Below are 72,089 nucleotides of genomic sequence, written 5' to 3'. Positions count from 1 at the left end.
ATTATTATTATTATATTTTTAGTTTAATTTTTATGTTAGTTTTTAAGTTGCTTATAAATCTCCTCGCATCAGATGATCTCGGTGATACAGAGCCAGTTTTTGCTTTCAGTCTTCTTTGTCTCTTTAAAATTTTTGAATAGGGTATTTTCAATCGAAGGAATTAACACTTTGAACCACATCTGTATGATATATGTATAAATGTTGCAGTAATACAAATTTAATTGACACGTTTTAGATAACTATAGAATATAATATTCAAAAACAATCATAAACTATTAGCAGATCGGAGAATGCATGGTGTTCCATTTAATATTTCAGATTTGATACTATCATTCGAAGAAGCCGCAACTTCGCAGCATCAGGTCGACAGACCATCGCCGCTCATGGAACTATCCAAATTTTCAGAACAATCGAATGTACCATTCGCCGTAAACATCTACTATGAAACTATCATCCGTGGGTAAGTTATGAATTTTTGATATAGTTATTGTTGGCATAGATATGTAAAGCATTCTTCTGGAATCAGCTTCATTTTATTTTCTACATTCTCTGAGCTTTCCGGTGTAACTTGAGTTTAGTTGGGGGTTTGCTTAAATGGAATTTTCATTTTCATACATCTTGACATACCTACTATTCAACTAGTCTGTAAAAGAATTACATATTCAATTATAGATTGAAGATGTCTAATATTTTGGTACTATGTAAACGTGTGAATTATATTTGAAGAAGCAATTCATTGTTTTCAGATTATGTTCTTGACACAGGTCCATCAATTATTCACCACTTTCAATTAGGGTGTCGTCTCTGAATCTTCCTATTATTTGGTTGCTGTGTTCCTGCCAGTCCGGCTATCTAAATCGCTGCTATAAAATCAAAATATAGCCAATAAATGAACAGCTGAGTCAGAGTAGTGCCACTGGTTTTATACAAGTTCCAACATTTTTAAGTTCTGCAGCCAATCAAAATTAAAAAAAGGTTGTGATAATAGTTATTTTCAACTGTCTATTACTTCTATTGCTACCACAATACAAAAATACAATAATATAATAGTTTGCCCTATATAAAGTTTCAATGATGCTGCTGCTTTTCGATGAAACTGACAATACGGACTCATTGAAAACAATTTAGATTCAGAAATAACACAGCAAATTTTCAATGAGATCGGCAAAGACACTTTCGAAACATTAAGATAAAAACCATTTCAAAAAATGAACCATGATTTATGAACTTAACGCTCGTAAATTTAGATTTAGGCAACACCCTGTATTATCCAGCAAATATTTTTCATGGCTTAAAGCCAACGTCACGTCTCTTCTGTCCAGTTGGTTTTCGGCCGGTAACTCATAAAACGACATGTCCGTTCACCATTTTTACGTCAATTAACATTATTTGCATCCAAATCGATCCCCCATTAACATTCGTCGTCAAATCTAAAATCGTTACGTGACTCAAAAAAAAAACGACTCTTGTCGGAGTCGGCGATATTTCATACACATCCAGAAATCACGTAGCGGCGATTAATAATCACATCACCGAAATATACACATAATAAAGAATCCTACTCATTAAAATTAATGAAAATTTGGATGTGTCGGGCCGTACGAGAGACATGCAGCAACGGAACAGGTGTTCTATCAAGCTCACCTTTTAACACCTGGTCGAACTAGACGTCCGACTACTATTTTTATCGGCCACGTAATCTGACAATCTCGATTGCATGAAAATTTACTTTTGTGCCACCCTCGAATGTTACCACGAATAAAATAAATACTCCCAATTCTCTGGATAAAAGTCACCTCTTCCATTGCTCATGTCATTTTCACCGTTCTTAATTAAAATAATTAAATACAAAGTTCTATACTATCCAGATTCAAAAAAATTTATTATAAATAAATAAAATAGATAAATAAAATAAATACTTTACTAAGGATTCTTTTATTTACATAGGCAATATCAAAATTTCAAAAAATTAGATACAGAAAATGTGATGCATTAAAAGATCACAATTGCCTTTTATTAAAAGATTTTTTATTTACTTTCAATATAAAAAAAAACCATTAATGGACGTGACATTTGTTAATGGCGGTTTAACAGCTATACCAAAAAATCATGTAATGATATTCTTAATACTTTTATTAATTTTCATCTTAAATTACAATTTACTATTGAAGTTAAAAGAGATAAAAATATAAATTTCCCTGATTAAGTAAGACAATAATAAGAAACCTTAATGATAAAATGGTATACAAAAAATACATGGTCCTGAAGATTTCTAAATTATAATTCTAACCGCCTTCGAAATTAAAAAAAATGGTTTAACAGGTAATACTATAAAACTAATATAGGGCAGAAATTTTATGAAAAGTCAAACAAATTTTAATTGAAAATCATGTCTCCGAAAAGAACATTAATACATTTTTTAAAAAGCTGACTCACATGTTATAAAATATCAAAAATATAATAACAATAATACATATTCTTGCTAAATCTGATATCATAGTTTGACAGAAATCTTACAAATTATTAAAATCAATTTTTATTCCATTAAAAAGTAAAAATCCAGTTTTAAAAAAATTAGATTTTAAATATTCAATACCTTGTTTAAATTGCCCTAAAAATATATTGGAATGACAAGCCGGCTGTTACAAGGACATAAATATACTAAAAATAGCTCAACTGCTTTACATAAACACGAAAATTTTTACAAGCCGTGAATTAAATTTTAAAGAAACCCAAAACTTTAAAACAAAATAATAATTATTAGAGATTGCCAACAAAAGAAATAATTCTTATTTAAAATGAAATAAATGCTGTAAATGATAGAATAAATAGTCAGTTATACCACAATTTAATAACCTAGTCTAAATTAAAAATGATGTCTACTTAATACCTAATAATAAACATAAACTTCAAAGTTTAAACATTAATGTCAATTATTTCATATTTGTACTTTCTTAAGTTATTCAGAATATCACTAAGTTATATTAATATTTTTATATAAAATATTTATATAATATTCTTATGTATCTTAGATTCTTGGTAAAGATCCACATTGTGATCGAAAAGTTGGATAAAATTGAAAAAAAGAATATTGCTAATATTCTGCATTATATTAATAAAAATTTTATATTATTAGAGTTATAGAGAGAGGCAGATAATTAATTATTCTAGGATCAAGTAAATAAAACTTTTGTAGAAGTAAATAATATGAAAATAGATAAATTATAATAGAAAGTAACTCAATAACTTTGTGATTACCCAATCTATGAAGAGCGGCCAAGTAAAGATATATACGCTCAGTAGATTGGGCTTTTATTAGGAAGTCAAGTTTTGACTAATTCAGAGGTTGCTCCACATAGTGACTGCTATATAGGAGTGTGTTGCTGGGGTGATTTCAAGTTAATAACGTCAAATGAATGTCAATTTTCCCGGAACGCTATTCTAACTCAGCTACAAGCATTTCAAATTGTAAAGACCATTTAAAAAAACGCTTTATTGAATTAGTTGCTTCAGAATTATGTTCGGCTGTTAATGTTATTATTAAAAAGTCCAGGTGGCTGTGAATCTTATGCATTGTGACAGTAAACGTCAATAATAGTATACTATGCAACAAGTGATCGAGTTTTTAATAAACGAGTGAGTTAAAAAGTTTACCGAACGTGTTGCATGCTATACTTTTTCTACGACCGTTAGTTTTTGGGTACATTTTCCCAAAACAACACGAATCCATTGACTGACATGACCGTCAGACTTGACAAACGTCAAAATTCAAAGCGCGGGAAAAATCTCCGAAAACATTCTATTGCTTCCAAACCTGTGCGGTAAAAGCCCGGAAATGTCTGAAGTGGCTCGGTTCCGTGGGAAACAAAACTGACGTGGTAAAGTGACGCTTCCCACATGCTAGATCGGTGTGCAATTATGTATTCTACAGACAGGAGTAGAGAAAATTTATTTTGCTTGTTTTTTTTTGTGTTACATTAAAATACTTTTCAATGTAAAATGTTTACTTTTCCGAATGAAGAATATCGACGATTTCCCAGTTTTCTACAACTACTTCTGAACTCAACCTTTTACTAGTGTGCGAAGAATAGATAGGCCAGATGAGAATACACAATTTCGGTTTGTACCCTTACTTCATCTTACCTGTACAACCTTTAAAACCTGCCGACTACGCCTCAAGACTTGAATTTAGTAGCTGGATATTGTGAAACCAAGGAACTCACATTGTTGCACAATTAAAAATCCCCTCGGGAAAATATTTAAATTGGAAAAATTTATTTTGGCATTATTGATGACTGCCTTATTGGTCCGTTTATAATTGATCGTCTCACGGCCATTCGTTATTTACGTTTCATTGAAAATGATCTTCCAATATTACTGCATGATGTTCCTCTGAATGTAAACCAACAACTGTGACTTCAGCATGATGGCGCACTTTGGTCGACAAGTAACAGAATTTCTCAATCAAAATTATACAAACCGGTGCAAACGCAACGGACATTAATCCCTTAGTTTACTTTTTATGGGGAAGACTGAAAACTAGTTTATGCAGAAAGTATTGAAAACAGAGAACAACCTTTAGCTAGAACTCTGGATGCCGCAGAAAGTATTCACGCTGATCCTGAGACTGCTGGCAGAGCACTTCAATTCTAAAAAGAGCTAGAATATGTATAAACTTTAAGCAACTAATTCAATAAAATGAAATATAAATAAATAAAAAATAATAAAGAGGTTTCTTTTAAACTGCCTTTAAAATTTCAAATTCTTGTACGAGGTTAGCTCGAAAATTTCCGGGCCTGACATAGATGCAGCTCCAGTGTCACGATAAAACTTTTCTTTTAAATATATATCTTAGTAGGCTGCGAAAAAAAAATTGAAGTCTTGCGTCAAATAGTTTTTTATTGACAGCGTTTTTAACAAGACGTGTCCGACAAAATGTCGCAAATAACGCAAATTGAGAATGGAGCAGTCATAAAGTTTTTGACAAAAGAAGGGTTGGCACCTAAAATTATTAAAGAAAGGCTGGATGGTGTGTAGGGCCAAAGTTCTCCTTCGTATTCTGTAGTGAAAGAATGGGCAAAACGTTTTCGAGTAGGGCAGGAGTCCCTTGAAGATGATTCAAGCACTGGTCGCCCAGTGGAGGTCATAACAGAAGATATTGTTGCGATTGGGGAAGAGATGGTATTGAGTGATCGACGTTTAAAGCTCAACGAAATCTCAGAAATTACTAAGCTTTCTGATACAAGTGTTCGTCGAATCCTGCATGATCATTTAGGTATGCATAAGGTTAGTGCAAGATGGCTTCCTAAAAACATTTCGACTATTCAAAAACAACGCCGTGTCAAGTGTGCGCCATCTTTTTTGGGTCGGAACCGAAGCCTGTGATAGAAAGTATTGTGACGGAAGATGAAACTCTGGTTCTCTATTATGATCCTCTATCCAAAAAGAATCAATGGAGTGACGTCGTAAGGGTGAACCACCTCCAAGAAAATTCAGAGTCAGCCAGTCAACAGAAAAGGTGATGGCCACGATCTTTTGGAATTGAGAAGGAATTCTTTTTATAGATAAAAAAAAATCATACCACTGTCAATGGTAAATATTACGCAACATTATTACATAAATTGTTAGACTGCATACGTGTAAAACGTCGCGGAAAACTGACCAGAGGCGTGCGTCTTTTGCACGATAATGCACCAGTCCGTACTGCTGGTGTTGCACAAGCTACCATTTTAGAGTGTGGGTTCCAACAGACATATCATCCTCCCTATAGTCCAGATATGGCCTCCAGCGACTATTATTTGTTTAGATATTTGAAAAAGGACTTACGTGGACGGCGGTTTAACGACGAAGTCGAGTTAAAAAAGGCTGTTTTGGATCATTTTGCAGACAAACCAAAAAGGATTGAGTTGTTAATAAAGAGATGTAATAAGTGTATTGAAGTTAAAGGGGATTATACTGAAAAATAATAAAATATTGTTACTCTACTTTGTTTCTTTCATATTTAGGCCGGGAAATTTTGATGCTGTGCTCGTAGCTCAGTTGGAATAGCGGTCCGGTTATATGTTCATGTGACATTTTTAACTTGAAATCAACCCAGCAATACCCTCCTAACCTATGGCAGTCATGTCGTAGGGCACCCTGTATGTAGGCTTCATCAAGACACTAAAAAGTGTAACCAATGAAGGACGTAAAAATATATTGATTTAAAAGGACTGGCTAGGACTTAAGCAAGAACTAAGTCAAGTTGGTTGTACCTAGTGCGGGATAACCTAAACTATAGAACAGTCGTAATATAGACCCAGTAATTCAAAAAGATAATACGGTCAACAGACACCTGTTGCTTTGGCCATAATTGTTGTAGGATAACCTAAATCAGAGACATGTCATGGCAAACTTAATAAAAGTTGTAGGTTTTTGTACGATTTTCCAGAAAAAATAATAATATATATGGTGTGCTATTATAGAAAATCGAAAATAGCACTTTTTATTCGAATAGAAGGACCACATGTTGTGCGGGGTTTTAATTAACACGCATGTAAAGGTTTTCAAAATTCCACGCACTTTTAACACTTATTTTTAAACAAAACGGGTACATCTGAGTTCCCCGCCATCTGCTGCTCTTCGTCGCCGCACATGCTGGTCACACCACGACTGTTCTTCCGCTTACTGATAGATGTCGCACCTGTTCTTATTGGCGCATAAAAGTTTTTAAAACGTCCCCACAGTTGCGTTACATTTCGTTTCGAAGCCGTTTCATCGACAATAAATTTAGCACAAAGAGGTTTATTCAAATTTGCAATCTCCACTAGCTCCCTTCTCAATATATCTTTCTGAAGTTTCTAATTTTTTTTTCTATTTTTTTAGATTTTATCGTGGGGTAGCGGGCTATAACAGACCAAGATCTCCCGCTTGCTGGAAGTTTTCTTCAAAAACTTCAGCATTGCTATTTCCATGATAGTTTCCAGTCCGTTTTGTTTGAAATACTAATAAGCCACTACTGACTATTTGTAAAACCGATGCAAGTATAATGTTTCTCTCGCCGCACTGCTTCTATTCCAGTGGACCATTCTTCCATAAAAATTTGCCTCGGGGTTTTTTATTTTTTCCTGCCATGTTTTCACTCCGAAACTGTCTCACTGCTCTCAAATATCGTAGCACTGCTTCTATTCCAGTGGAGCATTCTTCCATGAAAATTTGCCTCGCGGTTTTTTATTTTTTTCCTGCCATGTTTTCACTTCGAAACTGTCTCACTGCTCTCAAGTATTGTTATCACTACCGGATAATTTCGTATTTCTCTAATAAAAGCGATTTTCTATTTTGAGTTTTTCAAAAATTTACTTCCTTGAAAGAGTCAAATTGTCCTCAACATCTAATAAAATGCCTTGTTTCTATAAATTTCCTCTTAATTTTACTTACTGTATCTTGTCTTGTAAACAAAAAAAGTTTCAAAATATTCACTTTCTTTACAGACAGAACTGTAATTGTAACAATTTGAGAACTTTGCCGGTACTAGCTAATTTTATGTTTTTTATCCTTTTGGTCATAAAAGTAAGATATAGATATAGAATTCGAAAATGAAATGAAAAAAAAATCCCATTTAAAGAAGGAAACTTGGTATCGACATGTTGGTTTTGCAACACCGTGTATATTTTCTGTTTAATGCAAAAAATAACCAAGAAAAAAATATTACGGACGTGTGCGATTATTTTTCTTGAAATCCAGTACCTGATTTTAAATTAATTTGTTCCATATTTTAACCTTTCAATGTATAATGTTTGGGTTGTTCTTGAGTTGAGGTTGTTTAATATTACCAAAATTGTTTGGATTTTTAAGTTTTATTTTGACAACAAAATCTAAAACATATTTTAGATTAAAATATTTCCATACAGCTTTTCATTTTTAATGAATTAGGAAAAAATAACTGACATAAATATTTTGACATTGAAATTTATGTTTATTATTAGTTGTTAAGAGTTTATTTAATTGTTGATTGGTTTTCAACACATAAGAAAATAGATTTGATTATTTATTTATATTATGTTATTAAATTGCGATATAAGTGACTTAATTACGAATATATTGTTTGTAAGATCTGATTAGTTTTTAACTAGAATTTTACTTTTTAAATAAAATGTCTTCCTATATTACTTTTATAGCACTATGTGTTAAACCAATTTTTTTATTTCTGAAATTGGAATTATAATTTAGATACTTTCCTGGCCATGTATCTTTGGTATACTATTTTATTTTTATGTTAGTATCATTAAGATTTCTTATTATTAATTTAAGTCAAGAATTTTTTTTATCTTTTTTAAAATTATTAATAGCATTAGAAACAGTGATCAGCGAAACGTTTGATAAACAATTATAGTAAAACATATATATTTCAAAATATATTATTTCATCATTTCATTGTTGGTTACATTTTTTTTTCATATTAAAAATAATTAATTTTTATGTTAGGTTTTATAAAATCTTGTCATAAAAGGGAAGTGTGGTCTTTTAAAATATCGCATTTATTTATTAGTTTTGTAGTTCTAATTTCATTTGGAATATAAATATATAATGAGACTAGTTCAAGTAATGCAAGTATCTAATTTCCTGGAATTTTGTCTATAAGTTGGTTAAAAGTAAGGAAATATTTATTAAAGTATTAATTTTTCCAATTATTTTGGAAAAACAATATATTTATATAATTTTAAAAAAGTAGATTGAGTTGCAAGAAGCAATAGGTCAAAGTGGTATAGGTAAGTTTAATTGTGAAAGTCCGTATAATTTTGGTGATTATGCATTATTTATACATATTTTTTAAATCTATTTATGAAATTTTATTTTTATTTAATATTTTTTAATAAAATTATTATTTTTACATTTTGTTGGATTACTTTCATTATAGTTTGTATTTTGTCTTTTTTTTTGTAAATTAATATAATAGTATTTAACGTTTAACGAATGTGTTATATACATTTTTTTTTGTTTTTCTTTCGTCCCCAGCTTGCCTTCATTAGTCATTGCGGTTAAAACAACGGGAAGGTGGGATTGTCCTTTTTTACAACTTCCATTATTGTTATTAGAGGACTGGCGTCTAACAAAATTAGCATCCCTAGTCGAGCGACCCAAATTCACAGTTAAGGTAAAATTCTTCCTCCGCAGCGCGAACAAGAATTTTATGCTTACAAGTGGCCGATTATTAACAGAATTTGCAAAAGACTATGAGAATTAAAAGTACATATTTTCAAAGAAAAGAAATACATAAAGGAACCTGGAGGTCGCTGCTACTAACCAAAAAGATCATGTGCTGATAGAGTCAGCTCAAGAAAAATGTATAACAAATATAAGAAGTTACAGAACATGAAATACCGGTGCTAAATATTATTTTTGAAATAAATATTAAATACAATTAAAACAGATTAATGAAAATGAGACACGGTAATTACTGTTGATTTAGAAGGCATGTGAAAGTGATAGGGACGATGCAACAACTTCAGCCGATAAACTGAACATTTTGAGGTGAAACAGGGAAACCCATTGCCTTCAACATTGTTTAACTACTTGCTGGAATATATCGCACGAAAAACCAATATCAACAGAACAGTTAAGAGGAGCACTCCTACTTCTCGAATATAGTGCGGCGGAAATTCGACTTGAAATAAATGAAAATTAATTAAAGTACATGATATGGCCTAAGAAAATGGCAGTTTAATCATTTACATACTTGAGTGCGAATTTACTGAGGAACCAAATCTGAAACAAGAAACTCAAAGCAAGTAATTGAAAGGATACAAATGAATGTATAATTTACCAGTCAGCGAGCAAAAGATACGAGTCTAAAGGAAAGAAAGTCGGTTATAGATGATCATTTTTCTAAGTGGCTATATTGGATTTTTCAATTTTTGGAAAGAGCCTAAAATTTCCAGTTCAGTGATGTCTCACAAGTGCACAAAAGACCTCATCACACTTCGTAAAGTTAGGTTTTAATTATTTTATAAGTAACAAATAGGAAAACGCATAAACGCATTGAATTTTCAAAACAACATGACGACTCAAGAAGGCAGACGTTTTGCGTAAATTAGCGACTGTATGTTCTTTTAAAAGAAAAAGTTGGAAACGCTTTCGATAACTTAATTATCACTTTAAAAAAATGATCGCAGAAAAAATTTACATGTAACCTAAGGTAAATTCTAATTACGCAATTACGCAAATTTGCAAAATGGCGTCCATTTTTGGCAATTGGTGACAATTCGTACAACCCTAGCAAGTGTATTCCCGTTTCTCAATGTGTCCAAAACCCCCAAGGTTTCTGTAATCTCGGGAGGATCAAAAAATTCATGGAACTCATTTTTTGGGGGGTCTAGGAAGTCAAGATATCGAACCACTTAAGAAAATAATTCTTTCGTCAAACTGCTGGCTTAAGAAGTTCTTGAATAGTGTTACATTTATGATTTTAATAAGAGAAAGCGTACTAACTGAAATACAACTTTCATACTTTGAATTATTTAACCTCAAAGTCAGGGCACTCTTTAGATGGACAAAAGGTAACAAATAAATAATAAATAAAATAACAAAGACCAAACGTGATACATTCTGATTTTTGTAAGACATCACTGAAGCGAAAATATTATGCTCTGAAAATTAAGGCGGGTATTGAAATAACAATAACGATGATTGAGACATGCTACACACTCTATCTTACTCGTCTTAAAAAAGTGTGTAAGCAATGTCATATTAGCAGCTGTTAATTAAACAGCTTTGGATTTACTGGCGAAAGACGAAATCGATATTTCCCAAACCAAAGCCGGTTATCAAAAGCACTAAGTTTCCTCTAAAACATTTCCCATTCAATCTTTGCTGTGTGTATAACAGGAGCGGACATATAGAGAAGCGAATCTGGGACACATCGTATATTTGAAGAAGTACGCACTTTAACTGTATTTAACGTTAGAAATTTTTGTAAAAGTTAAGTTTTAAATACGACACAACCATCACGCCACCTGGGGGCCATTTCACAAACTCTTAGCAATTTTTTCCAAACCTATTCGACCTTACTCGAAACCGGCAGAAATATGTAACCGATTATTACTCACTCTGGGAACAATTTCGAGTGCAAAGCAAATCATCTCACCTGAGAAATTTAAGCATCCCACTGGACACACTTGTTTAAGAGGTTGTTCACTGCTATAGTGGGTTGAAGTTTAAACCGCCATCCCCAGGTTTATTACAGTGTATAACACTTGAGCTTTTCATTTTGTACCGTACTACCTACGAAATTAATAAACATTATATATATTTCATATTTATTCACGAATGATACGAAAAAACCAATCTTACTAACGATTAAAACGCCTAACGAAACGCTTATAAGGGGTGTTTTTTTCGATGTATAGAACTTTAAGTTGCAATAAAACAACGATGGATTATTCGATTGACATGAATTTTATTTATCCGAAAGATAATCTTGTGGCATTACATTTTAAATATGATTTCTGGCATATGACCGCCACGACTGGCGCGGATGTAGTCCAATCTAGACGTCCAATTTTCGATGACTTTTTTCAACATTTGTGGCCGTATATCAGCAATAACACAGCGAATGCTGTCTTCCAAATGGTCAAGCGTTTGTGGCTTATCGGCATAGACTTTACATAGCCCCGCAGAAACTAGTCTAGCGGTGTTAAATCACAAGATCTTGGAGGCCAATTCACAGATCCAAAACGTGAAATTAGGCGGTCACCAAACGTGTCTTTCAATAAATCGATTGTGGCACGAGCTGTGTGACATCTTGCGCAGTCTTGTTGAAACCACATCTCCTGGACATCATACTTATTCAATTCAGGAATGAAAGAGTTAGTGATCATAGCTCTATACCGATCACCATTAACTGTAACGTTTTGGCCATCATCGTTTTTGAAGAAGTACGGACCAATGATTCCACCAGCCCATAAAGCGCACCAAACGGTCAGTTTTTCTGGATGTAACGGTGTTTCGACATACACTTGAGGATTAGCTTCATTTCAAATGTGACAGTTTTGTTTGTTGACGTAGCTATTCAACCAGAAGTGCGCTTCATCGCTAAACAAAATTCGCTTATGAAAATCGAGAACAACGGCAATCTCGTTTTGGGCCCATTTGCAAGCATTGTTCAGGCGTGACACTATTCATGATGAATTGCCAAACCAAACTGAGAATAAATCACTTGACAGCTGTTAAATCGGTCGCCATCTTGAACAGTAATGCCAACTTAAAGTTCTATACATCGAATACATAATACATACATTTTGCTCTGTATGCCCAAAAATTTTAAAGTTTAAATATTTATTTAATAGCGGAATTACTCATCTTTTAATTTTTAAAACAAATATTCCTTATAGATTGTCTGTTTTCTAGTTATTATCAGGAAGCAGTTTATTTTGTTTTCCAGTTGTTTTTCACGTATATTGTAATTCACAAATGATGGTATGATGTAGAGTTTCTGAAATGTCTGATCAATACAATTAGTGTTAGTAGTTTGCCGTATCTAATCGTGAGCTAAATAGGGACCGAAATGCTGCTAACGTTAGTTGAACGTACTTGAGCAAATTAGGTATCGTTTGAAGAGAGGAAACCTGCTTATCTCCGAGAACTTTTTGTAATTTGTTTTCAACTCACTTTTTGCAAACATAAGACTAAATTTTGTGATACTTTTGGCATTATTTATATTGGAAAGGTTTTTGTTACGTTGAATATTAACTTTTAAAACATTTTTCTGCGTAACATATTTACATCGTATTGTTTTTATCAAACCCCCTATATATTTTTGCATTTTCGGATAGCCCCTTATAAGACGAATGGCAACGACATATTTAACCTTAATTCTGAAAGCGTCTCTAATAAGTTTTTCAAGGAAATTGCTGTATCTGTAATCATTTATTTAAAATAATATAAAGATTATAGATTATCTTATTTTTAAAACAGCAACATGTGATAAACCCTTCCAAAAATGAAATTAATATTTTTTTTTTTTTGAGTAATGCAATGGATATATTATCTCGAAATGATTTATGGCATTTAATATATAATTGTTCGCAGTTAATTGATAAATAGCATATCGAATTTGTTGTTGTAATTCAAAAACTTCTATAGGCTTATTTTTGTATACCATATCTTTTAAAGTGGCACACAAAAAGAAATCCAATAAGTTTAAATCAGTGCTCTTTGCTGATCAGATAGTGTCACTGACATCAACACTTCAATGATAACAAGCGCCATCTTGTCGCCAAATTTAATAATCCATAACATATTGGCTCCAAAATTCTATCTTTCCAAATACCGCACCACATTTTAACCCATCTTCTACCTTGTCTATTTGTCTCAAATTCACAGAGGCTATTTTCAGAGCTCCAGTAATATTTTATGTCGATTATGTAATGTTACTGAAGTTGTAGATATCAATTCATAATTAAAATTAATTAAATTAAATTAAAGTGATTAAATGAACTAATATTTATTCACTAATTTATTTTCTAGTAAATAATTTTTATAATATCCAACGGTATTTCAAATAACCAGCAACTTCATACAAAAAAATAAAAGAAACACGTTCAGAATCAATCCAGAAAACTAAGAAATTTAATTCGTTGTTTAGTAAGTGTTAAAATAAAATAATCTATAAATTTTACAGTATTTCAAATAACGATTAAATAATCGATACAGCAATTTCATAAATCGTCAATAAATTGAAAACGTTGCATCGTAGACCAATTGTTGGATATATAGGGAGTGTTTCATTTATAAAAATTACAAAAATTTTGCGAAATATTGCACAATAACAATATTTCAATTTTCAACATTGCCTGAGCAAAATAATTATTCTCTAAAATAAGTTACGCAGAAAAATATTTTAAATGCTAATATGCTACGTAACAAAAACTTTTCCAACATAACCTGAATCTCGACAATATTCGCTAATACCGGTGCAGATTGGCACCGTAAGTGCTGTTTCAAAACTTCTATCATAAATAGAAAACTAGGTTAGTATTTCGACAAACTCAATATATTCAATTACTCGAATTTCGTCTAATTGCCCAATTACTGAACCAAAATATAACCAAAAACCAAATGTAATAGGTTTTTTGGACGCCCTGTATCTCAAGATCCAAGCCGTTACGGATTGATGTTCATAAAACTTTTTATCTTAAAATTAGTCAAAGATTCACCATTATACAAATGTTGTACATGTTATACATGTAGTTGAGGTTACCTATGTCAATTATTAACGCATATCTGTATATTTATAACTATATCTATATATACCTAGATAATCTGTTTCAATATCAAAAATAATTCTTTATCTCCATACCACATGAGAGGTTCGCCGGAATTAGTTCCTATTTTAAAATTTCAGGATTCCAAAATGGGAAACGCTAGTTCGGTGAAGTAAACATCATTTTCTACTTCGATCACCGATTCATACTGAAAATCCACAAAACATATGATGATAAATAAGTTTGCAGTTCGATATTGGAAATGTACTTTTTTTTTTTTAATATATGAGGTAAACAAGTATGAAAACATTCCAAATCTGCAGCGAATATCAAACAAATTTGGTTGGACAGTTCAGCATTTAGATGCGACGCGGAAGCTAGTTGTCTTATTTCCTTCTTTAATGACACAATGTTAACCTTAGAAACAGACCATAATCTCATAATCTTTTTCCTAAAAATGTATTGAGATCTGGTAGTATAGTTCTGCGCCTAAACGAATGTCTATTTGAGAATTACAGTAAAATTGATTGTCCTGTAGACATAAATTTGTATATCTGTTGATTGAAATCAACTTGAGCGTGAGGAAGAACGGATGCGATTTTGTCTAAAGTAGTAAAATTTGCGAAACAGAAAAATGTTCTCTTGGTAACGAGTCTTGTTTTCGTTTCCATCCCAGTGATTTTCCAGGAATTTAAAAGATGGTGTGCTTAATTTCTTGAATACTTCCTTCGTTATAAATGTGGTTTGATGAAATGAATCCAAAAGAAAAGGAGTTACTTTAAGGAGTTAAAGTTTGTTTTCAGAGACGCGTATGAATGTGTGATGTTTCATGGATTCATTGGAATTCATTGGATTTTACAGTCCGCCTATATTTTGCTCTTATTTTTTTTAAATTTTTATTCGTCAGTCTGGAGCGACTGAATTAGCTGTTAAACCACTTTTTAATTATTAGAGAGCCTTAAGCCGTTAATATGGAACTGAAAAAGTAAGTTTTTTCCTTATGTTTAACATTTTTGGGTTATGATTCATATGTTTTTTCTTTATTCTTTATTCTTTATAAACTGATTTGCCAATTTTATTATAACTTAAAATTATCAAGTACATCAACTAAAAACCGACATATAAAAGCAAAACACCCATAGTTTCCACATATGATGGATCCAAATATCATATGCTCAATATGCACAAACAAGACTTCTTTACCATTTCATATATTCATTAATTTCATTAATTAAACATTTAATTTTTTATCATAATTTAACTATATTTATTCAGTAGTTAGAGTTTTCACCTTGCAAGGCATAGAAGAATAGAAAAATAAACTAGGCTTACCTTACAGGAACAAAATAAACATACGTTGAAGGTTAATTTAATAATTTAATTGCTATTGTAATTACTTCGGGATGTCTACTTGAAAAGTTTCCGATCTCACCCTGAAGATGGCGGCACTAATTACTAAAAGCTAGGGATCATAGTTGTGCACATAGTTACTTAGTTAAGAGCCGTTTGAGTTAGTCGATGTGAGTTTTTTCGTGAAAATGGAAAAAATTGAATATAGAGCTGTTATAAAATATTTGTTTTTGGAAGGCAATGTGTCTACGCAAATTGACTTTGAGTTGGACTCTGTGTATGGGGACTCTGCATTTTACCACAGTGAAATTTTGGGGGGCTGAATTTTAAACGTGGCCGCAAGGGCTTAGGAGATGATGAACGTTCGGGACGTCCAAAAACTGTAACTAACGACGATAGTATTGCTAAAGTTCATCAAATGGTGTTAAACGGTCGTTAAATTAAATTAAATCAAGATGTAGATATGAGAAGGCTGTCAGCGTGTTGGGTACCCCGTTTACTGACGTTAGGCCAAAAATGTATTCCAATATGTTCCAAAGAACCTTTCCAACGTTCTGTTAAGGCAGTTTAGGTGCAATTAATCCAAGATTTGCATCGATTAATTACTATAGATGAAACTGGGATACACCATTATACGCCCGAATCAAAAATACACTCAAAACAGTGGACTGCGAAGGGGGAACCGATTCTAAAAAAAATCAAAAACTGTTTTTTCGTCTGGGAAACTGACAGCTATTTTCAATCGATTACCTTCAAAAAGGAAAAGTCATTACAGAAGCAAACTGTGCATCATTACTTTACAAGCTGAAGACTGAAATTGAGGAAAAACGGCCACATTTGCAAAAAAATCCTATTTCACCAGACAGTGAATCGTCTCATGTCTCAGCGGAAATCAACGAATTACGATTTAAACTTCTTAAGCATCCACCTTATTCACCAGATCTAGCCCCAAGCGACTTCTTTTTGTTGCATCATCTGAAAAACCGCCCTCGAAGGACAAAGATTTTCATCAAATGAGGAGGCAATCACCTTCGTGAAAAATTGTGCGAAGAAAAACGCTGGCTACTATTTGGACAGGTTAGAGAGATGAGAGCATCGTTGGGAGAAGTGTACATGAAATGAGAAAAAATGTCTTGTATCATTGTTAGTTCGGAAACCCTTGTATATTTAAAGCAGGCGACCACATGGCGCAATTTTTAACTCTTTTGCTTGTTAATTGTTGAAATGATAACTTTTTTAAGTTATTATTGAATGTTGGCATAAGCTCGTTCCTGGTTACATACTTACTTCATTGGGTGCTCATTATATGCATCTACTAACAAATCGACAGGCTGAGTGTGAAGGAAGTCTTTTATTTCTACCGTGGTGTCTTTCTCTGTAATTGTCGGATCCATAAATCTGGCCATGTCGTAGGTTTTTTTTTTTGGTTATCTTGCGAACCTAATGCAATCTTTAGTAAAGCACATTCGCTTTGGCATATGGCTGCTCGATATAACCCTAAACAAAGACAAAGTACGTTAAGTCGATCCTATTATTGCCAATATTTAAAAGCTGAATTCAATACCGCCAAACTTTTTTTTTACGACTTTTTCTGGATCACTACCACGAAATATTTGATATTTTTCTGATACAATATTATCTCCGGTAGACAACCAACCAAATGCTCCCAACTGTAGTTGAAGGAAATTAGTATCACGCCTTCGTTTACTAATTTGTTATTATGTCTGAAGCGCATCCTGATTTCATTCCACCAACGTATATAGAAAACATTACAGGTAATAGTTCGGTATTTTGCAACTGTTTAAATATATTTATTAGTTTTTATACTTATTTGATTTGATAAACAAGTTTTAACTTCACTAGTTTGCACAGGGTAAGTGAGGGATAAAGTAAATTTCATTATCTAATTGGTTTTAACAGTTATTAATTAAGTTGTAACATTGTTAGGATACACAATTATATATTATTTTAAAGTATACAGAATGGCCCAAGAAAGGGTGACGAATGGAACATACATTTTTTTTAAAAGGAACGCAATATTTTTTAAATTTTGTCTCGAATTCCTAATGGTTTTTCCAATATTTTAATTTTTCTAAAAAAATACTAGTTATCACACTTGCAAAAAATATATAATTGATATTAGCGTTATTTGAAGATGACGTAAAACATATATACAACAGAATTTGAATTAGAATGTACAGGGTGTTCAAAATGAACGAATATGTTTGGATCATTTTGAATTGAAAAATCTCGATTTTCTTAAAGGGTATATACCCGCGTGTATTAGTAAATTTGGTATGAGCAGAGATTCAAAGTCGGTTATATTAGCAAATATTCTTTTTAAATGGAACACTATGCATATTTTTACTCTAATGTCTGTAAAACAGCAACAGAACAAAAAAGGTCATATGCAATATTAGCCTAAATATGAAAATAATCGAATTATCAGCACATTTCTCTTGAGCTGTTGCGAAATAAAAGATTTTCCTTTTATCGTTTTATTAAATGCGAGAAACGGCAAGCAAGAATTAAATACATTAAATACAGTAAAATCCGAGAATCTGGAACCGAACCTTCTCACCTTAATTGAAAAATGCTTGTCTGGAACATATTTTTCTCATAACGGTCAAATTTTTGGACAAACGTCGGGAACAGCTATGGGTTCTCCACTATCACTAGTCATCGCGAATATATTTATGGAAGACTTTGAGAAGAAAGCTCTCGACACTTTCCATCTAAAACCAAAATTATAGAAGCGCTACGTTGATGATACTTTTGTTATTTGGCCTCATGGTCAAGAATCCCTAGTAGATTTTCTTAGACATTTAAACTAGCACACCCTAACATGCTTTTTACCATTAAATTAGAAACTAATAATAAGCCGTAAAACTATCTCAGCCCGAGTTACTGAACCCAGAATTAAAACACACCACATCTGTGCTTCTCTCTAATAATTTCCACATTAAAGATATTAAGCGTTCCATCACAAAATACATTTCACCACAACCTTCCAACCTAGCAATGAGGCCGGAAGCAATCCCACACTTGCCACTGTTGTCCTTCCTTACATTCAAAACATTACTCACTGACCACATATCAAAAGTTCTAAAGAAATATAACGTCAAAACCGGATTTTCCACTTATCCAAAAATCTCTCAACATCTTCGATCCGTCAAGGACAAAATTCCATTTGAGATACCAGGAGTTTACAGCATTCCATGCATATGAGGCAAAGAATACATTGGAAAAATCGGAAGAAAAATATCAACTAGGCTCAAAGAACATGAAAGAACCTTAAGACTAAGACAAATAAACGCATCAGCAGTAGTCGAACACAATCACGAAACCGGATATAAAATTTTATCCGATAAAACCAAAATTCTTGCATGTAGTCAATTCTTCTACTAGCGAAAAATCCGGGAGTCTATAGAAATCTATTAGCAACCTAACAATCTTAACCGCGACTAAGGTCTTTATCTATCACCAATATGTTAATCAGTCATCAGAGGCGATGTTTATGCCCCTCATTTAGCTCCGTGCCCCTCAAGCAATATAAATGCAGGTACAGAGTAAAATGCGAGCCAGTTTCAGTCACGCTCTGAAGAAGCCAAGATGATGATTGGCTAACGTTAGCAAGTTTGACTCAACAAAAAACGAACCCAGAAGTTTTGTAAAAAGCAGTTTATCAGACTATTAGTGAGATTTTTGTGAGGTTATTCAACTTCCTTAATAAACAATTGGGCTTATGAAACTTAATATATTGATATTAAGTTCAAGCAACTTGGTTTCCTCAAGAAGAAAGGCACAGATGTTTTCCTTAGTAAATTTAAAAACTTAATTCTTAGCTTACCAACATTTGTGGCTTTTTTAGACTACACAAAACCTTTTGATACAGTTGATCACGTTATACTAGTGTCCAAATTGCAGAATATCGGGATAAGGGGTGTAAGTTTCACATTGAAGTTATCTGTTGCAGTACCTCAGGGCTCAATACTAGGACCAATATTGTTCATGTCATATCTAAAGGATTTATTGGTTTTGCAAGATATCTTAATGGCATATGTCAATGACAAGATTTATGGTATGAGTCTAAAAAGAGTTACTAGTTGTAAATATCTAGGAATAACTTATTACTATAATATAAAATGAGATATTTACGTAGCTAGTGCATTAAGAAGAACCAAATATGTTTTTTATAGACTCAAGGCAATGCTAACAAGAAACCAGTTATTGCAAATTTATTATGGGGTTTTCCATAGTGTTGCTGTGCATGCAGTCATAGGCTGGGGAGGTCTCGACAATTCTCGGTTTGACCCGTTTGATAGGCTTCAGAAACATATTCTTAAAATTAGACCAGATAGACCACTGAGAATCAAACAACCGTTTATAATAAATTCTATAGTGTATCAATATAGTAAATTAGTTGGCTATTGGACAACCAAGCTATGTGTATTATGCAATAATAGTATATTATGCAACAAGTGCGGTAAGCGACATTTGACTAACGAGTTTATTTGACACGAGCGGAGCTCAGCGGCGCGAGTTTTTAATAAACGAGTGAGTTAAAAAGTTTACTGAACGTGTTGCATACTATACTTTTTCTACGACCGTTAGTTTTTGGGTCCATTTTCGCAAAACGACAAGAATACATTCACTGACATGACCGTCAGAATTGACAAACGTCAAAATTCAAAGCATCGGAAATATCTCCGAAAACATCCGATTGCTCCCAAACCCGTGGGGTAAAATCCCGAAAATGTCCGAAGTGGCTCGGATTCATGGGAAACGAAACTGAGGTGGTAAAGTGACGCTTCCCGCACTCTAGATCGATGGGTAATTAGGTATTTTACAGACGGGTGTAGAAAAAATATTTTAATGAATTTCCTAACGAACTGAACAATCTCAATGTCGACAAAAAGTGCTTTAGAAAAGTTAAAGAAAACATAATAGGTATTAAAATCGAATTAATAAAATGTAAACATAAAATTCAAAATGTCTATAAGTCTAATATAATATATAGATTAAAAAAATAGTGGTGCACTTAAAAATGTACTCACCAAATTTGAAAAAGATATATAAAATCGTTTCTTAAACAGTACAATAAAGATTTATTCTAAACACTTTAGTGCTCTGTATATCCAAATTGGAGACACTGGTTCAATTTTCTGCCCTCGCAACCGGTCAATCTCAGCGTTACCAGTTTAACCACTCAGCCATTTTGATTTTTTAGATATCTCAGATTTTCCTCGTTTATTGTCTCCAACTAAATTAGGATAATTGTCAACATAAAATTATCGTTATCTTAAATGTTTGCAATTCCTTTCGCTATCTCGGATTAAAGAGTTTTTGTTAGCCCTTTGATAATATTATTTTGACTAGCGTCTTTCTCGTCCATAAATAATTAGACAAAGTCAACAAGTAATTAATAGTCATTACGGTTTTAATATTCTACTTAATGCGCTGTTAAAATCATACTAAAAATTGGAAACTTTACAAAAAAAACAATAAAAGACTTTCCATTTCTGATCAAACCTAAGCGACAAAAATGTTTCATAACAAAATCATAAATTTAAAATTAAAATAAGTAGAAATAATTAATTGACTTTCATTGCATATCCAGCGACCTAATTGATATAAATGTATGTACAGACCGATATGCAAAGATCGATATTTTATTCTCCAACTGGTTTGTTTTTAGTTTTCAGAAAAACGGAGAAAGATTATTTAAAAATAACATCCCCAGAGATGATTTTATCAATAGTTTTATTGTCAAAAAAAATCTATGCCTCAATCAACAATCGAACAAATCTAAATATCAACCAGAAAAAGTATTTAACATTAGACGGATCGGTTTTTAGACAAAACTTGCTTTTTCTAAAATAAAACTAACATAAAGATTTAGGTATAGGGATATAGAAGAGAATTTAATTTGCTATTAGAATAGGTGATAATATACAGTCTGTTCCATTTGAAAAATGCACTTTTCACTGTTTTTGTATCTCGTAGGCAAATCATTAGTTTTGAAAAACCCTGTATCATATATATAGAACTAAGTTCGACAATAAGAAATAATGTACAGTACCGCCCTAACCTACGTCCAAAATTTTAAGTTCCTACTGCCTCCAGTGTCGTAGTAATAAATTTATAATTGGAGCTATATTTTGGTCGAAAAATATAGAAAATAATTAATTTTTTGGAAACAACTAAAGATATGTATAGGAACGTATGCAATAATTCACGGGTCAGCAAAAAATTTGCCTTTGGACACTTTTTCCGCCTCAGCAATCGGTTCAAATTTAAGGTTTTGAATTCCGATACCACCAGGCCATGACCGTTAAATATGATTCTTAAAAATCCCACCATCTTAAAATCTCCAATCAGCTGCCAGTAATACTCGCGATACTTTACAGATTCAAGCACGATTTTAACAATTTCAAAATTTTCTTTTAGATGTACAGAGGGATCGATTGGAAGAGATGGGAATTTATTTCCATTGTAAAATAAAAGAGCTATTAAGTTCTTCATGGAGCTGTCAATAAATAAACGCTATTCGTTATGAACACAGGGTATTCCAATTTCTTCGAATATACATCTTATTTTGTGAAAAACGTTGAGAATATTTCATGTCTAGTCCGCTGATGCGTGATATTAACATCATTAAGCAAATTCCATTGTTTTAAGCGAGAGCCCAAAAGCTCTGTAGTAATAAGATGGCGTTTTAATTGTTCTGGTATAGGTAAAAAAAGTATAATTACATTTATTCTTCGATAATTTTTGCGGTGGCTTGGGTACTGGTCGTGTCAGGCATTTGGAGCCGAGAAAGAGCAAGATATTATTATATTATACGCTTTTTACTTGGATTCTCAATGCAAATGTAGCAGTCATTGACGTGGAACTTTGATTCCCGCCAGATCCTTGCTATTGCAAATGTCATAAATAAAAACGAAAATTAATATGTCTATTATATTTGATTCATGGCTTAATAAAATATTCTTTGCCTTCTAAACACGTTTTATAATAGAAGCAACACGTGGAGCTCATGGCGTGTCTTGATTCCGAACAGCAAAGTCAAAATATGCTTCGCAGAGAACGTGAGATGTCTTTGGTTTACTCTTTCGCAATGATATTTCAAAGTTGTCTGAGCTGCGATCTAGCACTATGTGAATGTAAAAACCCTACTCTCTGGGCGCAGTATTTTTAAGAAACTAACCAAATTTTCAGAACAGTTCAATGTACCGTTCGCAGTAAACGTCTAAGGTACCATCAACCGTGAAACACCCTGTATAATTACGAAGAGACGAACATAACAGTTTGTAGTAATGCTAGAAGTGTTGTGCTTCCCCCCATGCTACCCCAGGAACTAAAGGTAGTATTTCAAAATCCGGCTTGCATATATCAATTTCACTTGGACACCAGACTCAACAACTATTGTGAGACAAATGAGCAAGCCATTTTTTCCCAATGTAATCCAATCCTGCAGTGAAATCATATAATTGATGATTGATGAGCTCCAAATTGGAAAGATTCGAAGTCTGATAGAATGGATATGATTTGGAAAGTGTTCCATGACTCTGACGCAGATAAAGACTTCGAACCGGATAATCTTTTTTTTTTTCAGTTTAAGCTTATTATTTGCTTTCTTCACTGTTTTAAAGAAATGTTCATTTAGTTTATAGAGTTTATATTGTTATTTTAGTATGTAGAGTTTTTTTACCATTCTAAATGAATGATTCACTCGATTTTATGTCGCGGTCCAGAAAAATGATACAATTTTTTTTTTCTGTACTAGGTCTAATTTTACCTATTTTATCTAAGTGCGGGCTAAGTTGATCATGGTACTTGATTTAAATATAATTTATAACGTAACCTGGGGATACTTGGGTACCCAATATTTTGTTTTAACTATTTATATTTTACTTTGTTTTTTGTGTCTGAAAATGCCTTTTAATCATGTGGGTATAACTCTTTTTTCTCCAAAATATTCTGCGAAGCACTTTTTGACTTGTTCGGAAAAAGTTCTCGAAAATGTAGCCCCGGTTTACGGTACTGAAGCTCATTTTCACTTTCGTTGGTTGAAAAACAGTTCCAGGCACTTTCGCTCGAAATTTATCTCGTACGTGTCTGCACTTATTTACCAAATTTACAACTCAAACTCGCTCGACGATAACACTGAAGAAAAAATTTTATAAAATTTACTCGCTAATCATCTAAATATGTTTGTTTAACTATATATAACGCCCGATGGAATAGAAAAAGTGTTGATAATTTTTGGTTATTCAAAGCCGAAACGCCAAAAATCAACCAGCCTGTACAATTTACCTTCATTAAGGTTTTATTAAACAATGCTAATCCCTATTTAAATAAACCGCAAGCCTTTCACCACCGCTTTAACCTGTAGATATCGTGGATTTCTTCTAATTCAAATTTTACACTGCTTGCTTTGCTAGACATGATTTGATGTAATTATATTTATGGTGATGTCGATGGATTAAGGCTTTTGTTATTTCGCAAGTGTCCCGATAAAATTTGTTAAATGTGCGGCTCCACGTACAAATGTTGGTCTCGGAAGAAAACAACCGAGGTAAGATAGTAATCTACACTTAACCACAGCAAATTTTCATAATTAAAATAAGTTTTTATATGAACGAAAGCTACCTTATTATGTAGCCTTGCTCTAGTTTGACTATTCGGCATGACATATTTTCTTCTAGTATAAACTTGTCTCCAAATCCACTTCATTTTTGAATACAGTATTCTGAATTTTAAGAAACCCGTGACTTTTATTTCGAAGCTAGTACAGATTAATTGTTTCTTAAAAAATGCCGCATTTTTATTTCAGTAATAAATATTTTCCCTGAACTTTTCAATACAAACCAGATATTACACAAGTATTCACATTCCACATTTATACATGTATAGCTACAGTTTACAATTACATTCACGATATAAATTTGGACAGAGCACCGACGTCAGAAAATACCCTCTAAATTGTTTTACGATGTTCGATTTAAAATTTTAAAAATTTTAACGCGAAGGCAATTGAACTTATCTTACGTCATAGCCAAAACCGAGATCTGGAACGTGATATCGACTCATTCATTATTTCTCCATTAATATTTTTTCTATTAGACGAGATATCGCAATTTTGTTTTTCTTGGTCTTCTGGACTTAGTTCGTTTTTAATAAAGAACCACAAATAATAATAGCATGAGTCGATATTAATTATTAACTTTCTTATAAGCGCCATATTCAATACTTTCATTATCATATAGATCATAAAAAATTGTTTTAAATGATAAATCACATGATATAATTTATCATTAGCATTTATCATCATTCTCCGGGGTTACAAAAACTAAATTTGATTTTTTTATAGTAAGCCATGATCACTCTCAACAGAAATTTGGAAAAGCAGAAGTTTTTTTCCATGCTTACTTCAATAAAATTGGAAGAACTTGGAATTGCTTACTAATTACATTGCAATAAATATACAAATCATAATTGAAATTTATGAAATTTTATCCGATAATTAATGCATATGCAATATTTACAGCCTCAATTACAAAAGATGTTCAAACAAATGACCATTATCTCAAGACATTGTTAAGTACACCTGGTGTTATGGTTTGAAATACTTCTATAACTAAACTAAACTAAAACTAGCTGATGTAACTCATCCTCTGTTTCAAAGCTTCAAAGATAAAAGTGGATGTCAATAAATGCATTTGTCAATAATGATAATTATTTTTTCAAAGTTCACTATGTTTATAGCATTAATTGGACTGTCAAAATTTTAAATTTATTTGAACTTTTGTTATTGTTCCAGATGTATGTTGCTGATCATGGCCCCGTAAAAAAAATAAAACTTTGCTTTTGTCACCCTAAGAAAAAATGAAAAAAAAATTGTTTTTCTTTGATTCATTATATTCTTATCAAGAAAATATTCTAATTAACGTTTTTATGTGTTCGTAGCCATTTTTGGGCAAACTGGAAAAGGGTAATAGTAAGGAAATTGAAACACAAAATATATGATTACATTCTGTTGTACTGCGTACTATATAATTGTAATTATATAAATAATAAGTACATATTAAATAAAGTTAATCGCCATTATCGTCCAAGGATATAATTAATGGTTTTACGTTGTACAGGATGGTCGTAATTGGAATATTGTAACTATGTTAGAAATTCAATTTTCAGCACTTTGAAAATTGCCAATACCTTTTTTATTTATGAAACTTTTGGATTTGGATAAAAACATTGTTTGGGCATTTTTGAAGGTAAATGCAGCGGCGTATTCAGATTTTTTCTACAGTTCTAGGAGTTTCTACAGGAGATAATAGTCTTAAGAAATGCCCTATGATCTCCATATAAAATAAGACAATTGTATTCATTTATGAGAAAATCGAGAACTGTAGAAAAAATCTGGAGACTGCATTTGCCTTAAATAAATGCCTTGATAAAGTTTTCACCCGAATCCAAAATTTTCATAAATAAAAAAATTATGAGCCATTTTGAATTGAGCCTGGAAAGTGAAAAACGCCCTATATCTCGGTTAGTGGTGAAGATACGGTTTTAACCATTGAATGTTTCTCAAAAATCGAGTCCTTGACATGTAAATGAATTTTGCTCTATCTGTTTCGGAAATAGGGTTTTCCCTATACACATCAAGTACATGAATAACAGATTTTCTCTAACTGCTCTCTGGCATTAATTCACATATGATTTCTATAGGACTCAATCGTCTTCTAAGACCGGATTTTGTTCTTTGGAATTTTAAATAGTTGTTTTTTTTGTATAAGTATCTTCAAAATAAAGTTCTTGCTAACTATAGAACTACATACATATTGGTTACACAAGACATAACAAATAATATAAAACAAATTCAAACAAAACTAAACATATTTGTATATACAATTAGCAAGTTTTTTTTCCAGCAACCCATGCTAGATCAAAATGTTTCCATAACTTTTAGCTTCTAAACGTCATCCATTTAAAAGTCATTTTTATTGCCGCAAACACAAAACCAAACCATACACCCATATAAAAGAAAAGAAAGAATAATTAGGGATGACGCAACTCTAGCCAGAGTTATATCGATAATAATATTACTTTTCTTAAAGAAAATTTTGTTGGAATAAATATTAATAATGAATTTAATACCTATGACAGATTTCCAACTTTAGCCTTCAGCTATGACTATTTTTGGATCTTGTTTAATAATTTTCTACGGGTGAATAGTTCATTTATTAAATATGACCGTGATTCTGTTTTAACTGTTATTTTTTATATCTTGTATTGTTTGTCCTCACTGATCCTTAATTAATATTTTAATAATGAGGTTTTTGTATTAATTGGATGATCGCATTTTCTATATAATATAATTTGTAATTCTGCGAGAACGTACAATATATCAGATAAGTACCGTGTCATGTCCATTTCTAAAATTTGTCTATAAATTATCTTTTTTTGTCACAGTAATTGATTTAAATTAATTACCTTATAAAGTTTTATTTCTACAACCAAACTAACTAAACTAAACTAAAATATACTTTTTGATTAATATTTTAAGTTCACGCTGAATTCCGGTGCAATAACTTTTGTCTTTAAAATTTAACGAATTTTTGAATTTGAATTTATATTACTACCTTGAGATTTATTTATTTGAAAGTGCGTCATCTGAGTACCGTTTATAAACATGGAATTCAATTTTATATTGTCAGTTGTATTAGAATCCTTCAGGATTTTATTTTTAGGGTAATGAATAGTTTTCATGCAAAAAATAAAAAGGGTTGTTTTAAATCTTAGAAATTTTAAGTAAAAAAGTAACAGAATGGAATCACCCATATTTCAATCCTTTGCTTATAATACCACTCTACAAAAAAATGTTCGTTCTTTCTCCTATAGTGATTTTTCTCTTAATTTTGCACAAAAACGAAAAGAAAATATCTTTTCCTGATATAAAGTTTGCTTTTGTGATAGCTTTAATAATAATAATAATAATAATAATAATAATATTAATAATGTAATAATAATTTTTGATTTTTTTTATGAATTTGAATTAGACATTTCGCGATGTCTGTGAAGCCTATGATGCATATTTTGACTCTCCAGTTCGAAATCAAGACAAGAAGGTAAGCAATTTTTAATTCAAGAGATGAACCAAATTTAATAGAAATATTATATTTTATTTTCATATTTTAGATTGATATCGAAGTGAGAAAATATTTGCAATACCAAGGATCTGGGGAGAACAAAAAGAACATGTCAACGATTGCTACTTCTGCATTGTGAATCCAAGTAAAAGACGTAGAGGTAAAATGCAAATCCTATCGAACATCCTGATCTTGAATCTTCTTCTGCTATAATTGAGCCACCAAAAAATAGCTCATCTCTTGGTTGTAATAAAAGTAATTCCGATGAGTTTATACCTACACCAGAACAACCAAAACCCTATCTTATTACTACAAAAGAGTTTAACGACTTGATGATGTTAATATCACAAATCAGAGGACTAGACATATAATATTCTCAACGTTTTGTACAAAATTAGATAGAGCTTGAAACCTGTCTGTCTTTCTTCCAATCGGTTACCCAGTAGATCTAAAAGAAAATGATGAAAGTGTTAAAATCTTGCTTGAATCTGTAAAGTATCGCGAGTATAACTGGCATGTGATTGAAGATTTTGAGATGGTCGAAATTTCTTAAGAAATTGCATGAAACTCCAGAAGCTTTTGAGTACTTGAAAAAGTTTTTTTCCAAGTTATCAGAAGCAAAGATTAAAGCTGGATTTTTTGTTGGTCCGCAAATTAGACAGATCTTCGCCAAGTTGGAAGGATTTTAAAGCAGTAGTTTTTGAATTTTGAGGAAACAACAATTTTGAAAACTACAAAAAGTTAGTTGAGGAAATTACATATGTTGCTTGCTCATCTAGATGAATTTAAACACAACATGGGAGCCTATTCAGAGGACGCTTTCATCAGGACATTATGAACTTCGAACAACGTTATCAAGGCCAATACAATGAAAACGGGATGTCGGATTATAGTTGGGGCCTATTGAGAGGAAGTACCTATGAACATAAAAGGAAAAGTAAAAGCGTAACCTTTTTAATTATTTTCCACTTTGTAAGTTATTTTGTTAATAAAACATATAAACATATTTATTTGGATGGTTTTATTTTTAATTAAAAATGAAAACTACAGATTTTGAAAAATATCGTTCAATCGATCTTCTAAATACAAAAGCAAACTTCTTTATGTCGTTTTTTTTTTCATATAATTGCTACCTAAAATATCCAAATTTTATGCTTTAAAATCAAAGTCAAATTTAGTGTCGACCCATGTCATGCTTCTAAAATTTATCACAATACCCCAATGAGTCTTAAAGTATGCACGTCAGCTAAGTTTATACCATATATACAAGAGTTTCCTATTTGGTGCTTCCATAGACTGTTTTTCCTGTTAGTATCTAAATTTTTGAAATTTCATTGTCAATAAGCATTTTCTGAAATAGGATGTCACGCTTCCCCTGACGAAGTTATCACCTACCGAAGCCGGCAATCTATCCTACATGGAAGTAGCCCAACGTTTGCAGACAGATACCAAGAAGGGTCTATCAAATAACGAAGTTGAAAGTAGACGACGATGTACAGGGTCTGCGATATAATTCTTCTTTTGTAGTGCCGCTAATCGCCCAGTTTGCAGATACAACGAGTTCACCGTCTCCTCGGAGGCTCCGGCGTGGAAAAAATACCTGGAACAATTTAAGAACCCCCTCATTCTACTCCTACTGGCATCGGCAGTGGTTTCAGCGGCCATGCAACAGTTGGACGATGCTGTCAGCATCACCGCAGCTATTATAATAGTGGTGACGGTGGCGTTCGTGCAGGAATACAGATCGGAAAAGTCCATAAAGGAACTGAGGAAATTGGTGCCTCCGGTTTGTCACTGGTGGGTAAGTCACAACGGCGGTGAAGTCGGTTAAAAAAACTCCGAAATGCAGCGTAAGGGATGGCGAACGGAAAAGCTTCCTGGCCAGGGATCTAGTAATAGGCGACATTGTGGTACTAGAAACCGGCGACAGAGTTCCTGCTGATTTAAAACTATTCGAAGGGTCGGAGCTGTTTGTAGACGAAAGTTCCTTCACCGGGGAAACAGAGCCTTCCAGAAAAACGGCCGACTGTTTTCACGGTAACAACAGCTATACTTCCAATAGTATGGCGTTTATGGGAACGCTAGTTCGATCCGGTAATGGCAAGGTAAGGTCCTTAGCAACATGTAAATCGTAGTTGATATGACCCTTGGATAGGGAATCGTGGTAGCCACCGGGGAGGACAGCGAATTTGGCGCGGTGTTTAAGATGATGTCAGAAGAAAAGGCACCGAAGACACCTCTACAGAAGTCGATGGACAGATTGGGCACCCAATTGTCGATATATTCTTTCGCCATTATTATCGTAATCATGCTTATCGGTTGGTGGCAAGGCAAAGACCTTTTGGAAATGTTTCAAATAAGCGTCAGCCTTGCAGTGGCGGCCATACCTGAAGGTGAGTCGGGAATATTTGGATTGACGTTCGCCTTATATTGAAAAAATTCAGGACTTCCCATAGTCGTCACCGTCACCTTAGCGCTAGGAGTAATGCGCATGGCCAAAAAAAAAGCCATAGTCAAAAAGCTACCCACGGTGGAGGCTTTGGGGTGTGTCAATGTAATATGTTCCGATAAAACTGGTACTATAACTTATAATGAAATGACGGTTACCACTTTGGTCACCTCAGAGGGATATACCGCCAGCGATTGTAATGGACAGCTAACCATTGACAAATGTGAAGACCCCGAGCAGGCCAATAAATCTATTAATCAATTATTGGAGGTTGGTTGTGAAGCATTAGCTAAGTAACATTGTCTTCTTAGCCGCCTTCAATCTGGCGTTGCTTAGGTATTGTAATATTTACTAGTTTCCAGATAGGAGCCGTCGCCAACAACGCCGTACTAAACGATAACCATCTGCTCGGCCAGCCGACAGAGGGAGCTTTACTGATCGCTGCATCTAAGCAGGGGGTTGATGTCGCAGGAAAATTTACAAGAATCAAAGAGTATCCTTTTACTTCTGAGAGCAAAATGATGATGGTGAAATGCGTCCGCCACCCTGACGCGACCAACCATTTTCTCGCCAAAGGGGCGATAGAAAGGATTCTACCCAAATGCACCAGTTTCAGCAGCAATGGTGATTACTTAAATTGAGAGTCTTAGACATTTTTGGATCCCTTGTAGACCAAACTTACGAAATTTCCGCTCAAAAGAAAGAGGAATTCACAGAAACAGCCAACGGACTGGGCAGAGAAGGTCTTCGGGTGATCGCTTTAGCCCAAGGTACTTCGCCAGATCAACTATGTTACTTTGGTTTGATCGGCATTTGCGATCCACCCAAACCACGAGTCAAGGAAGCAATTGGTATCCTATATGAATCGGGAGTACAAGTCAAAATGCTTACTGGGGATGCCAGGGAAACGGCAGTTGCGATCGGTGAGCAATCAGAAGGGTTTAGTTTAGTTTTTACCGAGGGTAAATAAGGAGTGAAATCTTTATTAGTTGTGAAATTCGCGAAATATTTGTTATGGTCGGCTCATAGATATAAGAAAGTGACCAATTGCTTTTGAATGGGATTATCCAAGGGTGGTCATTAACATACAATGCAACAAAATTATTACCTGAATTTTCGGAATTTAAATTCAGGTAAAATTGTGGTCTGTAATAGAAAATAATTTTATACCTACCTGTGTATAATATTCTTTGGTTTGGTATACTACTTAGTTTAAGTTTATTAGTAATCATTCTTATTTCGTGTGTAATACAGCGTGTGTTGAATCGTGTGTGAATTATGCAAAATATGTGCTATTGCACCTATTCTATTGAGACTAAGGAAGTTATAAACAATGTTTATTTCACTCTTATTGAACGTGGTGCCAGCAAGCAAGCATCTTTAGAAGAAACGGCCACATTAATACAAATTCCAACATCAACTGTATGGAAAATTGTGAATAATCCCATTTGAGCGAGGAAAAAAAAATCCTACCTTATAGAAGTTTATTCAACACATGGGTTTTAGCTTTAATGGAATCTTTTAGAATTCGGAAATGGCGACTGGAATATCTAGAGAAAATTAGGATTACAGAGAACAACAATGGCCAATTATTTACTTGGATGAAACCTGGTTCGACACTTATGATACCCCGGAAAAGGGTTGGGTTGACTCAACTGATAAGTGAATGAGGTAAAAGAATAACTATTTTGCATGCTGGCTCTAAAGATGGTTGGATTCCAAATGAACTTTCTCTGTCTGCGAAAAATATTAAAGATTCTTCTCCGGATTACCATGGAGACGCCACCGCTGATTTATTTGAAAGTTGGTTTAAAAATAAACTAGTTCCAAACATTCTTCCTAATAGCCTAATTGTAATGGACAAAGCAAGTTATCACAGTAGACAGTTGACTAAAACCACTTCCTCATGTGACACAAAAGCAACAATCCAAAACTACATGTATAATAACAACATTTATTTTCACAAAGACTATACCAATTAGTTGAGGTTCTACAAAGCTTAAACCTATAAAAGGAATACGTCTGTAACAATTATGCAAAAAATCTAGGGCATACAGTTTTAAAGCTTTCACTTTACCACTGTATATTTAATTGAACATGTTTGGCACAAACTGAAATCTGCCATTCGTCGTAACAATGTTTTTCCCCGTATTAACTCCAATGTTTTCAAACTTATAGAAACCGAAGTTTTTAACATCACTCCACCAAGTTGGCCAAATTCTGTTAAATATATAGAAAAAGCAGAACAATCGTATATCCATATTGCAAATAATATAGAACAAATAATAATTAGAACAGGCGATGATAGCGATAGTGATACTGATATATTATGTGAATAATTTTAATTAATTTAAGAAGGTAATAAAAATAATTTGTAATTTTATTTTATATTTAAACATAAATACATACATAAATAAATAAATATTGTTTAGTATATTTCCTAACAAAACCCCTGTTCGGCCATATTTCATTCTTACAGCTTGTCCGGGTCTTTCCTTAATTCGTATCAGTTAGTCACTTTCTTATACCTGTGCACAGACTTTAACTCCTACGGTTTTTCCTAAATTTTGTTTTTGTTCTGGGCACTTGTCCATAATTAAAACATTTATAACTATTTTACAATTTTAATCGTTTTATGGTTCATATTAATTCACACAACTACTGACACAAAGTTATTTCCGGCTTCGTTTGAATTTTGTTTCGTCAACCTGTGTTGATTCTGTTGATTCTAATTCCAACTAAATATGTTAAACATTAAGTGTTCTAACTAAAATAACAAAGTTGTTATTTACATGGACCTTCAAATTTATGTAAGTTATACTTAATATCTAATATCGACACCCTCTATGTGAAAAGTTATTTTTGAAGTGATATGTAAAAGGCAGCAGGTACTTAAAAAATAATTTGTATGCGCATACAAGTATAAATTAAAAATACAAATTTATTATAAAATTTATGGACTTTCAAAATAGCGTCTTTTTTATGTAATATTAATTAAATAGTTTTTTTAATTATACCGAAATACAATCTTTCACATAGGCCAACATTTTTTTTTGAAAATCACTTAAATCCAAGTCAACTTTTGGAAAATCGGTGAAATATTTGTGAAATTGTTGAAATGTAATGGTGATTCGTCGCACTATCTTCATCCAAATCGTCTGGTAATTTTTATAAAAATGTTTAAACCATCTGAGATTGCAATAATAAAACTAAAATAAAATTCCAGGGTAGTCCCTTTAATATTTATGCAAGAAATTTCTGGGTGTAACCACAGCTCAGAAGACGCTTATACAGGGAATTTGGCATACTCTAATAGTAGCTGAATTCTTTGAACAAATAGCTAACCTTACCAACTTAGAGACTAAATAACTGTTTAATTCCGACTCCTTACTCGAATCAAATCTTCAATCCAATTCTTCTATCGCGATTTATGCGCCACCCCTTTAATTTGACTCCCAACATACCCTGTATACTTAATGGTTAAAATCTGTGTTGCCATGTGTAGATGAGTGGCAAAACTGTATCTGAACTCTTTGCTTATCGAATTAAAAATCTGTACTTTGGAAATGTTGATATTTTCCCTAGGGCACAAGGGATGCAGATATGACTAAAGGAACTACTAGTACAAAACAATTAATCCTTCCTCGGACGTCCGATTTTAGTTAGTTTTAGGGTATCTTCGTTATTTTTATGGATGCAGTTTTCGCGATACGGTACTACTTTTTTCTGAAACTAAAATGGTAAATGTAAAAGTTGCAAAGATTACTGGGTTGCACAATTTAAAATTATTTTAACATTCCAACTGTTATTAAGTGTGTCACATGTTTCATACTTCGCTATTTATTTTAATTTTTCCAACATTTTTTTTTAGATTTCTCCTTCTTTCTGCTTAGGACATTGCTATAATATTAGTTGGCCATGACAAAGCTATTAGCCAACACGGCTCTATCTCAAAAATTAACAGAACTTTTTTGGAACCGTAAATGAATGGAGCAAAAGAGAATTATTACCAATTTGTGGGAAAAATAACGACAAAAGTTTTAAATTCACAGGGAAAGTTAATAATATTATACACCTATTACTGCAGATTAACTTATCTTATTTTTAATTATTTCCATGGTCCAATTAATATTCAAAAATATGCCCTTTCACTTGTTTAGTCTTTTTTGTATATTTTCTTCGACGTTCCATAGCATAAACGGTGTTATTTTCCTGCGCGTGTCTTGAATCCTATGTTCCATATCTTCTAGCGTTGCAGCGGAATCCACATAAACATGATCTTTAACTTGTCCTCACAAAAAGAAATCTAGTGGTGTTAGGTCACATAATCTATAGGGCCATCCAATAAATTCACCTCTACCGATACATTTCTGTGGGAAATTATTATTTAAAAATTATCGAACTTCTTGATGGTAATGCGGAGGAGCTCCACCTTATTGAAACCACATTTGTTGGATCTCAATGTTATCAACTTCTTGAAGAAGTTGAGGTAAATATTGTCCAATACGTTTAAAGTGTTTCATTCCACACCACGATTAACTGCATCATTACTGCGAAAAGTAGCTGCATCAGAAAACATTATTTTAGATAAAAAATTTGGAACGGCCTCTATTGCTTCATTTATAATGGTGCAGAAATTTACTCTTAAAATTTTCTTGTAAAGTCTTACTGCCAACAAACTATTTTGTTTCGCCTCATCCAGAACCTAAACCATATCAATTAAATATTGGAAAAGTTAAAATAAATCGCGAAGTATCAAAAATAGGTACGTGACATACTTGATAAAAGTTGTAGATTTACGTAAGACAGTAATCATTTTTTTATAGATTTATATCTATGTTGTTTTCGAAGTGCAGAAAAAATGTTAGAGTCAAATTCTATAAGTTGTCAAAAAAGAACACCATGGATAAGAAAAAAATGTTTGGACATTTATTTCTAGCCCAGGCGGTTGGATTGCCGTCGGATCCGTCGAGAGTGTTATCCAGCGAACAAATGGAATCGCTTTCCGAGGAAGAACTGAAGGCCGCTCTACCGTACGCCACAGTATTCTACAGGGTGACGCCCAAAAACAAACTATTAATCGTAAAATACCTTCAGAAGTGCGGTTACATCATCGGTATGACGGGAGATGGTGTCAACGACGGAGTGGCTTTGAAGAAAGCCGACATTGGTATAGCTATGGGAAAAATTGGGACAGACGTGTCGAAAGAGGCTGCCGACATGATACTCGTGGATGATGATTTTTATACTATCATGTAAGTAGAGTACAAACTTTATTTTCCATGCAAATTTAGAGCACATGGTATCCTAAAAGGAAAATGTTAGTGACAAATGATGTCGAAATGACCAAAAGTTTGTTTTATTTTTGTTTTAATTTTCATATCATATATTTCATCAATATATAAATTGTATACTGTACTGAAGCTGAATTTTTTGTTTAATATTTTAACGTTAATTTTTACTAACGTCTTTAATAAATATTTTGCACTTTAAGAAAAACAAAAGAAGATTCCATGGATTTTAAAGAAAAAATTAAAAACAAAATAATACCGGACGATCACGTTTTAATATCCCTAGATGTAGTGTCGCTATATACAAATGTACCCTTTGACCTCGTCAAGGAAGTATTAACAAAAAAGTGGGAAATTATAAGGTTATATACTGACATCCCTTTAGATGAATTTATAAACGCGGTGGACTTTACATAAAAATCAACTTTCTTTCAATAAGAAGACACGTTTTATAAACAAATAGAAGGCTGCGCGATGGGTATGGCAATCTCAAGTGTAGTTGCCCAATTAGTTATGCAATTTTTAGAAGAAACAGTTATCAAAAATCTACATTTTCATTTACCCTTTTATTTCCGTTATGTCGATGACTATATTACTGCGGTCCCAAAAAACAAAATCAAATCATTACGAGACTCCTTCAATAAATTTAACCATAAATTACAATTTAAAGTCGAAATAGAAGAACAAAACAAAATAAATTTCTTAGATTTGACCTTGCACCGCAGTAAAAATAGTATAAAAACATTTTGAATCGAACCACCACATGGCCCAAAAAAAATCTCTTGTAATAGGTCTGGCAGATAGGGCAATTATGCTGTCCGATCCTGAATTTAGAAAGGAAACGTTAGAAAAAGCCAGGTACGCACTTAAACAAAACTGTTACCCGCAAAATCTAGTAAACCAAATTTTTAAAAAAAGAATTCATAAATTCTACAACGGTCTTCAACATAACCACATATTTCAAAACAATAAAACAAAATATATACCATTAAGATACATTGCGGGCCTATCCGAAACCATCCAAGGTATTATAAAGGAACATGACGTCAAAATAGGTCATAAGGGTCACAATTTGCAAAAACAATTTTTCTCTAAAATTAAAGCAAAAATACCAAATGAAAAAAGAAGTAACATAGTGTATGAAATTCCATGTTCGGGATGCGATAGTGTGTACATTGGACAAACGAGTCGGTATCTCAATAATAGAATGAATGGGCACAAATTTGACAAAACCAACAAAAAATCTATTCATACACACTGTAGTGAAACTAAACATTCATTCGATTTTCAAAATGTAAAGATACTGAAAACAGAACCTAATACTAAAAAAAGAGAACTCTACGAATCGATAGAAATTCAAAAACACCAAAAATGCATAAACTTTAAAACCGACACAAAAGGCATTAGTAAAATTTACCATGCAATTCTGATTTAAATATAAAATATAATCTAAAAACTCAATAAATAAGGGTAGCTGGTATAAAATTAAATCTAAAATAAAAAATGAAGTAAATAAATAAAATCGCCGGGAAAAAAACGTACTTTCGTAGTTCTGATTCGGATGCCAATTGATATCTCAGTCCGCACGATAGATTCGCAGACACGCGCATTTAAATTGTCATTTACACCGTTTGTATTTCTGTTTTACAATTTTATATCTACAGTTTTATTTCTCTAATTCTAAATCGTGCCGTCGTGTGTTGTATCTAAATGTTTTTATTTCTACATCTATTTTAAAATTAGGGTAAGTTTTATTGTTCTCGCTATCGTTGCCTTGTATAGTATATATATTGTATATTCTTTAGATATTTTTGAAAAAGACCGAATACACCAGTCGAAACGTTAAATAAATTTATTATGAATTAGAAACTTTCTTCTTTTGTTTTAAGTAACTTACCAAAAAGGTCTTGATTTTAATATATATATATATATATATATATATATATATATATATATATATATATATATATATATATATATATATATATATATATATATATATATATATATATATATATATATATATATATATATATATATATATATATATATATATATATATATATATATATATATATATATATATATATATATATATATATATATATATATATATATATATGATGACACTATATTCCGGGATATCATCCGTTCGCTCGTTGAACTCCGACTGGAATCCTGCATCCGACTGGAATCCTGTAACTCACCATTATGCAAGCTGGAAAAACATCTGGCCAGTGCACTTCAGCCTATAGTGGAAAAGGCAGATTCCTATGTTAAAAACTCAGAACATTTCACTCAGATTTTAGGTTCTCTCAGGATGGACAAGGACGACATTATGGCAAGTTTCGATGTCAAATCCCTCTACCCGAGTATTCCAGTAGAAGAGGCACTCTTGCTTATAGAAGAAAACGAAGATCTTCCGCCATACATAATGGATCTGTCAAGACATTGCCTGAAAAACGCTTACTTTATGCACAACGGGAAAATTTACCGACAAATAGATGGAGCAGCAATGGGATCATCTCTCTCGCCTGTGATTGCCAACCTCTTCATGATTTACTTCGAAAAGAAAGCAATAGAGAAGGCAAATCTGAAGCCAAAACTATGGACAAGATACGTTGATGACGTATTTGTTGTATGGCCTTTTGGCAAGGAGGAGCTTTTGAAATTCCTAGATCATCTGAATTCCATTCACCCAAGGATTCAATTTACAATAGAACTTGAAGAGGATAACAGTCTGCCCTTTTTAGATGTGCACATCACAAGGACCGAAGATGGACACTTGGAACACACTGTCTATAAAAAACCAACACACACTAATAGATATCTGAACGCTAAATCTCATCACCACCCATCACAGATACAGGCAGTGGCAAATACATTAATTGCTCGGTCCTTCAGGCTCACAAACGAGAGGAACAGAGATAAAGAACTGAAGAAAATTAGTACCTGTCTTCAACAAAACGGCGCACCATCAACAAGGCAATCAATAAACAACAACAGCCGCAGCAGAGAGTGCAGGACGAGCCCCAACGAAGATCGATCGCTGTCCTGCCATACATCAAGGGGGTTACTGACAAAATCGGCCGAATATTACGGAAACACGACATATCAACGGCATACAAATCTGACCATACCATCGGAGCAATACTAAGAAACCCAAAACAAAAAATTACTCTGGAAAACCAAGGAGTATACAGTGTAGCATGCGGATCGTGCAGCCTGACGTATGTGGGACAGACCAACAGAAGGATTTCAGCCAGGCTCGAGGAACATCGTTTAGCCATAAGAAACAAACAAACAACATCTGCTTTGTTTCAGCACCAACATCAGACAGGCCATAAAATTGATTTCGGCACTTGCAAACAAATAGCTAATATTCCTGATTTTAGGACTAGGATTATACGAGAGGCCATCGAAATAGAAAAGTCCGGACACCTCAATACGAGAGACGACGCTCTGCATTTATCCAACACGTGGAGAACGATAATCAAACAGCAGAGCGATGCGCAGCAGCCAACGGGGACATCGCAACTACGATCGGGCGAAATTAACAACGCGACAATTCAGGGGGCGGAGCCACCTCCCCCCACGCACAAGCAGCACCGTTACCATCTCCGGCGCAGAGTATAAATACCACACGCACCGCCGATAACCTCCCAGTGTTCGAAGTGTTTTCGGAGCGCGAGCATTGAAGATGCCAAGTGAGATTTTGGCGAAACGTCTGCAGGATTCCAGTCGGATGCAAGATTTGCAGGATTCCAGTCGGATGCAGGATTCCAGTTGGAGTTCAACGAGCGAACGGATGATATCCCGGAATATAGTGTCATCGCATATATATATATATATATATATATATATATATATATATATATATATATATATATATATATATATATATATATATATATATATATATATATATATATATATATATATATATATATATATATATATATATTTTCAATCCAAACAACCCCGTCGTTTCAGCATACAACTGTATTTTGGAGAATTTCGATTTGGTTCAAGTTATTGACGGGCCTGCGTGTATTTCTAATACAACACTCACGCTAATTGATCATATAATTCTTTCTGAGGACTGCTCCGTTGTGGGAACGAGTGCAGTGTCGTTTGATATATTGGATCAAGAACTCGTTTTTGCTGAGTTAAATTTACAATCACAGCATTTGCAAGCTCCACCCCGTCCATTTAGGGATCTAAAGAATGTTAATCTCACTCTCTTGTATGACCAATTACAGTAGCGAAACCTATATGATGTTGATAATATTGACGATAAGGTAACCTTTTTCAATGATAATATTCCCACGTTTATGGATCTGCACTAACCATATAAACCGTGGATAACACACAAGATTAATCTACTTATAAAAGCCCGAAACAAAGCTAAAATCAAATATAAAAGAGCTAAAAATGTCGTTAATTTTAAAAAAATTAATTTTTAAAAAAGACCTATATGCAACATGTGTTAAATCGAAGTTTGAAAGAAGTGTGGAAATTCTTAAAAATCTTAATATTAGCACAAAGGAAAAATCAAATATTCCATCTCAACTCCGTAACGTTAATGAAATCCATAAGTACTTAGTTAATTCAATCCCGGTGTCACCCACCTCTAGTACGGATATCATATCGGACTATTATCATAACCCAATTGTCTTGACTGGTTCGAAGCTGAAATTTTGTCTTATCGCAGAGACTGATGTGTCGAAATTTTTATGCAACATTAAGTCGAGAGCAGTCGGAGCAGATGGTTTACATGTGAACTTCCTAATCTTTTGTTGTCGACTTATTCTTAAATATATTTGCCACATCGTTAATTTTTGCATCAATAATTCCGTTTTTTCTTCCGCGTGGAAGATTGCACATATTGTGCCTCTTGCCAAAACCAAAAGTCCCACAAGTTATAGTGGATTAAGCCCTATTAGCATATTGTCTGTAGTTTCCAAAATTCTGTAAAATGTCATTAAAACGCAACTGATTGATCATTTGGAGAAAAATAGTATTCTTCCTGAAACTCAGTCTGACTTCAGGAAGGGGCAAAGTTGTGCAATTGCTCTCCTAAACGTCACTGATAATTTAGTGCGCACAATTGACGAAGCCAAATGTACCATCTTGGTCATGTTGGATTACTCTAAGGCGTTGAATCACCATACTTTGCTAACTATTCTAAAATACAAAGGTCTTGATGACGGTGCTGTCGAATTTATGGGGAAGTGTTAACAAAGTGGTACACAAAAAGTGGTTCTAAATCAGACAGCAATCAGACTGCCGTGCTATAATATCTGGGGTACCTCAAGGCTCTATTCTGGGGCCAATTTTATACTGTAAATATACGTCCGCGTTTCCTAATTTTCTACAGCATTGCAAAACCCAAATGTATGTAGATGATACACATTTTCGGGAGATAAAATTTTGGCAAGCTGTCAAATCATAAATAATGTTCTAGAAATCATTAACAGGGTGTCCCTAGAACATTCACTCCATCTAAATCCCAAAAAATCTATAGCAATGTTCTTTGATAGGCCAGTGTACGTTGATCGATTATCTCAACTAGTTGAAATAAAAATATCGAATGTGTGCATTCCTCTAAAAACGGAGTCAAAAAACCTTGTGCTCGACAATAAGCTAAGATTTAGTGGTCACGTTACACAATGTATTAAAATGCTTATATGGTTCTAAAAATATTTCAAATCAATCATTGAAAAAGGTCCTGTTTGATTCGATAGTTTTATCTTCTTTTAACCACTGTGATGTCGTCTGTGGCCCATGTCTGACAACGGCTGCCTCAGAACGGATTCAAAAAATCCAAAAATACTGTCTAAGATTCATTTTTGAGATTAAACGCGGCAGGCCTGTTAGTCATAAACTGAAGGAAGTCCGATGGCTTAATATAAAAAATCTATATATCTCCACAAATGTAATCTTTATCACAAAATTATAAGATTGAAGTCTCCATGCTATCTTTTCAAAAAATTTTGGCATCAATGTTAAGGGTAAAATATATAAAAATCTATTTTAATCTTATACTTATTTGCGTATGAAGCGTCATTATTAACTTACATTATTCTTTCGGTTATTTTCGCCAATTCTGGTGTGTGTTGAGTGTAGCAAGCGTCAAGTATAAAAACGAATAGGTAGGTACCTATCTATAGGTAGGTATCTTTCTTTTCAAATTCTCGTGATTTTTTGGCATTTTTCTGTTCAGGATCTAGATTGTTTCAAAACGAATAGGAGTCGCAAAATTATAATGCGCTCGTAATAAGATTGATAGTGATAATTTAGACCTTTTAGAAATTCCTAAATACGAATCACAATACACCGATAGAAATGAACAAGAGCGATTTCTGCGTAAATGGTCTGGTAAGTACCAACTATGTGTGTGTGTGTGTGTGTGTGTGTGTGTGTGTGTGTGTTTGTGTGTTGTGTGTGTGTGTGTGTGTGTGTGTGTGTGTGTGTGTGTGTGTGTGTGTGTGTCTGTGTGTGTGTGTTTGTTTGTGTGTGTGTGTGTGTGTGTGTGTGTGTGTGTGTGTGTGTGTGTGTGTGTGTGTGTGTCTGTGTGTGTGTGTGTGTGTGTGTGTTTGTGTGTGTGTTATGCGTGAAATCACAAGAATAAATATAATAACCAGAACAGACCAAGCGCTAATGAAAAATGGAACAATTTTTTCTATTCTGCTACACACACGTATGTATATACCTTCAAGATATAGAAAAATGTATTTAAAAATCCTTATGTGTACACCATATTTCTTCTTCGAGTGATAAATTTTCCGAAATCCTCTGCATTCCACTTGATTAACACGGAATGCCACATATATCCTTTATAATTTTTTTCTGTAAGCATTCACATTAAACTAATAAGAAACAAAAATATGGTAGTTATCATTAAACAATTAATTAAACAATACATAAATAGTGGAATTTGCCAACTAGGGTGGTCCTTAATGCGCTAAAAAGCAATCGAAAGCGGTATTTTACTTGTGTGTGTGTGGTTTAGTTATTGTAATATATTGTCTCAAAACTTTTGCCTAAAATTTAGCTGTTTTAAATATATATGGAATTTTGTTTCCGTCCTGTACCTGTCACGGTTTTAGGGTCGGATGTTCCGTGCGAACAAATAAGGACCTATTTTTGTGTCTTTTAAAATAGCACACTACACATTTACAGTTTGACCTGCTTGAAATCGAAATTCTCTGTAGCGATGAGGATTTGCTATGGCCCACTGTCTGCTGTTTTTTCCATTTATTATATAATTGGTTGAAAACGATAACTCGTCGGTCCAACAAACATTTTTTAATTTAGCATAATTTTCGTTAATTTTTTGCAACATTGTATGGCAAAACAATCCTTTTTTCTCGATGATTGGGCTTTATGTTTGTGGTAGGCCTAATTTTAAGGAGTGGTTTAAATATTCCCGTACGGTTAATTATAAACTCTTCTTTCAAGGCTTTCCGATATTTTCCTTATGGAAATATTGTGATTTTCTTCAACTTTTAGTAAAGTCCTGAAACCACTATCTTCATCTCTTTTCAAATTTCTCTTCTTTCTGGCTAGCCTGAATGTTTGTTGATATTTTTTTATAGATTTGATGAAAGTTTTTTTTTGTCTGGAACGTGCATTCGAGGGTTAATTACAGATAGTTCCCAAAATTTTCTTTTTCAGAATAACATATTTTCTAATAATAGTAACGCGAATTTTGCTAAATCTGTAACTGGTAACCGTCACTATCAGCTATAAACAAACGTTTTGTCTTTTGGCGACGATCTACTTCACAGCCTAACCTAAGATATGAATTATAAATTCTAGAATATTATTAATGTTTGAATGTTGCTTTTTTGTTTATCTCAAAAACTATTGGATTTGGATATAGGGGCACAATGTAGAATTTTTAGATTTTATTAAACGTATAATATACAGGGCGTTCAATTAAAAAATATATAAATATTATTTGTGGGTGATTTCTGCAACAGCATAGAATATGCGGCGGCATGATAAAAATATTTCCGTCTTATATTGCATCCTTTTCAGTCGTATCATCGTAAAGTCTGTTCATAGATAGAAGTGACCAATTGATTTTGAATGGGATTATCCAAAGGTGGTCATTAACATATAATGCAACAAGATTATTACCTTAAGTTTCGGAATTTAAATTCATGTAAAATTGTGGTCCGTAATAGAAAATAATTTTATACCTACCTGTATTTAATATTCTTTGGTTTGGTATACTACTTAGTTTAAGTTTATTTGTAATCATTCTTATTTCGTGTGTAATACAGCGTGTGTTGAATCGTGTGCGAATCATGCAAAATATGTGCTATTCTATCTATTCTATTGAGGCTAAGGAAGTTATAAACAATGTTTATTTGACTCTCATTGAACGTGGTGCCAGCAAGCAAGTATCTTTAGAAGAAACGGCCACGTTGACGAATATAATACGGCATAAAATTTACCAGTTATACGAAGAACAAAGCGCGCCTACATTAGATATCTTAATTAGGAGGCTTGAAAAAGATGAAAAAGGTGTTAAATGTAGCAGAACTACCTTATGGAAGTGTGTTGAACACATGGGTTTTAGATTTAAAAAAATTAATGGAATCTTTTAGAATTCGGAAATGGCGACTGGAATATCTAGAAAAAATTAGGATTTTCAGAGAACAACTTACTTGAATGAAACCTGGTTCGACACTTATGATACCCCGGAAAAGGGTTGGGTTGTCTCAACTGATAAGTGTAAAACAAATGGCCTTTCTGTGTCTGCGAAAAATAGTAAAGATTCTTCTCTGGATTACCATTTACTATTTGAAAGTTGGTTTAAAAAAAACTAGTTCCAAACATTCCTCCTAATAGCGTTAATGTAATGGACAATGCAAGTTATCACAGTAGACAGTAGTTAAAACAATCCAAAACTACATGTACAATAACGACATTTATTTTCACGAAGATTATACCAAAAAGCAATTCATTGAAGTTCTACAAAGCTTGAACCTACAAAAGGAATACGTCTGTGATAATTGTGCAAAAAATCTAGGGCATACAGTTTTAAGGCTTCCACCTTACTGAATATGAATATATAGTATATTGAATCCCATTGAACATGTTTGGCACCAACTGAAATCTGCCATTCGTCGTAACAAAGTTTTTCCCCGTGTTAACTCCAATGTCCTCAAACTTATAGAAACCGAAGTTTTTAACATCCCTCCACAAAGTTGGGCAAATTCTGTTAAACATATAGAAAAGGCAGAACAGTCGTATATATTGCAAATAATATAGAACAAATAATAATTTGAACAGGCGATGATAGCGATAGTGATACTGATATATTATGTGAATAATTTTAAGTAATTTAAGTAGGTAATAAAATAAGTTGTAATTTTATTTTAGATTTAAACATAAACACATACATAAATAAATAAATATTGTTTAGTATCTTTCCTAACAAAACCCCAAATAATTAAATTCTAAGCAAAGTGCGGACCTGTTCGGCCATATTTCATTCTTACAGCTTGCCGGTGTGTTTCCTTAATTCGTATCAGTTAGTCACTTTCTTATATCTATGAACAAACTTTACTTTTTATTTTCATATAAAACTGAAGTTTACGATATTGTGTATAACATGTCCTAAAATGGTTTGCCTCTATTTGTCGCTTTTTGAGATGTATAGTGTTTTATGATTCCCTAGTAGTTATGTTAGTGAAAAGGTTTTTTTCTACATCCTTTAAGAAATGTATTAAATATTTACATGTTTTATTCCAATTTGGTTTATTAGTGAAGCCCTATTGGGGTATGAGGGCAATGTATATGATCCAGAAATCCCACTGCAACCTAGTTAGAGCTAAATTAGTTTTTAACTAATACGGATAATATTGCTTTTTATATTTTGTATTCTTTGCTAATTCTGCGAGAATCTAATTCCGATTTCTTCAGTTTTATGCCTTTTTTATTCCCTTTAACAAATTATGAAATGTTAATAATCTTGATATGTCGTAGTCTTAAGGCATTACAAGTGACGGCATGAGTTTCCAAATTATTAATATTTTGGTGGATAAACAGGGCACCACCCAAATTTCAGTATATTTCTGAAGCCTTTTGAAGAATATATAAAGAAAGTTTTTGATACCTACTTCTTTAAAAATTAATATTACGTAGCGGTTAATTCAGTTGATATTTATTTTTGAATAACACGATAAGACAATGGAACTCATTGCCTCCAAGTGTAGAAAGCGGCAGCTACCTGTGTGGGAAAGTCACTTTCAAATGAGTAGCTCCACCATCTTACCTTTTACTTACAGTTTAAGTCCCCTTGTTCCACCATTTTTCAGAATACTTGATTTTGCCTGGCTTGACCCTGTGTCCTATTTTAGCTATAACGCGACAAGAACTTTTCACCAATTTACGGCAAAATGGCAGGATATCACCTATACCCAAGGAATCCAACGACTTAAGGACTATATTAGTAACAGGCTTGTTAATCAAAATCTTCAAAATTCTCCTATCATCAGTTTTTATTTTTTTATTAAATGGATTTAAATAAAAAGTGGAAAACATGCCGAAGAACTCTCTGGCAACACACATACAATTACTTTATAATTTATGGACTAATAAAAATGATTCGTTTTTTTGCAAACCGTGCATTATAAGGAAACATTCAACTGTTTTCCGTAATTTTTTAATGATTTATTCATTTTATTATATATTACGAACTCCTGCTCTTGGAAAACCTCTAAATTCTTCAGGACTCTTAAGTGAATTAGGCATTTTATCCTCTCTTTCTCAAATTTGGATTTCTTGTTCTTCGAATTTATTATTATTAGCAATAACAGACAGAGAAGCAATCATTTTTAGGAAATGTTAGTTTCATAATTTCCGGTGCTATTTACATGTTCATTGCTCGGAAGAAAGTCAATATCGGCGAATATGTTTTTGTCGAGCTGGTAAAAACTTCACTTTTTAAATACGTTTATATTATTACTTCATTGAGCTACAACAATAAACTTTTGCATATCTAGCCAGGGATATTTTTTACTTTTCCTAAACTTCCACCTTCCAAGATCAGAGATACAGCTTCCTTCCTAGATTCTTTGGAACAATTTACATTTATTCTTTTCTGTGTGATCTGTAAAAAACAAAATTACTTAATACACAGATATCAAACAGAAGTTGCCCAACACTGCCTTAGTTTTTTTTTGGTATTACATGCAAGAATTGTAGTTTTATTGAATAAGATGTGATGACCTGTTTTCTGATTGTATTCGGCAACAGCCGATGAGTTTATTTGTCGTAGTCTTAAGGCTCTTTCATTCTTTCATCGTAGTTGATACTTTCCGTCCGGTCTCTCCAATGTATTCTTTACCGCGTCATCAAATTTGATTTATAAACAACGGACGCAGGAAGAACCCAGAAGATTAGTAAATAGCATTATAGTAGCCTGCAGAGGTTTCTTATATCAGCTACATTCCTCAAGCTTACCTTTGTATAAACTCGTTGACGAAAAAAAATAAAAAATGAAATAATAAGACATCATTTTACTGTATGATGGAAAATGCTCACATGAATCTCAACGTGAGGCGCCAAGTGAATTTATATAACACCTGGGTGGCCTACGGCAAGATTTCAAAGAAATTACTTCCACATTAAGCGAACAAAACGTAATGCCTCACTGTAGGTCCTGCTTCACTGATGAGCTCTCTCCCCTAAATATATTTTTTCAATTGCCAAAATGTTACAGAGCAGCAATCGAAGAAGGCAAAGGGATCTTCTATAATATACGAAACTTCGTAGGATTCCAATTGTCAACATCAGTAGCGGCTTTATCTTTGATAGCTTTGTCCACACTGTTAGATCTTCCAAGTCCGCTGAACGCCATGCAGGTCCGTTGAGATAGATCGTTATTTATAGTGGTGTAAATATGTTTTTTTTTAGATTTTATGGATCAACATTATAATGGACGGGCCTCCCGCACACAGCTTGGGCGTAGAACCTGTGAGCGAGGACGTAGTTAGGCAGAAACCACGTAACACGAAAGAGTCTATGATTAACAAAAGGCTGGTCTGCAACGTACTCATATCCGCCACTTTTATTGTGTGCGGCACTTTGTGGGTATTTCAGAGAGAAGTAAATGATCACTCCGTTTGACTGGTGTGAAACGTTCCTCTGGCAACACTACCTTCTCGCAAAATATATGCAATGCAACAGAAACGAATTTTCACAAATATTTGATTCTACAACGTTATGTTCAACGGACTAGAAATATTTTCAAATTTTTACAAAAATGTGCACATATTATCAATGCCTATATTATGCCTTGTTGCCGTTAGCTAACTAACTAAGATCAGAAATGTCAATGTGGCTCTCAGAACATAATTGCTCATATTTGGTCAGTAACATGTATATCTTTCATTCATCTACCCAAGGCACTTAAAGAAAAACTTGGCAAATCATAATCCCCTCGAATAATTTTATAAATTGCAATTAAAATTGGCGAAATACTTTAAAAAAAAATCGTAATGAACAATTTGTCTGATTAAACTCTTAAAACTTTCATCTTATGTAGTAGGATTTTTTAATTCGACATTGTTCTGTTCCGCTTGTTTCTTGATGTTAAAAATTATTTTTTCACTAACACCACCTAGTTTTGAAGCGCCACTCACAGCTGCACTTAAACTCAACTTTGATATTAATTACTATTTTCGCATCCCCTTTGGACCACTTGCCCTTATTTTAATTTCTTGAATTACATGTTAATGGTTAGAAATTAAACATAAAATAAAAGAAAAATATTTGGGGGTACTATAAGCCATTTTGACCGACTTGCCATTTCAGTCATTCATTAAACTATTCCAATATACCTGTCCTTAAACACCGATACTTTTCAGCTTTTATTACCTATTTTACAAACAAATTAAAATGGTGTAGTTTTTTGTTTGAGTAATCCATTTAACGTTTGTTTATATGTATTTAAAATCTGCGATCTGGGAGGGATCTGATAGGTGGATCCGACTCTGGGACAGATATGCGACTGTCGGCAACGCTCTGTCTGTATATAGGTTTTCAAAATATCTTTCCCACTCTTCTTTCCTAATTTGGTTGGATTGTGTGATATCTTTTATTTCTTGTTGTTCCTTAACATTCCCCATGTTATCCTCTCTGAGACGAATACAGGGTGTTCGGAAATTGAGTTCGGAAACTTGGAGGAACGATTTAAAGTGATAAAATAAAAACAAGTCATGTAACAAAAATTCGGAATCGTATTTTTTTCCGAGTTATAGCTTATCAAAATTTATTTTTTTAAATTTTATTTTTAGCAGAGGGCACTTTACCTGGAATATTTTTTTCCCTATATTTTATTTATTTAGACAGATATTGCAGAATATAATAGATTTCCTCAAGCAGAATCAAAAATCCTCAAAAATTTTGACTTTTGTTTTAAGTCGATAAGTATTATCGTTTACCCACAATTTGATTTTTTATTCTCGGTTCGAATTTTACCTGTAATTGTGATTTTACCTAACAGGACTTAATGAAATTTGAAACAGTCACTGTCACAATCCGTTAAAAATTAGTTTTTTTTAAGCGCTTATTATCCAACTACTACTGTGATGGCCCATCCGGAATATTCAAATACTGAATATCGCAATATGCATTTTGGATAATATGAATAAAAGGAGACCACGGTGTAAAAGAACCGCTGCAAAAGAAGAATGAATATTTCAAAATGTCGAAGCTGACCCGTCAACGAGTACGAGAAACCTTGCTGCTAAAAGAAAAAAATTTTGAGAATCTGTGATTCTGCTTAAGGCAATCAGTTCTATTTTGCAGTGAGTCTAAATAAATAAAATACAGAGAAAAATTTTAAAAAATGTTCTAGGTAAACTACCGTCTAGTGACAGATTACCACCTTTATTTTGTAACAATGACTTTTACTAAATCAGAACTGTGTGTAAAATAATAGCTTATTCCATTGAGACAGGGTGTTCGGAAATTGAGTTCGGAAACTTGGAGGAAAGATTCAACCTGGTAAAATAATGTAAGTCATGTAACAAAAATTCGAAATGGTAATATTTTGCTAGTTATAGTTTGTCAAAATTCATCTTTTTAATTTTTATTTTCAACGCAGTTTAAGCCCACTGCGCCCGAACACAATTTCCGAACACCCTGTATATCTTTTTCCATACCTTTCGTGAATCCTTCCCAATGTCCTTCTTTTGGTTCTCGTATTTGTGTGTTTATTTAAAGTCGTTTTACTATTTAAAAAACCCAGCGTGCATAATTATTATTCCGGAAGAATTTTATTAATGCTTTCTTTTTTTATCGCGAAATATCTTTGTCTCCGTTGTAAAGCATAATCTTTTATTGATGTCGTTTACGTCCAATCTTCGTTTTCCTGCAGCTTCCTCCGCTGCATTTAGAACATTGTTTTTCAAGATATTCCATTATTTGTCTATGCTTTATCTTCTCTTATTAAGTCTTCTTCTATTTTTTGCTCTTCTATCGTATAATCCAGAAGAAAACCGCGGAGGAAGTTGTTGTAATAATGGAGATCCTCATCAGGAGAGATTTTGCTAGGATAAATAGGCCACAGCTGACAGAAAAAGATTAAAATTGTGAAGTCGAGTGCCGTCCCTGGAGGTATCCAAAAGAAGAGTCGGTCTGACTGAATTTTTGCAATTTGTGACCCACAAATAATGCAACTTTTTTCATTATAAATTGTTTTCGTATATTGCAGAGTTTAAATGGTATGTTCTTAACTACGTAGGTCAAGTGTGGGCCAATGTCTGCCAAATAAATCTATTTGTCTACTATCCGATAAAATATTGATTCGGCATCAGAATGGGAGTCACATTCGCTTATTAGATTATACTGTGTATTTTCAAACTTTGGTGTTAAACGTTTTGTTGCATTTTCATAAGCTAGTGTTCCAGGATGAGCGGGACATCCTGTACATATAACGGAGATACTTGAAACGACCCTTTGTCTTAGATGCGTTCCGAAGGTGTTACCACAAGAGACACCACAATGACGTTCACGTGTTTCGTATTTTTTGACATGTGGAACGCGCTGTCGTGCAGATCGCAAACCAAGAGCGTTTTTCAAATTGGATTATTTTCCAACACGTTTTTCCTCATAGCGGTGGGGCTGTCCTTGATGGGACAGTTTTTGGTTGTCTACGTTCCACCGCTTCAGAGAGTCTTTCAAACAGAAGCACTGACAGTTTGGGGTAAGTCATAAGCTTCTTCGGGTTTTTAAGTTTGGGCTATACTTGAGTAGTTCTCGGATTATCCCTTGACTGCGCCTTGACTTAATTCTAGGACTGTTGTTGACCGATCGCTATGTGAGGTAGACGAGTAAAAATTATTGAAAAAAAAGGAAATCTCCTAGAAGTAAAAGATGGAAAACAAAAAGACAAAGTATAACAATATTTAAATTAAATCCCGGAACCATAGCCATTCCTAAATTAAATAACAAGAATTTTTTTAAAAAATTAATAATTTCGATACACCCAGCAACCATTAATAAGGACGCTAAACTTAAGAACGAAAAAAAATACAAAAAGAGAAATGGATACAGATGACATCCATTAGCATTAATTTAACACTAATTGAACGTTAACATTAATATTATCAAAACAACGGTTCTCGGTAGCCATTTATAAAAAAATAAGTTATTCTTCTTTATAGTGACTTACTTTTTTAATGTTAATGTTATTGGTTTAGTGGAGATCCATGTGGATTCACTAAAGAACCATTTGAGTTTGATGTTAATGGAAGCTTACGTGAACCCACCATAACCCTATTTTCAAAACTTTCAGTAATGACCCATGAAAATGTTCTCATATCTGTATTAACATACCATTATTCGTAATATCCTCTTAAATGACCCCATATAGCTATTAAAGAAAATTGAGGTCCATTCAACAAGCGCATGCTCGAGATTTAAAAGCTCGTTTTTAACCAATGACTTTGAGGCATTCAACACCCAACATTTTTAAGGCAACATTTTTTTCAAATATGCCTAGATATCATTAAATGTTCTGGCGAAAATGGGTTAAGTATTTCGAAACAATATGGCGCAAAGTGCATTTTAGTAGAACCATCCGCGATCTAAGAAAGTCTCAACCAACATGTCACTAAAAGTTTAATGAATTTGAATTTATGAGGTTAAGGTGAATTTATGAAGTTGAGGTAAGTGCGAAATGTACTTCTTCTTTAAAATATTTTCAACGTCATATCAATTCCGGTTTGAGCCGATGTCCTATACCTATGTCTAATCATTTTTAAAATATTTGACCTTGAAAAAAAATTGTAATTTCAGTTTAACTAACTTTGAATATGCATATTTTTGTAGTTGTAGTAGTAGTATGTGACAGGAAAATGTCACATTTTGTTATTTTGGAATAGGTAACGGAATTCAGTTTGATAGAAATTTTTTGAGACATGTATAAAATTAGAAAACAACAATAACAAAGTAAGTAAAGTAAAGCCTCTGTTTTAACAATTTGTAAAATATGAACATCAAATTTTCAATTACAAAAATATGCTTGTGTGAATTTGGTTAATCCGAAGCTGCAATATTTTTCAATGTCAAATGTTTCAAAAACACTGAGACAAAGTTATGAAATTATAAATATACATAAAATATGTTTAGAATTTCACGGTGTTCCACGTGAAATAAGCAAGTTGACAGCAACTTCAGGTTGACCCGGCAATTTTTGAAAGAAACTTCCACAGACAACTGTAATACTATTTACAAACTTCTGGATTCCTCCTACGTCGGTTGTTTATAAATCAAACTGCTAGATTCTTCAGAACTTAACTAAAACTGGCTTGCATTCTACTCTGTACCTGCTTATATATTGTTTGACGGGGCTGGAGCTAAAGGAGGGGCATGAACATTGTCTCAGAAGACTGATTCCAATATTGATGACCTGAGTAGCGGTTAAGAGTTTTTCGTTGCTTATAGATTTCTATAGATTCTCAAACTTTGTCTTTTGCGGATCGAAGATGTTAATAGATTTTTGGGCAAGTGGTAAATCTGGTTCTAATGTTATATTTCTTAAGAAGGACAACAGTGGTAAGTGTGTGGCAAAGTTTCAGTTAAGCTCTGAAGAAGCTAGCAGGATGATTGGCGAGACGACAGCAAATTCGATTCAACAAAAACGTCCAAAATGTACCTAATATTCTACGGTTGATCTGTGGTAAAAATTACCGATATGACGTCATTAGTAGGTCAGATTGCTATCATCTCTAGTAATCACTGGCGTGCGTAACTTAAAAGGTTTTTTAATTCTCTAGCAAATTTTATTTGAAATCATAAAATTATTACTTTTTACTTAGAAAACACGTCAACTTTGGGAAAAAATTTACTTTGACACATCCCAAAATCATAATCAACATCTTTTAAACAAATATTTTGCCAATTATTGCAAATTACTCCGCCCGCGATTCAGTTATATACATTATATAATATAAATAAATGCCATAGTTAAACTGCAATTGGAAAATCAGAAACCACAATTTTGAGACAAGTAAGCGGAAAAACAATTTGATATATTTGATAAATAACAATTTTTCAACCTTTTTTTAGATATGGGCCTTTTAATATCTGTGACGTCATCTGTATGGATCTTCTCAGAAGTAAGGAAATTGTGTGAATATGCTATTAGAAAGAAACGTTTAATCTCAGTATAATACTTTACTGTTTTTTATAACTTCAATAAATAAAAATTATTTAAATCAAGTGTTACCCAACCCCTTATTATCCTGTCAAAAAATTTCTAAGACAAAAAACTTTATAACCATATGATTAAAACACAGTAAAAATATCAGGAATGTATATTTACAAATTTAAGTTGTAACATGTTCTAGTAAATGATTTTATATATTGCTTAAGGGCTGATTTGGAAGATAAAATTAATATTCAAATAAATGCACTTGCAAAAAATTAATACTAAAGTGATTGTCTTGGATTAACAGCTCCGGGAAATAATAATCGCAAAAAAAACTCGTTTTCAAGTCTTTTTTTTTAACACGAATTAAAAATATGGCCGGGATTGGCCAACTAAATCTTAAATGTATTTAAAATTCTAAACCCCTTTACTCATTTTTTTAATTGTTACCAATTGAAAATTACATTTATGAATTAAATTAATTAAGAGTTAATTAAGACTACAAAGCTGCCTAAGCCCGGCCAACATCAAAGCTGCCAGGGAAGAATGATGACTTCACACACAAACACAGGAAACAAAAAATTACAGAAAAATAAAACAGTAAGTACATGAAAATTAAAAAAAAAACAAATTCAAATTTAAAAAAAATTTGGCGTCTCGATCCTCCTAAACAAATCAAATAAACAAAAATCAAAAATCAAAGTGGCAGTGTGTCTTGTATACCGACATAAAACTTGTTGCTTCCAAAATTTACCATTTCGGTTTCAACTCTTTGAACAACCATTGCTGATACGCGTTATTGATATCGCAAGGCATCAACGACAGGTGGGACGTCTGGGGGTGCAATGCCATGCATTTTTTGTGGACCCTATGCATCAATGTGTGGGTATTTTCATCGTAGAGCCACGGCCCGTCTACTGTTCCCAACCTACAAAACGCCAGTTTGATCCCTTGGGCGTCCGCTTCGATGCACCTCTCGCCGACACCCAATTGCCCTTTGGCGTTGAGACGGATCAGCTGATTGTTGCCGAATCCGTGGCAATGCTGTATGGCCATCAGCGATGGCGGGCCATGACCGAGAGTGTCTAAGCATTTTCCAACGGCTACAGATCTGCAAAGACAACAACGTCAAAAATAAAACACGAAATAAATCAAGACAACGTTAATATTGTCATTTAACGCACTGCCAATTAAGAAAAACCTGTTAAAGTGTTTGTAACCTTTGCTCTGTTCTATGATATAATTACTATTCTTTGCTTCTGTGTGTCACAACGATCTATAACGCACTTTTGTAGTCTGTTGTATGTCAGTAGTATTTTTAGAGGCTAAAATATACCTGCGCCTTCTTTTCGTTAATAAAACTTCTTCAGTTAAATAATATAAAATAATAAAAAACCGAATGGTGAACAATTACCGAGAGATATAAAGGGTAGAAATGACAGTCTAATGTCAAGTGAAGTAAACTGTATAGCAACTAGAAAAATAGAGGCCCTGTATATGTTTCTAATACTTATATATTTATGAAGCAACAAAGACCTTGGCAACAACCAAAATGGTCGCTGACAGAGCGTCAACAAGTTAGGATGAGGTGTTTTGACAACAGCATTTTCTAAAATATGTCCAAATCCCATTTAATCTTCAGACAAGCAGGAGTTAGGAGGGTGGATATCGTTGTTTGGAAATAAATGGCGCTAAGTACAGATTAGTATCTCAACAAAAATATCATAGGCAACTGCTAAGCATAATTTCAACAATTCTAGGATTATTTCTAATTTGCAATTGAATGTCAGACCGATATAATCACAATCTGTAACGTTATGGTGGATTGGAATCGATGACTCTATATATTATTTATAATTATTTTTGAAAACAGGTATTATGTAGCGTGACAGAAGAAGAATCGTTACCAACAAAAAATTAAAGTTAAACCTTCATTCTCATGATACCATTTTATTCAAGCCAGTGTTTTTGGATTTCAAAAGAATTGTGAATGTGTGTTGTAAGAGAAATCCATACTTGGATTCCATAAGTAATCCATAGTTGGACTCCAAAGTTTTACAAGTCTGAATTCCAGAATGACATGCAGAAGTGTGACATTTGTAAATTCAGTGGACATCTACAAACCAGTAGAAGTGCGCATTCCCGGCATCCATTGGACAGCTTATTTGTCCACAATGGGCGGTTCGTTGGATGTCCAATGGTTTAAAGTGTGCTATTTGGTAATGATTTAAGCCAAACATGCCTTCTTAAAATGACGCTCATTAATGAGATACAGAGGGCATAACCAAAAATAAAAGCACGTTAGAGAATATAGTAGGAAATTACCTGTAACGTTTCCCAGGCTGGTTGTTTTATAATAAATTTGAACTTAATAGAAGCAAAAAATATACAGTATTTCGACGGAAAAATAAAAATATATAAATAATAATTTACAAAAGTATTGTTTATAAAATATCTTATAGATGGAATTCTAACGTTCAGAGAATAACTGAAAAAATCAAACCAATTAACCATATTAATGAATTGCAAGTCAAATACTGAAAATACTGTTTAATTTTGACATAATAATACTGAATGGTTATATGAAAAATTTAAGTTTTGAAACGAATTAGTGCAATGTAAATTAATTTTAAAAAATTTGTAAAAGATCCGCAAAAATCTAACTATGGTCTTACTTTCCGGTATGAAATTCATTAATATGAGACTAGATCCCTAGATAATTTATTTTCAACATATAGCAGAATTAATTTTCGATTACATAGGCCTGTAATTGGCGCTTTAGTGTCTTATAATATGAAAATAAAAATACCAAGATATTTGTATTTCTGTACACCCTGATAGCTTAAGATTCTGATTAAGTAAACTATTACTTTTAAGTGTTTAATTTTGATAGCATGAAAATTTGGATCCGGGGGTTTTGTGAGATTGGTATTATGATTGCGAGTGATGATTTCTAACACTACATTTATTTCAATAAAACACCGACTAGGCTATGGATTAGAAATGAACATAAGCGTTGATATTCATTAATTTAAATAAAAAATATTTTAACGTTATTTAATAATGGAATAAAAAATTACTTCAACTGGTTAATGTGCCTAGGCATAATGAATATTCAAATAACGAAAATATGCATCAGTAAAATATTGCTCACTGAAATACAGGGTGACTCATTGTTGCACCCTGTATATGCCAGAATCAAATTCTTACGATTTGCGATATATGACATTCTTGCTAAACAAGCAATAAAAATGTCATGAAAGTTAAGCGAACGGCTCGTGAGGAAATCAATTTTGAAACTTGGACCATTTTTTAGTGGCTGATACCTCGTGTGTTTTATCGAAATAAATATAGTATATACCCTTTATACTGAAAACTCATCGCTCTAATCAAAACCTTTAACTTTAACACCCTGTATCTCTCCAATGAGCGACATTTTACTAAAGCACATTTTTAAGAACTTCATCTATTGTGTATAGAGCGACGCCGATACCGACAATACAGAAATATTGGAGGCCACCATAAAAAAGTGTTGACAAAATCGCATTCATTTTTACCGTCCTTACGGCCAGTATATTATCTGGTAAATGTTCTGAGTTTTAGGTTCTTTTAAACAATTGGTACTTCTAGCTAGTAATAAGGTTTGCCTATTTAGAACAATGCAGTCTACAACGAATTTGGTATATCTATAAGACTCGCTTAAAGAGGGGATTTGTTTTTGTCAACTGACAAATTTTTTTACCACAAAACTGTGCCCCATTATATGACACCATATACTGTATACCATATCTATAAAAAATAGTATATTATGCAACTTACTTGACTTAAGAAGTTTATCGAACGTGTTGCATACTATACTTTTTCTACGACCGTTAGTTTTTGAGAACATTTTCACGAAACAACAGGAATACATTCACTGACATGACCGTCAGAATTGACAAACGTCAAAATTCAAAGCGTGGGAAATATCTCCGAAAACATCCGATTGCTCCCAAACCCGAGAGGTAAAATCCCGGAAATGTCCGACGTGACTCGGATCCGTGGGAAATAAAACTGACGTGGTAAAGTGACGCTTCCCGTACGCTAGGTCGGTAGGTAATTAACTAACCAAAAACTTCTTTTTTCAATTATTACTAATTCTGTCATTTTATAAACTTTTAATATTTCAAAAAACTTGAGTAATAATCTGCAATTATGCCCGAATTCGTCACGTTTCTATTCTTTGCTCGATTTATACATTTTGTAAAACCATGCAAAAAATGTCCGTAGTAAATAAATTTTAAAAGTCATTATTTTTAAGATTACATTAAGTAATAATTTTTCAGACAGTGAAAACTCCTAATAATGTTGATAAAAGTGTGTTAACTCAGGACTGAATTTATTTTATGTAACCTAGAACCAACGAAACATCGACTAACTATCGTGGTCCAAGCAATTCCAGAAAACAAATATGACACATACAACTGACAATTGCCTCATTTAAAAGTCAACCAAACGCGATTTGTTTTCGTAATGTTAACCGCCCACGAAACTTGTTTAAATCCCCGCAAAGATGTCTGAACACACGAATACCAGCTCTAACCATCCCCAGCCAAACGATAGCCGAAATAACGTCATGGCTCTCGCCAGCAAACACGATGTAATTGCGTTTCAAGAACCGACAACGTCAAAGAACTACGCGTTCAAGACCGAAATCCGCATAAATATACTAAGCGAACACCCATCGGAAGACAAAAAGTTGAACTCGTCGAGCTCACAAATTTTACTCCCGATATTTAAAGATGTGGAACCAGATGAAAGCTTTACGACTGTAGACGCTTGTGTTAAAGAAAAAACCACCAATACCAGAGAAGCGGTGTTTTTTAATCGCGGTGAAAGGATTCAAAGGGTTGGTATCACTAGTTGACTCAAACCGCATTGATATGATAGTGATGTATTATAATATATCAATTTTCAGCTTAACCTTGCAAATAGTGAAGCCCCGCCTCCCTATGACAGCAGACCACCGCCAGCCTATAGTCCGGTCTACAGGCCGCAAACAGTGCCATCTGGCCAATACATAATGGACGCAAATCAGGGGTCTGGGTACCAACCCACTCCGCTGGAATACTATTACATGAATCAATTTGTTAATCAAAAAATCCGGAACAATTTTATAAAAAAAGTATACGCGATTCTAGCACTTCAATTAGCTATATCTACCGCGTTTACTTTTCTCGTCACACATCACAGACCGACAAAAAATTTCGTGAGGACCAACATACCGATGTTCTGGATAATGGTCGCGCTCCAAATGATTTTATTCATCGCCCTAACCTGTTACCAAAACATTAGGAAGACTTTTCCTACCAATTTCGTGGTACTTTTTTTGTTCACCATTGCCATGACATATTTATGCGGAACCATAACTGCTTACTTTTCCACGAAAATTGTAATGACCTCTTTGGCTAGTACGGGACTTATATGTGTTCTTGTCACCCTTTTGGCTTTTCAAACGCAGTTTGACATAACCAAATGGTCTTTCATACTGGCCCTGGCCGCTTTAGTTCTTACGATTTTTGGCATAGTGACGATAATAGTCATTATTATTACCCATTCGACCATAATTTGGTTAGTATATTCGGCATTAGTCACAGTCATGTTTACCATATTTTTATTGTACGATACCCAGTGTATTATGGGTGGCAGAAGGGTGGAAATATCTCCGGAAGAATATATATTTGGCGCACTGACGTTATACACCGACATAATATTAATTTTTATGTATTCACTTCACTTACTGAACGCTTGCATTCGATAATATAAATTGAAATGTATTGTAAAAATAACTTACTAGCCGACCATCAAATTGGAAAATTGTAGAAATTGTGAGGCTTACCAAATGGTGAGAAGATGAATTAGTTTTAATAAATAAAATTCTACCAAAAAGTTTGTACAGTAATTTCATTGATATGAGCTTGCAATGGTGTGACCTGGTGTCTCAATAAAAGAGTTTTATGTGATGACAACATTACTTTTAATTTTCAGGTAAAAGGCAATATTGAAAGAAAGAAAGAAAGAGAGAGAGACAGAGAGAGAGAGAGAGAGAGACTCTAACGCAGTATCTCTCAAGAAGCGGGAAAATAAACTGTCAATTACGTCATGACATTCTTATTACATGTTCACAAAACATTAGAATTAATAATTTTTAGTGCCTTACCGCAATTCGCCAACATGAAGATTAGGGGGTAGCTCAGGATATTTATCCAAAATATCATAAGCCACCTCGTCCATGTACCATTGAAAGCTTTTGCATTTCAGTCTTTCTTTCAAAGCCAGTTGCTCTGTCACATCGCCCATATCCAAATATCTCGCCATTGGCTCTCTTGTATAAAAATACTCTTTATATTTCTCATCAAACCAGGTCTCGATAACCCGCTTATAGTTTATGGTTATTAATGGACCTTTCTTTTTTTGAGCCAGTTTACCAAAATTGTAAGGCATGAAGCTGCGGTACACATGACCTATGTAAAAATGCAAATCTTATAAGTTTTCTAAGGAGAAAGTGCTGCACTTACCCACTCTGGAACATGGTACCCACTCAATGCTGCCTCCACACTGCCATATTTTAAAACTAAGCTCGAAATTTTCACCTCCCCAAACCAACAGGCCAGGGTCGTAAGACCCTATCTCCAAAAAGTATTTGCGATCAATAGCAAACAATCCACCTGCGTGGGTGGGGCTTTTATAAGGTTCACTATTGTGTTTTCTCTTTTTGAGCTCTCTCTCTGGTACTTCGTTTTCTTTATACAACATTCCCCATTCAAATATGCCTCGAAAATGTCTGTCATCCCCATAAACAGGTCTGTATTCAAATGTTTTGTGATCAATACCATCAATAATGGGCACTGTCATAACAGTTCTGTCACGATAAATTGGCGCCAATAATGGTGGCAGCCAATTTGTATTCACTTCACAATGGGCGTCTAAAAAATCGGAAGCCAAATATTGAACTTTTAAATTAAAATTGCAAATTATTTAGCTCAGTGACATAAGGAATATCTTACCCAAGTATACTATAACTTCGCCTTTTGCTTCAACTGCCCCCCTAGAGCGGGTTCTGATTAACCCTTCTCTCTGAATATTTCTTATTAGCCTCACTTTACCTTCAAATTGCTCAATGTATTTTTGTAAATCATATTTCAAATTTTCCTTATCACTAAAGTCATCAACCAATAAAATCTCTTTTAATAAACGACTGGGTGTTCTGTTTAACACTGAATGTACAGTCCTCAGTAATACAGACCAACCTTCATTATGAAATACAATAATTACAGAGGTTAATGGCAAATCTGATGGATAATCCCAGTGTTTACACTGTTCTAATCGAGTATCCAAAATTGTTCGGTCCAAGGAAATCTCATCAGAACATGCTACATTCATTCCATATTCAGATTCAGATTGATCTGCATCATTTTGCTGATCTTGCCGAAGGTGATGCGGTTGACCTTTCTCACCAGGTCCGTCTTTATTGTCAACCTCTTTGGGCTCGAAATTTCCCAAACCAGTCACCAGTTTGGGGCTCGCCTCAATATGTTGAGCAAAATGGCTTAATCTTCTAATTTCCTTGCCTTTATCATATGTGGCTAACAAATACATTATAAAGATTACTACAACCAAGCCTGCAAATATTCTGATAGTCCTGGCTCTCCTACTTAGATATATTACAAACGACATTTCTGCTGGTTAAGGGCATTTATCACAGATATCTGAAAAAAATTCTAATAATTAAAAGCAGAAAGCAGGTTAAAAACAATCTGTGTTTTACTACCTAAAACAAAAATAAGTTTGCTTTCTTAACTATTTTAAAGCATACCCGCCAAATTAAGAGCACCGATTCTTACTTTTTATTCAAATTATTGAATGCATTTGACGTCTACCTACAAAGCGGCACAGGAAAACTACACGTAAACAAAAGCGGCTAATAGGTTAGAATTCCGACATAAACGTCATTTGATGTCAAATGAATCTTCTTTCCTCAGAAACGGGCTAAATTATACAAATTCACATTGTCCTATTTATTTTGAACGCTGCAAAGTATAAAAATTATTAGATGTTAAACAAAGTGAGAATATTTATTAAGCTTACCGACTTCATTTTTGAGATTACTGGTCTTAAAATCGTTTTTTTAGGTTATCTGTAATAATCTATGAAAATGTCCAGGCAAAATTTTGGTTATCAGAATATGAAATTTTAAATTAATAATTGAAATTAGTTATTTGATAACAAACAATGATAAGGTTTTAGAAAAATTAATGAAACCCGTCTCTACCACACTAAATATTCAAATAATCATGAAGGTCCCAAAATCAGCTCTGGGGGCTTTCGTTTCCGTGATCTTATTGTCAATATTTTTTGCGAACATTATTAATTTAATAAGCACAACACTGGTACATCCCAAAGATCACACAAAAGAGCGTTTCTTTAAGATCGGAGATAAGTTCGATAATCTGATATGGATTTTGCAGGTAAGTCATTGCTTTTTGAACTGTTAGACAGAAATTAGTGGTAAATTCACAGATAACGGACATTCACGTGAGCATATTTCAAGACCCTTCAAGAATTACCGAGTTTAAGGAATTTTGTCATTATACCATAGACAGAATTAGGCCCAGTCTAGTACTTGCGTCGGGTGATTTAACAGATGCCAAAACTAAAGATGCCATCGGATCTCAACAACATGAGCCCGAATGGAGACACTATCGAGATATATTAAAGGAATATGATATTACAAACAAAACACGGTGGCTTGACATTAGGGGCAATCATGGTAAATCTGAATGAATTAGTTTGAATTAAAATATAATTAACTCAATATATTTAAGACAATTTTAATGTTGCCGATATAAAATCAAAACAAAACTATTTCTCAAACTATTCAGTGCAAGGAAAAGAACATCCGAGATCCTATATGATTCAGTTAAGGAAAGGCAAAATTTTGTATTCTTTCATTGGAGTTGATGCTTGTCTTGAACCTGGTAAATATGCAGCCAAATAATATTTTTTAATTTTATATATGTATGAAAAACTTTGTAGGTCCAAGACGGCCCTTTAATTTTGTGGGAGTCATAGATGAAGCTGAAGTCCAGCAAATAAATAAACTTATTAAAAAAGCAGGTGAATCAGGTAGTAATTACACAATCTGGTTTGGACATTTTCCTACATCATGTATTCTGTCATCTGGATCTGAGAACATACGAGATCTTATTAAAAAAGATAAGAATGGTATGGTCTATGTCTGCGGACATCTTCATACCTTGGGAGGTCTTATACCTTCTATGTATTCTATGCAGAAAGGAGGATTTTTAGAACTAGAACTTGGAGATTGGAAAGATAATCGAATGTAAGTACTTCCAAATAAATTTAACTGTAACTATATATGGGAAATATATTTGAGATAAAAATTGACCAAAATTTGTACAAAGTTCTTGTATCTATAAATTAAAATTATGTATTAAGAAATACTTATCTAATTTCTCCTAAATAACAGGTATAGATTACTAACTATAGATCACGGGATGTTCTCCTTTGTTGACATACCCCACCGCAGTTGGCCGGTGGGAGTAGTTACTAACCCAAAACACGCCCTCTTTCTCAATCCCCTAAAGGAAAACCTGGAAAATATTCAGCAATCCACTCATATAAGGTAATGTTGGTATGCATGCTTGGGTTGACTGCTATATTGACACCCTCTTTAAGAGTTTTAGCGTTTAGTTTAGCAAGAATTAGAACTGTTAGGGTTAGGGTGGACCATGAGCCGTGGACAGATTGCAAGCACATCAAGGGTCCTTTGTATGTGGTCAGTTGGGATCCTCAAAGGTATTCTTCTGGTCTTCACCAGATTGAGGTAATTGTTTGGAAATTTAGTTTCATTTCATTGAATTTGTTTTTTTCTAGCTCTTCGTGAAAGATATAGATGGCAGGGAGCTTTACAAATCTCAACCATTCTCCCTAGATGGCACAAGGCTGTCTTTCGGGGTCCTTCCTAGAATAGCCCTTATGTCAAATGCAAGTGATATTGTGAGTTTGAACTGTTATATGATCAAAGAAATACTTTTTTTTTTGGTTTTAGTTCCAAGGATTTTTTATTAGCACTGTAATTATTTACTCACTTCCCTTATTTTTGTTGAAGTACTTCCACAACTCCATCTTGGGTAAGTGTTTCTTAATAATAGCAGCATCACACTTGTTCCTTTATTTTATCAGGAAACGAAAAGAGGTTAAAGGCCAGAGATAATTGTCTTAATAAATGGTTGAAAAAACTGTGGGTACTGACAACCGTTGACAGAATATTTTGGCCGGTTATTTTGTACCCTATATATTTGATGATTGGTCCTTGGTCCGTCGGCTATATTGTTGAAGACCATATTGGGGTCATATTCGCGTGGGGTATTTTTGTCAATGGTGCATTTTTGCCGGGATCTTTCACATATATGTATGGTTTTATTCAGGTACTACTTGAAAATGAAATGAAAATAGAAAATATACATACATACTTTTTGTAGCTTGTAACCTTCCAACTTCCATTCACACTAATCATGGTGAATTTGATCTATTACAGGTACATATTTCTAATAATTTTTTTTCCAATTTGTTCATTTCACATTAATCCAATTTCAGTTTATGGGTTTTCAATTATTTTAAAAGGTCTGATTTTGCTGAATTCAAATATTCACTTCTAGGTTTCAACAGTTATCCCTCAAGTCTGGTAAAAAACTAAAATGGAAGGAAAGTGTTTGGTTACACCTCCCATTTTCCGTGGTTTTTACCACACAAGTTATAATGGCGTATTTATTTTGGTTGGCGTATGGTGCTCTGGCATTTTTCCTGGGACCTTTGAGGACATGGTCTCTGGTACTGGCATCAGTTTTGTATTTCTGGGCACTGCATTTACCAGAGAATCACTTAAGGTAGAGCGAATCTGATGTCCAGAGTTTGATATCCATTATAGATATTTTCAGGAAAGCAACAGAAGTCTTACTAACTGAAGATGACCCTAGTCAAGCTGAGGTCTACTTGGAACCCACAAAGTCAGAAAAAAATAGTTAAATTTATTTGTATGAATAACATGTGATATTGTTTTTGTGATGACATAATTTATATCTTAAATATTGTAACACCTTTACTGTACTGTAGTTTAATGAGACTGTCAAGTATTATATTCTTTGTGACTATATTAGAAGTGTAATAGAATACCACTAAAACACTAAAATGCTTTTGGAAGTAATCAGAAATTCTGGAAGATCTACTAGAAGGAAATGTATTTTGTAAAAGGAAAACTTCCGCTAAATAGAAATATGTTACCTAAAAAATGGCAGTAGTTTTTCTTCTCCTAAATGTATGCGTTTAACACTGTCTATTGTTATCCTAGTTGGATATTTTGTTTAACCCAATTATAAATCTTTAATTTTCGTCTTTTTATTATACATGCAACCACCAGAAAACTTCTAGGCAACGAAAATTTGTTTGACTTTTTTAACTCTTTAAAACACATTCATAATAGCAAAGTATTAATTACGCGGTACTTTAATGTGAAACAGTGCAGGTTTTTTGAACTCTAATGATCAAAACTTTTCTGATGAGTAGATATAATATGACTGTCAGCGTTTTAAATCGCATAGGAAAATTTCATTACAAACACAACCAACAGAATTCTGGATCTAGTTTTTCAAAAAAATATTCATGATTTAATACAAATAACGCAATATTTTCGCAACCGCATTTGGTATAGGCAATATAGCTCACGCTATCATTTATTTCGTAGAAAATCATATATATTCATGGTTTATTTAGATTATTTAGAAAACGTAATACGAAATTTTGCTTAGTTTTAGGTGGAAGTCAGAACTAATGAAATAAGTAACTACCAATTTATGATTAAAACCCGGTGCGCGCCTCTTGCGGTAGTTTTGTTAACTTCAGTTACAAAACTATTTACCAATAACAATAATTTACTAAAATAAAGCCTCTTTTCAATTATTTGCAATGTCAACCAACACATTTTATTGACAATTTTAAAGGCAACATATAGTCAATATGAAATAAAATGTATTCGTTTTATTACATTTTATCCCAAGCAATAAAAAATATTATTTATATTTGGTAGTTCTTCTATTACCTCTAGAAAAAATGTTTTATACACTGTTGCGAAAGGTTTATTTTTCACAGTTAGTTAATTGCGACACACAGTATCCAATGATCATATCAAAACATTTCCTAAGAACAATGGTCACACGACACACAGTATCCAATGATCATATCAAAACATTTCCTAAGTACAATGGTCAATATGATACTACTCAACAAAAACTCACCTTACAATTTCACATGAAAAGGCGAGTAATTTTTGTCTGTGCACGCTCCATTTTAATCTTCACCAGAGCACATAGCAAATAGGTAAATATATAGTTATTTATTTTACTTAAATATATCTGTACAAAATAGATTCTCTACCATCTATCTTATTATCTTCTTTATAAAAGCGTGTTTCCCTGCAGGCGATTGTTTAAAATAATGCAATGAACTAATAGTTTAATTTACCTAAGGTATACTACTAATTAAATAACATAATCACAACAAATAAATTTCTTAAAATCGCGAGTTATACCGGGTGGTTTGAAAGTGTCCACTGGGTGATATAGGAAAAAAAATTGCATAATTTTTAAAATTGTTACTTATAATATTGTCAATTAAAAAGACTTTTTCTTAAGCATTCATACTATGCCTAAAAAGCTGCAAGAAATTCTATATTAACCGTTTGAGAACCGACTTTTTGATAGAAATAATAAATAAATTTAAAAAGTAGTTTTCTAGCTTTGAGAATCTTAGTTTTCTTTTCCAGTTTCCAATGGATACTTTAAAAGTAGCTACCCCGTATACTCTACTTAAACAAAACAAGAAAATGTCACAGCTCCACCTTGCTCGATTTTCGGCCGTAAACAACGATCAATTTGTAATCGATGGGAATTTTCTCCTCGTTGTTGTTATTGGAAGTCACCAACTTATCCCACAAGACCTTTCTGGCTTCTTCGATGAAGTCGGCGATATATTTTGATTGGTCCTCTGATCCCAATTGCTTAATTGTGGGATCAATCGCAGCTAAGGTTTCTGCAAATAGCGAACGCTTATTGACTAAATGGCGGGTGCTCGGCAGTTATTTGAATTCAAATTCTGATTGTAACATTCATGTTTACATTTTGCGAGGCGATTTAGAAGAAAAAACTTTTCGTGTGATTTTTCCAAAAATAGATGTGGCTGTTAATGAGCGTCACACTGTGAGTAAATCTTTGAAATTAGCGCCCAAAAATTATTAAATCTAAATATTCTAAATTCATGACATTTGTATTGCCATTCAGTCTCCAACACTAAATGCGGTTTAATATATTTTTTTAGTTAACTAACAAACAATTCCTATAACGTTAAATGTTAAGTAAAATGTCTATTTCTAGGTATATTTTTTTGCAATTCGCATAATTTTTAATTTTCATGTATGTGCATTTTTAAGCATATTAATGTCTTTGTAATTATCATTTCACGGTGAGAAGAAACATTTTTTACATAAAATAATATTTCACAATATAAACATTTCTAAATACTTTATCATCTATCCCGCAAGATGCGGTCTTAAATTATATCTTATATTATTGGGAGGTTTACCAACAACCTAAGACTATAAAATATAGCTGTTGATTTCGTATGATTTTTTTCTGATTTGTTAGGCTATAATTTTTGTATGCCTAATATTCGTTTCATATGCCATGTCATCCGTAAAGAACGCATTAAAAATCATTTCTAGGTTAAACTGAAAACAATTATATTGAGCCAAATGTGCCGTAAGTAAGTAAAATGTCGGTGTTAGTTTTTTTGTAACTGAAATAGTTTTTGAGATATCGTTGAAGATGATCTGACGCAGGTTACATCTTAAATTGCCGCCATTTATGCCAGAAATTTTTTGTTACTTTTTATACTGTTTTGGTTATATTTTATTGAAATACAACTAACCTTTTTATGCCACACTGGACAATATAATAATTTAACTATTAGTTAATTCATTAAGAATATTATAATGTTTTAAACTCATTTACCACTTACAAAATAAATAAGAACTAAAAGTTCAGATTTTCACTAAATTATATATTTTGACATGGCAATTGTTTCGACAACACCGTGTCTTTTGTCGAAACAATTGTCATGTCAAAATATATAATTTTGTGAAAATCTGGACTTTTAGTTCTTATTTATTTTGATAAATGGATTTTCATCAAGTAAAAGCCACCTCAGTTCAACTACCACTTACACGTTATTTGACATTTTAATTTTTTAAACAAATAAATAAAACAAAACAAAATTAAACAATAAATAGTGCTTCTGTTTTTATTATTTTCACCAAAGAAATATACGAATTCGAGAATATTGGTTTAAATTTTTAAATAGCTAAAACATTGAAATTTTGGGTTCCAAATATTGCGTCAGTCTGAAAATATCTGAAAGTCGTCTTTTTCAGCGGTAACTGTAATATCGCGATAAACAGCGCGATTTTGTTCGAACGACCTTTGTGGATTGCATCATGACCCACAATTTTTGTATTTACAGTTTTATTTGTTATAAATGTTTATTGCAATAGTAAATTATTAACACGACAAATAGAACTAATTGGTTTAATCGGTGCAATGTAAACTTCTGCATTTACATTTGTTGTATATTATACAGGGCGCGCGAGAAAATCAAAAGTTGTAGTTATGTCTGTATTTTGGGTTAGAACTTTCTACATACTTGTAACTTGATCCCAAGTGTCAAAAACGAAACGCCTAGTTTCCACTACGCAGTTACAACCGATAAATCCCGATTGTCTCATAAAAATATTTACGTCTTCTTCGGGGCGCTTGGAGTGGTGGTAGGGCGAGACGAAGTCTTTAAGAAAATAGGGCGCCCATTGAATTTTCTTCGACAAGTTTTCGTAAATGTCGTACAGCGGATGATTTCCCAGGAAACTCAACAATACGTCGCCGCCAGGTCGCAACATCTCGTGAATGTTCGCGAACGCGTTTCTGGAAAAAGCCAAGCAAAAATATTACAAGCAAATTCGAAAAGTAATATATAATAATAATTTAAAAGTTAAGTAAAAGTAATTTTGCCTAATATTTAAAAAAAATGTTTTTTGTTAAGGCATTCTAACTTAGGACCATAAAATTATTTTTTTGGCCAAAATGTTAACGTTAAAACTTGTATGTGGGAAAAAAATCAATTATTTTGCTATACATACCGATAACCAATTAATATTCTATTTTTAGGAATTTTTTTTTCTAAATTCTTATTAAATAAATTATTATTGATTATTCATTATTTTAAAACCGGATTCTATGAAAGGTTAGGACAAAAAACTCATTAAACAGCTTCAAAACTATGACCTCTTCTATAATATTAGGAGAAAAACTTTTTGTAATGATATTTTTATGTATTTTCCTAATTAGCGGTCTTTGTCTTAGTAATATAATCACAATTTCACAATTTACTACCAATTTTTAACGGCTGAGGATGTTTGATCTTAAATCAAAAGTTTTTAATTAATTTTTGATGAATTGTGTTAGGTCTATAGAATTTGCGTTATCAAACTATTTTCATTACGACTAATAATACGGCTTTTGAAATTTTATTATTACTGTTTTTTTAAGTGAAAAATCGCCGACTCTCAAAGTTCATCCTTGGTCAATAAAAGTATTATTGTTTCAAAAAAATAATCCTTTTCTGGGCCCCTGCTGGAACCAATAATATAATAATAAAAAACTGAAAGGATTAAAAGTTGAGGCAAAAATGATTGTACTAAGGTCTTTTTATTTCCTGCGCCTAGATTTTACGCTATAAGCCCGAAATCATTAAACTAGATGCTTTTCCTTGGATTAGTTGTACTTACTTTTGATGCGGAACCCAATGGAGGCAGTAAAACGAAAAAACGTGGTCAAACTGCGCGACCAACCCCCGCTGACAACTATCGGCGCCTATATCCTGCTGCAGAAAAGTGATATTTTCCTTTTGTCGCGTTGCATTGGCGAAATCTACCATTTTCTGCGACAAATCGCTGCCAACGAGTTTTTCGAAATTCCGAGGTATGCGGGGCAACAACAGCTCGGTGGTGGTGAAACCGTCCCCGCAGCCCACGTCCAGAATCCTGGCACCCCTCGTTTCCCATTTGATCCAGCGCGAATACTTTTTAATTACGTACGCGTTGTCTACTTTTTGCACGTCGCTGTGCTTCGAGTAAAAATTCGGCTCCATAGTTTGAAAAAACGATCGCAGTGCCACCGCAACAACTGCCGAAAGTTTTTCGACCGGGCCGGGCTTATATACGAGATTTTTTCGGATCCAGAGACTCTCAAACGTGATATTTTTCCGCCAAAAAATCAATCGGCGCTTTTTCGAAATCACTTTCGTTTGTCAGCTAGGGTGGTTTTCGTTCAACGTCCATTTCGATGTTTTCACATCCAAATTAATTGCTATTATTATTATCAAGAGGAAGCGCAAGTAGATGTATAGTGCCGATATAAGCAACAGAAACCGTACATAACCTCAATTTCCTAACCCCCCCGCAGCGGGGGCCCCCCGCGCGTGTCCCCCCTGTCTACCAGAGTGCGCTCCGCCAGGATTTTTTTTCCGATAAAAAAAAATTATCTCATCGATAATATCGAGCCGAGTGCACTGACCAGTACAACATTTTTAGGTGTAGGACCCACGAATGTAAGTGCGCAGACGGGCTGGTGCACGGGTCATCACCCCGTCGACAGAGATGAAAAACATTTTCGGCCAAAAACGATTGGCCCGGGTCAGTTTTACAGCCCGAGAAACCGGCTAATGTAAAAACGAGATTTTCATTTTTTGCCTTTTTGGGCGATTTTTGCTTTTTGGTCCCGCGTCGGCTTGGAGGGTAAGAAATTCTTGAACCTGGAGACGTTTCGTCGTTAATTTCGATATTTCTTTTCGTTGGAGGACGAATACTTTATACTGAGATAGATGCAAAAGAATTACGCCTAGAGCAGGTATGGGCAGCCTTTGTTGTGGGCCAAACTTCAATTCAAATAATTTATTATTTATTTAGTTATCTATTAAAATAACAAAAAAAAAAAAGATAATACAGTATAATTAAATCAAAAAATTTGGAATTATTACAAAATTGCGAAATTTAAATGGCGACACCGATATCAATGAGATACTGGAGCTTGAAGTTGGGAAACTGATCCATCGATGTTTGAATTGATTCCACTGATGCGAAGTACACATTACGATATTTTGATTTAATAATTTTCATCATTGAAAAGAACTGTTTGCATTTAAAGTACCGGCGAACGCACAAATCAATGTTCTAAGCTCCGGAAAACGGCCTTTTTGGAGGTACTTTTTGTAAAAATTGCACAAATTTAGATTTGCAAGTGTATTAGAGAATTTTATACATTACTTTTGGTTGGAGTAGCAAATAAATTGAAACATTCTTCCATTATTTTGAAATCTCTAAATCTGTTCGAAAATTGTTCCGACAGTGACTCGACTTCTTCAGCATATTGAGCATAAGCATTGTTTATTTATTTATTTAACCAAAATGTATGTGTAGCAAGTCAAAACAAAATAAACAGATACATATATAGATAATAAAACAATGTATGAATTAAAGTATAAAACACTTAAAGTCACGAAACAAATTTATAAAAGTAGACAGGTTTCACAAATTTGAAATTTGAAATTTAGCTAGTCATCAATACTGTAAAAACAGTTTATTGCCAGTAGATACTTGACAGCCCCCTTAACAGGATTGTTACCAAGGTAATTTATTATAAAAGTTCAGGTTTCGAGAATTTCTAATTGATTTATTAAGACGGTATCGGTTAATCGTTAACTGGTGTGCAGTACGCGTTGCGTAGGAATGAGTATCAGACTGAACAGAAAAACCTGATTTATTAGAGTGACTCTGGATTAGGCTGTTGTATATGAAAGTAGATGATAAAGTCATAATATGAATACTCCGAAAATGTGTTCTGCGGGTTTTTTTATAGTCAAAACCAAGATAAATAGGGAGAGTTTTTTTTTTTTGAAGACGAAACACTCTGACTGTATAACTAGATGCATCCCATATGGTGACCCCATATTGCATTTTAGAGTGAAATAAAGCGAAATACACACTTCTCATAACTTGAGTATTAAGAAATTGCTTAAGCTTTCGCAGAAACATTACTTCTACTTTTCAGTTCGTCTAGAGATGAACTTCAAGAGATAATTGTGGCGTCGTCTGCAAATACACTTGACGGACTTAATATAATGTGCAAAATCATCTATATAAATGAGAAAAAAGTGCAGAAACAAAACCGATCCTTGTGGGACACCGTGACGCTGGGTTAAAAAAGGGGTAATACCATCTACGCTCACTCTTTGACGGCGATCGGTGAAATACGATTCGAAAAAAGATATCACGGACTCTGATAAACGTAACTTGAAATGGTATCATTCGAATAGCCTGTAACGTCCCTCAATTCAGATAGTGGTTTATCTTATTTGTGTAAGCTTTTCACCATTTTACCTTAGCCTAGCCATCTCACTTCATAATAATATGTTACGTCGTCATATTCGGCTGATATATCATAAAAAAATGTCTTAAACTGACGATGGTTAAGCCCCTGAAATCGAATAAAATTGATGGTTTTTACTACAATATTCTGGAGTCGAATGGACTTAGAACACAAGTTCTGTTGGTGGACAATGAAATCATCTTTTTCCATATTTAATTCGGTTGCTTTTTTATTGAAAATTTCCATGGAACCTTTACGTAAACCGATCCTTTTAGCGGCTGTAAAGCAAGCAATTCCTGTGCAACAGTGAACCCTCTTTCAACACTAGAAATAATTA

At 33.3% G+C, this 72,089-nt stretch overlaps 5 protein-coding genes across 10 annotated transcripts; 3 read left to right on the top strand and 2 right to left on the bottom strand.

Annotated features, from left to right (window-relative positions):
• Window positions 1–24,029: 24,029 nt before the first annotated feature.
• Window positions 24,030–53,208, top strand: LOC132704600 (calcium-transporting ATPase type 2C member 1-like). Its single transcript, XM_060674702.1, has 13 exons — window positions 24,030–24,171; window positions 29,106–29,245; window positions 29,297–29,542; window positions 29,595–29,850; window positions 29,901–30,138; window positions 30,190–30,464; window positions 30,557–30,818; window positions 30,866–31,117; window positions 35,134–35,449; window positions 47,229–47,370; window positions 47,423–47,614; window positions 50,480–50,717; window positions 53,084–53,208. Exons 1-13 carry the CDS (start codon window positions 24,124–24,126, stop codon window positions 53,185–53,187), a joined length of 2,709 nt encoding a protein of 902 aa, XP_060530685.1. The 5' UTR covers window positions 24,030–24,123; the 3' UTR covers window positions 53,188–53,208.
• A 121-nt stretch (window positions 53,209–53,329) lies between these two features.
• On the bottom strand, window positions 53,330–61,175 carry LOC132704602 (N-acetylgalactosaminyltransferase 7). 3 transcript variants are annotated; one of them, XM_060674707.1, is made up of 5 exons: window positions 61,049–61,175; window positions 60,212–60,913; window positions 59,723–60,130; window positions 59,365–59,668; window positions 53,330–54,276 (listed from the first exon to the last, which is right to left on the bottom strand). In XM_060674707.1, exons 2-5 carry the CDS (start codon window positions 60,879–60,881, stop codon window positions 53,916–53,918), a joined length of 1,743 nt encoding a protein of 580 aa, XP_060530690.1. In that variant the 5' UTR covers window positions 60,882–60,913; window positions 61,049–61,175; the 3' UTR covers window positions 53,330–53,915. The 3 variants fall into 3 exon arrangements, with proteins under 3 accessions (XP_060530690.1, XP_060530689.1, XP_060530691.1); XM_060674706.1 differs by having other exon boundaries at window positions 60,976–61,145; XM_060674708.1 differs by having other exon boundaries at window positions 61,021–61,138.
• LOC132704952 (protein lifeguard 3-like) lies at window positions 55,066–59,081 on the top strand. Of its 3 annotated transcripts, none has more exons than XM_060675308.1 (3): window positions 55,066–55,384; window positions 57,598–58,053; window positions 58,123–59,081. In XM_060675308.1, exons 2-3 carry the CDS (start codon window positions 57,718–57,720, stop codon window positions 58,963–58,965), a joined length of 1,179 nt encoding a protein of 392 aa, XP_060531291.1. In that variant the 5' UTR covers window positions 55,066–55,384; window positions 57,598–57,717; the 3' UTR covers window positions 58,966–59,081. The 3 variants fall into 3 exon arrangements, with proteins under 3 accessions (XP_060531291.1, XP_060531290.1, XP_060531289.1); XM_060675307.1 differs by lacking the exon at window positions 55,066–55,384 and adding an exon at window positions 57,128–57,256 and having other exon boundaries at window positions 57,491–58,053; XM_060675306.1 differs by lacking the exon at window positions 55,066–55,384 and having other exon boundaries at window positions 57,166–58,053.
• A 119-nt stretch (window positions 61,176–61,294) lies between the features above and the next one.
• LOC132704601 (transmembrane protein 62-like) lies at window positions 61,295–64,590 on the top strand. Of its 2 annotated transcripts, none has more exons than XM_060674704.1 (12): window positions 61,295–61,672; window positions 61,725–61,974; window positions 62,030–62,182; window positions 62,241–62,547; window positions 62,695–62,850; window positions 62,904–63,051; window positions 63,102–63,224; window positions 63,277–63,358; window positions 63,411–63,655; window positions 63,710–63,765; window positions 63,887–64,114; window positions 64,156–64,590. In XM_060674704.1, the coding sequence occupies exons 1-12, from the start codon at window positions 61,460–61,462 to the stop codon at window positions 64,190–64,192; spliced, it is 1,998 nt and encodes a 665-aa protein (XP_060530687.1). In that variant the 5' UTR covers window positions 61,295–61,459; the 3' UTR covers window positions 64,193–64,590. The 2 variants fall into 2 exon arrangements, with proteins under 2 accessions (XP_060530687.1, XP_060530686.1); XM_060674703.1 differs by having other exon boundaries at window positions 61,296–61,672; window positions 64,166–64,590.
• A 722-nt stretch (window positions 64,591–65,312) lies between these two features.
• Window positions 65,313–69,489, bottom strand: LOC132704654 (juvenile hormone acid O-methyltransferase). Its single transcript, XM_060674795.1, has 3 exons — window positions 69,115–69,489; window positions 67,977–68,251; window positions 65,313–66,311 (listed from the first exon to the last, which is right to left on the bottom strand). Exons 1-3 carry the CDS (start codon window positions 69,474–69,476, stop codon window positions 66,109–66,111), a joined length of 840 nt encoding a protein of 279 aa, XP_060530778.1. The 5' UTR covers window positions 69,477–69,489; the 3' UTR covers window positions 65,313–66,108.
• Window positions 69,490–72,089: the final 2,600 nt, after the last annotated feature.

The sequence above is a fragment of the Cylas formicarius genome, unplaced genomic scaffold, assembly GCF_029955315.1.
Source record: "Cylas formicarius isolate icCylForm1 unplaced genomic scaffold, icCylForm1.1 PGA_scaffold_7__23_contigs__length_41026272, whole genome shotgun sequence".
In the NCBI taxonomy this organism is placed as follows: domain Eukaryota; kingdom Metazoa; phylum Arthropoda; class Insecta; order Coleoptera; family Brentidae; genus Cylas; species Cylas formicarius.
This window is presented reverse-complemented; position numbering and strand designations above follow the sequence as displayed.

Coding starts and splice junctions, on each gene's coding strand:
- LOC132704600 (XM_060674702.1), top strand. CDS start 24,124: ATGTGCGGCTCCACGTACAAATGTTGGTCTCGGAAGAAAACAACCGAG. Junction 47,371..47,422: donor GTCCGCTGAACGCCATGCAG/GTCCGTTGAGAT, acceptor GTTTTTTTTTAG/ATTTTATGGATCAACATTAT. Junction 50,718..53,083: donor AGAAGCACTGACAGTTTGGG/GTAAGTCATAAG, acceptor ACCTTTTTTTAG/ATATGGGCCTTTTAATATCT.
- LOC132704952 (XM_060675308.1), top strand. CDS start 57,718: ATGTCTGAACACACGAATACCAGCTCTAACCATCCCCAGCCAAACGAT. Junction 58,054..58,122: donor GCGGTGAAAGGATTCAAAGG/GTTGGTATCACT, acceptor ATCAATTTTCAG/CTTAACCTTGCAAATAGTGA.
- LOC132704602 (XM_060674707.1), bottom strand. CDS start 60,881: ATGTCGTTTGTAATATATCTAAGTAGGAGAGCCAGGACTATCAGAATA. Junction 60,131..60,211: donor CGAAGTTATAGTATACTTGG/GTAAGATATTCC, acceptor CCGATTTTTTAG/ACGCCCATTGTGAAGTGAAT. Junction 54,277..59,364: donor CTTCATGTTGGCGAATTGCG/GTAAGGCACTAA, acceptor TTGTCTTTGCAG/ATCTGTAGCCGTTGGAAAAT.
- LOC132704601 (XM_060674703.1), top strand. CDS start 61,460: ATGAAACCCGTCTCTACCACACTAAATATTCAAATAATCATGAAGGTC. Junction 62,851..62,903: donor CAGCAATCCACTCATATAAG/GTAATGTTGGTA, acceptor ACCCTCTTTAAG/AGTTTTAGCGTTTAGTTTAG. Junction 63,225..63,276: donor TGTCAAATGCAAGTGATATT/GTGAGTTTGAAC, acceptor TTTTGGTTTTAG/TTCCAAGGATTTTTTATTAG.
- LOC132704654 (XM_060674795.1), bottom strand. CDS start 69,476: ATGGAGCCGAATTTTTACTCGAAGCACAGCGACGTGCAAAAAGTAGAC. Junction 68,252..69,114: donor CATTGGGTTCCGCATCAAAA/GTAAGTACAACT, acceptor GGCTTTTTCCAG/AAACGCGTTCGCGAACATTC. Junction 66,312..67,976: donor CACTTGGGATCAAGTTACAA/GTATGTAGAAAG, acceptor CGCTATTTGCAG/AAACCTTAGCTGCGATTGAT.